Raw genomic sequence first — 65495 nt, forward strand, 5'->3', positions numbered from 1 at the left:
GAGGACATGCCTTCAAGGTGAGAAGAGAGATGTGTGAGGCTTTTTCATCCCCCCCTCCCTGTTTCCCATCATCCTTCCACTCATCACTTCCCAATCTCTCCCTCTACCTCCACATGCCTCCATATTTGCAGATTTTATTTTATTTCAGACATCACATACAACCCTGATTCCATTTTCCAAGGGAACAGCAGAATTACCACTTATTCTAGAGCAAAAATAAACTGTAGTACACAGTTTAAACGTTTTCTCTCTCATCATGTCTCTATTATCCACAGCCACCCTTTCTCAAATCCAGCTCTCTCCCTCCCAGTTCCAGCTCCCTATCATCTCCCTCCTCACCTGCTAACCTCTGCCTCATCTCTCCCTCTCACCTCATTACATCAAGTCTCTCCCTTTGGTACTCCTGAAATCCTGACTGTCTCTTTGCCTCGCGCATTGAGTTATTCTAATTGTTTGTTTCCTGCTACAACTATACTTGATCCCAGGATAAGTGTCTCCACAAATTGGCTGGTCCACTTTAGTTCCTTTGCCACTGAAACCCTTTCTGTCAACATTGCACCTATTTCTGTGTACACTTGGCTGGTCCCTCCCATAAACCTGCTGTCGTCCAAAGTTCCACTGCTCCATGGTCCCCTGGTTAGGGTTACAACTTAGAAACAGGTCCATTAAAGCAGGGAAGCTCTTATCCTGAAGTCAGGCCAGCGGCCGTGATGACAGTTCCATCCTAGAGGGCGCTGTCCAAGATCAGCTCTTCTTGGGCCCATGGTCTCCGAGGGGCAGCCCATCATGCACTTGCCATTGATGTGACTCTTCAATTTGCTCATGACATTGCACAGGCTTTGGAATTTGCCCATTCAGACGTGACACAAAATCGACACGTCAGCAAGCACTAGATCCTCAGGGACACACTCCTCCAACGGTCACCCTGGGACCAGCACGGTGGAGAGCACCAACAAATCTTATGTGGGTTTTGCCAGGCCTCTGTTGGTCAGTGGTGAGGAGGGGATGACCTCTCTGATGCACGAGATGAGCAGAGATGACACACACCCCCAATGACCCCGCCGCAAGAAGTTACCACCTCCCCGAAACTAGCAGCAGAGTTGGAAGTGATGTTATATGGGACAGGGGAGGCAGCTGACTGGGGAGGATTTCTACCTTCAGTTTATGAGCACTGGCTTTAATGAAGTCAGGCTGATCAGTGGTGAGATCAGAATTCTTTAATTAGGAGGGGTAACCAGGAGCTTAACTTGAAAATTTTCTTATATTAGAAGTACAGCAGGATGCTGTATGACATAAGAGCAGAAATAGGCCATTCATCCCATCAAGTCTTCCCCGCCATTTAATTATGGGCTGATCCATTTCCCCCTCAGCCCCACTGCCCGGCCTTCTCCCTATAACCTTTGAAGCCCTGGCTAATCAAGAATCTTATCACTTTCTTTAAGTACACCCAATGACCTCCATAACCACCTGTGGTAACAAATGCCACAGATTCACTACCCTCTGACTGAAGAAATTCCTCCACAACTCTGTTCTAAGTGGACTCCCTTCAATTTTGAAGTTGTGCCCTTTTGTCCTGGACTCTCCCACCATGTGTTACAAACTTTCTACATCCACTCTGTCCATTCCTCTCACATTTTAAATGTTTCAACGAGATTCCCCCCCCCCCACCTCCTAAATTCCAACAAGAACAGGCCAAGAGCCGTCAAACGTCAGGTGCTGCTCAGCTCAAGACTGAAGGAAAATGGAGAAGATGGTGACGGCAGATGTATTCATCATGTGCCTCTCCCTCCCTTCCATCAACATCACCTACTGCCCCTGTCAGGTGGCCAACATGCTGAAGGACCCACCCCACCCCGGGCACACACTCTTCTTCGCATTGGGGAAAAGATCGAAGAGTGTGAAATTGTGCACCAAGAACAGCCTCCTTACAGCCGTCAGGCTTCTGAATGAACCTCACAACAGTGCTCTCGTGCTGCCCTTGCTTTGTACTACCTGCCCTTTCACTGTAACATGACACCCTCTAATGTGCTCCTACTTTGTATGGCCGTCTGCATGTTAGAGTTAATTTCATGGACTGCCCACAAAAGGAAGGTATATGTGATGATCATCCTGAACATGATTGCAGAGCTCAGTTCTGCTGTGGTTCCAGCTGCATCGGTTGGGGATTCCTGTCCACTTTTTGTGGCCTTCCTGAAGTGGCGCAACCTTGTCAAGCTCAAGCAGTGGAACTCTGAGTTGGAGCCGTGGGTGGGGGCATGACCAGCGACCACAATGCTGAGAGTTACATCAATAGCATGTTCTTCGGCAGTTCTGATCCTGCAGCCCAAGGTTCAGGGATGGAATAGTTGATCACCAGGCAGAGACGAGTGGTGGTCATCAGGGAAGTGTCTGACTGCACCTCCTGAACTGCTTTTCCATGTTGAAAAATGGTGAGGGCGAATGCTCCTCTGAGGAACCCTATGGGTGATCCATCTGCACATGGCAAAGGGCAGAGTCATACTGCACGGAACAAGCCCTTCAGCCCATCTCATCTATGCCAAACATTCTGGGCTAGTCCCACTCATCTGCAATTGGCTCACATACCTTCCTATCCATGTACCTGTCCAAGTATCTTTTGAACATTATAATTGCCCCCTCTTCTAATTTCCTCTGGCAGCTCATTCCAGGTACAAGCCATCTTCCAAGTGAAAGCGCTGACCCTCAGATTCCTCTTAACCTATGCCCTCGAATTGTTGAATCATCATCCCTGGGAAAAAGACTGTGAGCATTCACTTTATCCTTCCCCCTCATTACTTTATAAACCTCCATAAATTCACCCTTCAGCCGGGGAATAAAACCCCAGCCTGTCCAAAATCACAACTCCAGGGCTTGCCTTCCATAATCTTCTCCACAGTGAAGACTGGTGTGAAATGTTCATTTGAAAACTCACCCATTTCCTGTGGCCTGATGCCCCTGTTGATCTTTCATGGGACCATTATACTCCCTATACATAGAAACTCTCTTGAGATTCTCCTGTCACCAGATCCATCTCATGTCCTCTTTTTTCCCCTCCTGATTTCCCTCTTAAACCACACCCCTACACCTCTTATGCCCATTGAAGAATGTGTTTGACCAAGACTGATTAAATTTGATATAGCACTCCATTTTCCTGACCCGACCATCAACATCACTTAAGATTCTGCATATATTCAGTAGCGGACCCATTTTCCATTCCTTGAGCAATCCAGGGCTACCTTTTAGTTTTGTTATATTTTTTTTAAAAAGCTAAACGCATTTGTCAGCCTTAAAAACGGGTGTGACAGTGAAGATACACTTTCAAACGCAGCTTATACTGATCATCAGAAAATTTATAAAATTTTTGCATTTTAAGGACAATTAACGGATTTACATAGCAGCGTGACTTTATAATAACCTCACTATTCACTTCAATACATTAAATTACCCAAATAATTAATTATTCTCATTATCGAAGGAGCACAGTGAAGGTTGGCCCTGGAATGGTGGGACTGACTGGACAGACCAGGATTATACTCACTGGATGTGAGAAGAATGAAAGAGGATCTCATTGAGACACAAAATTCCAACAATTCCAAGAATGCTCCTGTTGTCGGGGATATCCAGAACAAGGAGCCACAGTCTAAGGATAAAGGGGGAAGCCATTTAGGGCTGGGATGAGGAGAAACCTTCCTCACTCAGAGAGTTGTGAATTTGTGGAACTTCCTGCCACAGGAGGTTCTTGAGACCGGTTCATTAGATATATTCAAAAGGGAGTTGGATGTTGTCCTTCTGGCTAAGGGGGTCAAGGGTTGTGGAGAGAAAGCAGGGAGAGGATACTGAGGTCACATGATTAGCCATGATCGTATTGAGTGGTTGAGCAGGCTTGAAGGGCTGAATGGTCTTGTCCTGCACCTGTTTTCTCTGATTAATGACGATACTCCTAATAGACTAGTTGGGAGGGAAGGTGGTTGGCACATACAGTATAATTGAACAAAGGCACAAAGACCCATTCAACAATGACCAAAAACAGCCTGCAGATAGATCACAGGGCACAACTGGTGCCAGTGGACCAAATCCCAGAGACAGTCAGCGCAAGTGGTCCCAACTCTAGTGACAGCCTGTGCCAGTGGATCCAAACTCAGTGATGCTCAGCACCAGCAGACCCAACCCCAGTGACAGCCAGCACTAATGGACCCAACCGCAGTGACAGCCTGCAACAGTGGACCCTACCCTAGTGACAGCCATTGTCCGTGGATGTATACACAGTGACAGCCAGTGTCAGTGGACCCAACCTCAGTGATAGTGCCAGTGGACCCAACCCCATTGACAGTCAGCAGTGGTGGACCCAACCACAGTGACAGCCTGCAACAATGGACCCTACCCCAGTGACAGCCAATGTCAGTGGATGTGTACACAATGACAGCCAGTGCCAGTGGACCCAACCTCAGTGATAGTCAGCAGTGGTGGACCCAACCACAGTGACAGTCAGCAGTGGGCATATACCCAATTACTGTCAGCATCAATGGATCAATACCCCTGCGAACCCCAGTGCCAGTGATCCTGTACCCAGTGACAATCACTGCCAGTGGCCCCCTACCCTTGCGAGGGTCAGTGCCAGCATTCCCGTACCCAGTGATAATCACTGTCAGTGGCTTCTATCCCTATGAGGGTCAGTGCCAGTGATCCTGTACCCAGTGAGAGTCACTGTCTCCTTGGGTGCATCCTGGGAGAATGAAGATGATGATTCCCACCCCAAAAACCAGGCAGTTCTGTTGCAATCAATTACTGCCCATGAAACAGTACTCCAGTGAGTGTCAACACTACCACATGAGAGGCAGTGTGTGTGCGACTGTCCATCAGTACACGGGGTCACCATGTGGGATCCGTAGTCTTGCACTTCTTGCGGGGGAAGTGATGGCCCATTGTGTTCAAGCTGTGGAAGGACCAGGATACCATCTCTACCTCTGCTGGCTCATGGGACAGCCTCTTCTGCTTGGACTCATCCAAACCTAAATGTGGAATCCATGTGCAACGTCCGACAGGAGTCCAGCCCCCTGTGAAGCAGCACTGAACTGGGAGCTGAGTGATCCCGGGTCAGGACAGAGCCTTGTGTTATCGACAGCTCAGTGGAACTGTACCCTCTCACACTGCATCACCCCTCATTACATTGCTGGATCAAAGGCACAATGCAGTCGGGGGACCCAGCCTGCAGCAGAAAGAGGTGTCCCAGGAGCTCAGCAGATGTCGCTCTCTGCATCGCTTCATGGATCAGCATGTGGCCCAGGAAATCCCGAAGGATTGGGGATACCTGCAGCAGAAGAAACAACCTGGCAATGCTTCATGCAATCATTCCCGTGCTGAAACTCCCACCTTGCGGGGATGTGTCCCCTCAGCAGTACCACCCCTTGTCCCATTCTCCAACGCAATTCTGACTATGAATTAAAGCTACTCATTTCTGTGAGAAGATAAATCTCGTCCTGCTACTACTGAGCAATTGCTTCAAAACTCGCTGCTCGTAAAGGGGTGATGATGTGTGATGAAACTTTATTGTCATAAACATAATGTACAGATGCACCGAAAGCCTGACTTGCTGCAGTCAAACAGAATAAGAAACACCACCTCTCCTCCCCCCTTCCCTCTCCCTTCACCCAGCCATCCCTCTGTGATGATGTAATGGGGGGTGGCATTTTATACTGACTGCTTGCTATTGGTTATGGCTGTAGAGATACTCCACCCTGCTGGTATAACAGATAGAGAACCTTTTCCACTAGCCAGTTTAGAGGTGGCTTTTCATCTGTTAATAAAGGCCCAGTATTGGAATGATAAAATATCAATTTTATTAACAGACAAAAAGCTTCCCTTGATCACTGCTGTTCCCTCCCTCCCTTCTCCACCTATCACCTCCTGCCTTTGCGTTCACCTCTCCCCTCTATTTTCCATTCCTTGATGAAGGGTTCTAGCCCAAATTGTTGGTTTACCTCTGCTATATAAAGGACACTATTTGACCTGCTGAGTTTCTCCAGCATTGTGTTTTTACCATCAATATAGTCAAGTTAAATTACCTTAATGTGCCATGAGACTGAAAAAGATCATAAATATCGCCGGATAGAGAAATAATTAATTTCTGTCAGTGAAAATAAAAGGGATGCTTCAGAAGTGCAATCAGATCTTTTGGTGATTCGGGACCGTTTGCAATGACGATGAGGGGAGTACAGGGAGGTTCAAGAGCCTTATAGTTGGTGAGAAACAACTATTTTTGAACCTGGAGGTTCAAAGTAGCGGTGAGAGGAGGTTGTGTCCAGGATGATGGGGGTTCTTTATGATGCTGGCTGCCTTCTTGAGGCAACGCCTCACATAGATGGCAGGTCAGAGCCCGTGAAGGGCTTGGGTATGCTTGATACTTTCTGCAGCTGTCTGCGTTCCAAAGCCAGCTATGATGCAACCAATCACTACACTTTCCATAGTGCACCTGAAGGCATTTGATAGAGGATTAGGCAACATGCCAGACTGCCTCAAACTCCTTCGATTATAGAAGTTCTGGTGCGCCTTCTTCATGTTTTCCCCAATGCGCTGGCTCCAGGAGAGTTTTTCCCCAATACGTGCACTCCCTGGAACTTGAAGTTGCGAACTTTCAGAATTTGACTGGCCAGGAATGCAGAAGGCTCCAGAAGGTAACAAACATAGCCAGGACCATCACAGGATCCAACCTCCCATCCATTGAATGCATGAAGGCAGCCAACATCCCAAAGGACCTCCATCACCCTGGTCACAGCCTTCTCACTGCAATCTTCAGGCAGAGGGTACAGAAACCTGAAGCCCAGCACCTCTAGGTTCTTCCAAGCAGGCTCTTGGAGCCGGAACGGCTCCAACGCCAGAAAACAACGGTCTCCAGTGTGCCAGACACCTGTTTTGCACTAGGATAACTGTTCATTATCTATCTTTTTTTGTACTTATTGTCTCTTTTCAATTTAATTTAGTTTTTTTTACTTGTTTTTGTTTTTACAAAGTACCTGTCCAGTTGGAATTTAGGTGCAGCTGCACATTGTATGAGGAATATGACAATAAACCTATAATCACTGTCTGTACAAATGTCCTTTGAACGTTGGATTGTGGCCAGGGGTGTAAAGGCAGGTCTCTCCCACAGCTTCCACACGGCTGAGATGCACAGAGCACTGACCTTGTGTTCCAATTTCAGCTTGGGAGGAGGGTTATCTCGCAGCATTTTCATGGCTTCCACGGGGTTGTCGCTGAAGTAGGGAGGCTCTCCATCCACCATCTCCATCACCATGATCCCCAGTGACCAGATATCCACCTGCAACGTGAGGGGGCATTCTCATTGTGGGCCTGGACTACCGCCACACCTCAGTTACAACAGGACCTCGCCTTGTTCCAATGCTCCCTTTATCAAGTCTCCCTGGCATTAAGGACTGCACACTGCCTCCACTCCAGCTTCATCCCATCGCACAGACCAGGCTGGTCTGTTACCACCCTGTTCACAACCATAGCCACTGTCATCCCCGCAAAACCCCATGCCTCTCTTTGGCCTGCTGCTCGTATCCCTACATAGTGGAGACCATTCATTCTATCCCTTTCCCCATGTGGACCAATCTCTCAGTTTCCTCCATCTTCCTGCCATCCAGTTGCGTTGTATTACCTGCCAGCCACGTTTCTGCCATCATCCACTGCCCATCTTAAAAACAAGTCAGGCCTTGACCCTCTGTATTCTCATTATCCTTTCATGGTTGCTATTTCCCTTCAGGCAGTTATCCTCTCCCTGTGCTAACCTCAGCAGTCTCCATTACTTTCTAATCTCCCTCCACCCCCAATACCACCTGACACAGATCATTGCTTCCCTCCAGAACTAAGAGTCGGGAAGTCCATGTCTTTGTAAAGCACAACATCCTAAAACCTAGGCCTCAAGCTGGTGAAATGTTGCCCTCTGACAGGTGTCCCACCCTGGTTCTAATCTCCAACTCCTGGAGATCCAGTCATCCTCCTCACCCTCACCTCTCGTGGCATTTAACAATGTCTACCTCTGGCCCGTAGGGTAACCGGGCAATCACTTCTGGGGCCATCCAGTAGGGTGTGCCAACCAAAGATCTCCTCCACGGAATCTCCTTGCTTACTTGCGCACAAAACCCAAAATCTGAAAGCTTAACCTGAAAGAAAAAAACAGAATGAGAAGAATGCAGAGGGGCATGAGAGACTGCCTGTGGTCACTCGTGTGTGAGAGAGGGACGAGGTACAGAGGGAGGGATAAACAGATAGAGAAAGAGAAAATGAATCAAGGAGAGTTAAACACAAAAGGGATAGAGATGGGGGGAGGAGGAACAGGGAGAGAGAGGGAGGGAGAGGGGGGAGAGAGAGAGATGGAGGGGGAGAGAGAGAGAGATGGAGGGGAGGGGAGATGGAGGGGAGGGGAGATGGAGGGGAGGGGAGTGGAGGGGAGGGGAGTGGAGGGGAGGGGAGAGGGGTGGGGAGATGGAGGGGTGGGGAGGTGGAGGGGTGGGGAAGTGGAGGGGTGGGGAGATGGAGGGGTGGGGAGATGGAGGGGTGGGGAGATGGAGGGGTGGGGAGATGGAGGGGTGGGGAGATGGAGGGGTGGGGAGATGGGGGGGTGGGGAGATGGGGGGGTGGGGAGATGGGGGGGTGGGGAGATGGGGGGTGGGGGGGAGATGGAGGGGTGGGGAGATGGGGGGGTGGGGAGATGGGGGGGTGGGGAGATGGGGGGTGGGGGGGAGATGGAAGGGAGGGAGTGAGAGGGTGGAGATGGAGGGGAAGGAGGGGGATGGGAAGGAGAGAGAGAGGGATGGGAGGGAGGGAAGGCAGAGAGAAGGGAGGGAGAAAATGAATGGAAGGGGAAGGGAGTAGAGTTGGGAGAGTTGAGAGAAGAGATGAGGGGAGAGAAGGGGAGGGGGAGAGATTGTACATTGTATAGCTCGTAATGCAAGAATAAAAACATGGTGTTACAATAAAACAAAGTTGCAGGGCATTGTGTTACAGACAAAAATACAGTTAAACAATGCAAATAAGAAGGCCTATTTAAGATGAACGTGAATATGGAGGTTGGTGTTTTCAAACTCGTGTACCTTCTGCCCGAAGGAAGGGGAAAAGGGTGTGGGATCAGGGTGGGATGGGTCCCTGAATATGATGTAACTTTCCTGAGGCAGAGGGAAGTACAAATAGGAGGTAAAACACAAACGGCTGGAGGAATGCAGGGGGACAAGCAGCATCAATGGGATGCAATCACGAAGAAGGCTCACCAGCGGCTAGACTTTGTGAGGAGTTTGTGGAGGTTCGGTACGTCACCAAAGACTCTCAAAACTTTCTGCAGGTGTACCATGGTGATCATTCTGGCTGGTTCCATCACTACCTAGTACAGAGGTGCCAATGCTCAGGGCAAGAAAAAACTCCAGAGGGTTTTTACTCAGCCTGCAGCATCACGAGCACCAGACTTCACTCCATCGAGGACATCTACAAGAGGCGGAGTCTTGAGAAAGCAGCCTCTATACTCAAGGACTCTCACCACCCAGGCCATACCCTCTTCACTCTGCTACCATCGGGGAAAAAGTACAGGAGCCTAAAGACAAGCACTCAGCGGCACAAGGACAGCTTCTCCCCTTGCCATCAGATTCCTGAATAAACAATGAACCAAAGACACTGCCTTACTTTGATTTTTCATGCATTATTTATATTTCTTTTTGTAAGCTGGATATATGAAAGTTTGCACTTTGATCCTGCCACAAAACAATGAATTTCGTGACTTGTTCATGACAACAAATTCTGATTCTGATTCTGAGAATAGGAAAGGTCAACATTTTGGGCCGGAATCCTTCATGGAGACAGAGTGGGTCCCACCCAATCACTGGGGATTCTTCCAGTACCTTTCCTTCAACCCAGTGAGAAAACTCATTGAAAACTCAGTCCAACTTATTCCATGGAGAGCTACATTTTGCACCACACCAGTTTTCCTCAGCTTGAGGTATCGCGTGCTAGATTATGGGCGATGACCACCCACATCATCGTTAGGTGTGAGGCAGAAGTAATTCCAAATGCATCAATAATTTCTAGAAGCTCCAAAAACACCCATAACACAACCTTAGCCTGGGTGCCCTATCATAGTCGCTGAACCCAACCCTAGTGGCTGGGGTCACCGCACAGTTCATCCAAGCCAAGAGCAGATGGTTCACCCCCAGGTCCTGAATTGTTATCCTCTACCTGCTGATGCTAAGCAGTCACAAGATGGAAGACTGAACATGGCCTCTATCGCTCACCTGACTGGTCATGCAGTAGCCTTTCACTTTAAGGGGTAAGCTTTGCCCAGTGTTGATCCTTACCCTTCCATCCAGTGTCAGAAGAATGGAGTCACTCTTGACGTCCCTGTGGATCACGCCATGGGAATGCAGGTAAGCCAGTGCCTTCAATATTGACAAGCAGACAGTAGCAATCTGCTGCTCGTTCATCCTGTAGCAGCAATTTGATGCAGAGGAAAATAAAACACAACCATGAGAGTCTGATGGGTTTCGAGCATCAACTATAGAAAGAGAAACCCCAGATTGTTTGGGGATGGGTGGGGGTTAGTGATGGGGAAAAGGGCTTAGAATAAAAACAGAGAGCACTGGATACACTCAACAGGTCAGGCAGCATCTGCGGAGGGAGAAACAGTGTCAATGTTTCCGACTGATTACCTTTCATCAGAACTAAGATGACTAAATCACAATATAGTTTAGCGACGAGTGGGGCAATTCAGTCAAATTGAGGCCTGTGTATAGTGAGAGTGGTACATGACAAGAGGGTCAGGACTGGATTAGCACTGGCAACGGGTGTATGACTGGGTCCGAGATGCAGTTACATTGTCCAGTTATAGAATGATAGAACCAGAGAAATTACAGAATGGAAACACGACCTTCGGCTCTTCTAGTCTGGGTGCACTGACTTGCACCCAGTCCATATTGCTCCATATCCCTCCCATCCATGTACCTGTCCACATTTTTCTTAAATGTTAAATAGAGCCCACATTCACCACTTCAGGCTAGCAATACATCGACACTCTCACTACTCTGGGTATGAAGATGCTCACAAGATATTGGAGCAGAAGTAGGCCCATCAGCCCATCGAGTCTGCTCTGCCATTCTCATCATGAGCTGATCCATCCTCCCACTCAGCCCCACTCCCCGGCTTCCTCCCCATAACCCTTGATGACTGACTAATCGAATAGCTGTTTATCTCTGCCTTTAATACACCCAATAACCTCACTTCCACAGCAGCAACAAGTTCCACAAACTCACGATTCTCTGACTAGAGGAATTTTTCCACATCTCTGTTTTAAATTGATGCCTTGTTTTCCTGAAGCTGTGTCCTCTTGTCCTAGAATCCCCTACCATGAGAAACGTCCTTAACTCCTCTAATCTGTCCAGGACTTTCAGCATTCAAAATGCTTCCATGAGGTGCCCCCTCATCCTTCTATACTCCAGCAAGTATAGTCCAAGGGCTGACAATCATTCCCCTTATACTAACCCTTTCATTCCTGATATAAATCTAGTAGATCTTCTCCGAACCCTCTCCAACACCAGCACACCTTTTCTCAAATACTGTACGCAGTACTCCACGTGAGGTCTCAGCAGTGCTTTAGAGTCTTAACATTACATTGTTGCTCTTGTTTGCTATTCCTCTGGATGCGAATATTGCATTCATCTTTTTCACCACTGACTTCATGTCCCCCTTAAACTTTTCCCCTTTCATCCTTAAGCCATGTTCTCTGGTTTGAATCTCACCCAACCTCAGTGGAAAAAGTCAACACCTCCTCAACCTTCTATAGTCTACCTATACCCCTCATAATTTTGTGAACCTCTATCAAATTTTCCCCCATTCTTCTACACTTCAGGGAATAAAGTCCTAACCTTTTTAACCTTTCCCTGTGGTTCAGTTCCTCAAAACCCAGCAATATCTTAGTAAATCTCTACACTCCTTCAATCATATTGGCATATTTTTGTAGTTAGTGATCAAATCTCCACACAATACTCCAAATGTGACCTCACCAATGTATTGCCCACTCCACCTGCAAACCAACCTTTTGCGATTCATGCACCAGCACACCCAAGTCCATCTGCACAGCAGCTTGAGCCAATCGCTTGCCATTTAAATAATAACCTAATCTTCCATTCTTCCTTCCAAAGTGGATAACCTCACATTTGCCAACATTGTACTCCATCTACCAGATCCTTGCCCACTCACTTAACCTATCTATATCTTTCTGCAGACTCTCTGTATCCTCTGCACAATGTAGTGTCATCAGCAAACTTGGATATACACCACTCTGTCACCTCTTCCAGATCATTTATGTTATATCATGAACCATTGTGGGCCCAGCAACAACCCCGGCGGCATCCCGCTCACAACTGTTTGCCAACCAGAAAAAAAATCCCTGTATCCCAACTCTCCACTTTCTATTGGTTAACCAAGCCTCTATCCATGCCCAACTCTATGCGTTCTAAGCTTATGGATAATATCTTTTATATGGCACCTTATTGAACACCTTTTGGAAATCCAAGTGATTAACATCCATCTGCATCCCTCTATCTACCACACTTATGATATCCTCAAAGAACTCCAGTAGGTTTGTCTAACAGGACCTGGCTTTGATGAATCCATGCTGTGTCTGCCTGATGGATCCAATTCATTCTAGACACCTTGCTATTTCTTCATTAATAATAGCTTCGGGGGGAGTCACGTGATGGAGTAGTGGCCGGACAGTGAACTCCAGCCCTCTCTAGAAAAGTCGGGAAAAACAAAGGAAAACACAAAGGCACAGAAATAAAAGTTACAGAAAAGTGAGTATAAAGGTGGAAAGAAGATGGCGACAAAAAAAGAAAAATCAAAATCAACGGTAAGAAGAGAGGAAGAGAAGACAACGGAGGAAAAAGGTGAAGGCCTTACCTGTCCGAAGAGGCCTGCTGCGGAGAGAGAAACCCGCTCCCTCAGGTCGGTAAATAATGGACTACAAAAATGGCTCGCTGAGCCGAGTAAAAGTGCGCAACCGCGCATGAAAAAAAACACACCGACGGGAGGGGGGACCAGCTGGGGAGTCGATCTCCACAGCCGGCAACGATAGCTGCAGAACACCTGCAGCAAGAAGAGACCACAGAAGACAATAGAAACAAGAAAGAAGAGAAGGAAAGGGCAACAAAGAAACAACAGATGGCCAACCCAGAGGAAGAAGAAGAGGAAGAGGAAGAGTACAGTGAAATAGAAGAAGAAAAGAAAGGCAAGATAAAGGAGGTACTTTCTCTTATTAAGGGATACATGGAGTCATTTAAAGAATGGCAAACACAGGAATTTAATGATTTAAGAAAAAGAATAAACAACACAGAAGAGAAAATGAATAAAATAGATATGACCTTAACAGAAATGGGAAAGAAAATGGACAAGATGGAAGAGCGGGCAGTAGCAGCAGAAATGGAGGTAGAAGACTTAAAAAAGAAATTGGAGGAATCTAATAAAAAAACTAAAGAGACACAAGAACTACTAGCTCAAAAAATAGATACAATGGAAAATTATAACAGAAGAAATAACATAAAGATAGTGGGCCTTAAGGAAGATGAAGAAGGCAAGAATATGAGGGAGTTTATAAAAGAGTGGATCCCTAAGACCCTAGGATGTCCAGAACTACAGCAAGAAATGGAAATAGAAAGGGCACATAGAGTATTGGCCTCTAAACCACAACCACAACAAAAACCAAGATCTATTGTAGTAAAATTCCTAAGATATACTACAAGAGAAAAGGTATTGGAGAAGACAATGGAAAAAGTAAGAGAGGGCAACAAACCACTGGAGTATAAAGGGCAAAAAATCTTCATTTATCCAGATATAAATTTTGAACTCCTAAAGAAGAGAAAAGAGTTCAATACAGCAAAGGCGATTTTATGGAAGAAAGGGTATAAATTTATACTAAAGCATCCAGCGGTATTGAAAATATTTATTCCAGGACAACAAAACAGACTATTCTCGGATCCAGAAGAAGCACGAAAATTTGCAGAACAATTACAAAAATAAACTGAGGGATGAAGACGGGTAATGAGAGTAAAAATGATCACGATTGATATGTATGTGGGTAAAGACAAAAATAGACTGAGGGATGAAGACGGGTAATGAGAGTAAAAATGATCATGATTGATATGTATGCGGGTAAAGAGGTATAAGAGTGAATAGAGACAATGTGCATACGTGAATGTATCTGTACTTAGAGGAAAATATAGATAATATAGACAAGAATTAATAAGGGAAGGTAATGGAATAGAGAGAATAAGGAGGGAATTAAAAGAGTGACCTTTGTGACATATGAAAAGTGAAATCTTTTCTGGGGGGGCTGGGTGGGGGGAAATAGCGGTCACTGCAAAATCAGTTGACGCTTGCGAGTGGATTCGCAAATCCAAATGGAGAGGGGAGATGTGGTTGTCCGACAAGGGATAAAGGACGACTCAGGAGGGGAAGGGGAGATTGGGGATAAAGAAGATAGAAATAGGAGAATAAGGAAAATGTTGGATGTTGTAGGAATGTTGTCTTATAAAGAGTTGAAAATAAGAAAACAGAAATGGAAAAGGAGGAAAGGTAATGATGGAAAAACGAAAAGAGAAGATAAACAAAATATAAAATGGCTACGCTGAACTATATGACTTTAAATATTAATGGAATACATAACCAAATCAAAAGGAAGAAACTACTAAATTTAAATGAATAAATGTATTCCATTAGAAAAAATAACATATAGGTTAAGAAATAATATTGAAATATTCAAACAGGTATGGGAGCCTTACATTAAATACAGTAGCGAAAACCTGCCGGGGACAAACATTACCTAGGTTGATGGAAGGAGAAGGAAAGAAAAGAATGGACTCAGTAGAATTTCTGGTGTATTTTTGTTGAATGACAACATTGTCTGACTGGCTTAATGCAACCTAGATTGTATACCTAAAGTGGATGAGAGGGGGGGGGGTGGGGGGGTGGCTTGGGAGGAGGGAGGGGGGGGGAGAAAAAGTCACTGTATATGTGTGAAAAAGAAATAGTGTATATCATGGCTAATGTGATTTATGGTGTGAAAAATAAAAAATTTAAAAAATAAAATAAAATAATAGCTTCAAGTATTTGCATAGCATAGTTATTCAAGCACACCTGCTCATTTGTCAGGAAGGCACAACAGCCTGAGAGGACTGAAGCGGGCAAGGCTACCGGCCACCATTATGTCATCCTTCTATAGGAGCTCTATCAAGAGCGTCCTGGCCGGCTGCATCATAGTGTGGTACAGTTGGTGCAGAGAAATGGTTCAGAGGTCAATCCACAGGACCTTAAGAGTGACAGAGAGGATCTCCCTCCTGCCCATTGATGTGATCTACTGGAATTGTTGTCTGAAGAGGACGCACAAAATTATTGAGGACCCCTTCCACCCTGCACACGGCATCTTTCAGCTGCTCCCATTGGGGAAGAGATATAGTAGTATCAGAGCCAGCACCACCAGGCTGAGGAACAGCTTCTTCCCACGAGCAGTAAGAATGGTGAATGACCAAAGGACCTGCTCACATTAACCATCCATGGCTCTCACATTCATGAAATAACATTTATTTTTATCTATGAATACTTGTCCTGCATATGTATTGTTTGTCTGTACGTGTGTTGTATCTGGTTGTGTGCCGGCGTGCTTTGCACTGAGTACCGGAGAAGGCTGCTTGGTTGGGTTGTACTTGTGCGATCAGGTGACAATAAACTTGACTTGACATTTTCCCAACTAAGTGGTCTATAGTTCCCTGCCTTTTGCCAACAGCCTTTTTTGAACAGTGGTGTGATAGTAACTATCTTCCAATCCACTGGGAGCTGCCCAGAGTATTGAGAATTTTAGTAAATTATCACCAAAGCTTCTGCTCTAACTTCTGCTGTTTCTTTCAGTAGTTGGGGATGCATTCCATCAGGACCAGGGGACTTATCTATCTTTAGGGCCACAAGTTTGCTCAGCACTGCCTATATAGCTATTGCATCCAGGTCCTCACTTCCCACCACATTCAGTAAATATTCAGTAATAGATAATGTAGCAAGTAAGAGTCCTTAAATGAGTTTGTTATTGAGGAGTCTGATGGTGGAGGGGTAGCAACTGTTCCTGAACAGGGTGGTAGGAGTCTTGTGGCACCGATACCTCTTTCCTGATGGCAGCAGTGAGAAGAGAGCATGTCCTGGGTGATGTGGATCCTTGATGGTTGCTGCTGCTCTCTGTCAGCAGCCTTCCATATAGATTTTCTTCATGGTGTGGAGAGCTTCATATGTGATGTCCTGGGCTATGTCCACTACCATTTGCCAGGCTTTACATTCAGGAGTATTGATGCTTCCATACCAGATGCAACTGGTCAGTACACTTTCCACCACACCTCTGTAGAAATTTGCCAGAGTTCCTGATGTCATACCAAACCTGCACAAACTCCTGAGGAATTAGAGGCGCTGACATGTTTTCTTCACGATCCCATTAGTGTTCTGGGTCCAGGGTCCGAGATAGTGACTCCCAGGAATTTAAATTTGCTCTCCACCTCTGATTCCCCAATGATTGTACACCTCTGGTTTTCTCTTCCTGAAGTCAACAATCAGCCCTTTGGATTTGGTGACATTGTGTACAAGGTTGTTGTTGGTGCTCCCTCCTGTATACTCTCATGTGAAAGGACCTAATTTGCCTATCTCGTTAGAGTGAAACACGAAAGTTAGCAGATGCTGTAGTAAAAACACAAAAATGCTGAAGAAACTCAGCAGGTCCCGCAGAGTCCAGACAGATATGGAAAAGGTTCAAAGGTTCCCCTCTATTGACACATAATAATACATTAAAATATAATATACATGATATGCATGTAATATACATGTCAAGACTTATAACCAACACCAGGCCTGGATGAGCAAAAAGCAGGAAGGCACCAGAATAAAAAGGCTGGGGGGAGAAAGGGCTGGGGTGGCAGAGATGGAAGAAAGGAGACAGAGGAAATGGGAAAAAGAGAGAGAGAGAGAGAGAGTATGCGCTAGAGGAAGTGAGACATACGAATAGGGGAAGGGGAGAGACAGGGAGGGGGCTAACGGAAACTGGAGAAGTCAATATTAAAGCTTCCTAGTTGGAGGGTGCCCAGATGGAATATTTAGTTAATTCCTCAGGCTCATAAATGGCAAATAACAGCGTTAAACCTACAGCATACAGGGAACCTGACCGTGAAGACAACCAACCAGGTGGGAGGCCATGCCTTCTGTGTGAGAAGGGATGTGCACTCTTATCACAGAGCTAGTGGATGAGGCGGGAAGGGGTTTGGGGGGAATGGGAAGACGCTTTGTTCTGGGCTCAAACAACAGGTGACATACTCACCTATTGACCCTGGATGTGCTGCCAAAATTGTGGTGAATGCAAATGCATTTATGCTTTCAAAATGAAACCAAATAAACACGTGGAAAAAAAAAATGGGATGAGAAGGGGGAGCTGGGCTCATGGATTGCAAAGCAGACTACTTGGATCTGATAAGATAAGCAAAACACAGCGTGAATGACCATGTTTTAAATGGTGGGTAGTCTCAGTCTTGGCGAGGGGTTCTGGCCCAAAAAGTCGACCATTCTTTGTCCCATTGATGCTGCCCAACCTGCTGAGTTCCCCCAGCAGATTGTTTGTTGTTCCATATTCCACCATCTACAGTGTCTTGTGTGTCTCCAGCTAAACTTGGTTTTCCTTCTTCTCCACTTCCATGGGGCGCATCCAGCTGTAAACAATGATGAAATCCTCCTCCTCCACCATATATGGTCCCAGAATTTCAGTGACGATGTAAATGATCATCCCCTCAACATTAACATTTCCCTATCCATCCCCAATTCTAAAATACAAATATGCACCACTTAACGTCCATAATACATTCTGTGAAATAGGGCATTATGTGATGTCGACGATATGCGAAAACCAATTTATACACTTAGCAAAGCTATATGGGATACTAGAGTGTACCTGTAAACATATAAATTGTAAGTAGGGATCAGTGTGGGGACCGAAATGGGACTGTGGGCAAAGAGTGGGGCAGTGGGATCAGTGTGGGGACTGATATGGGGCTATGGGCAGAGAGCAGGTCAGTGGGATCAGTGAGGGCACTGGCACAGGGCTGTAGGGAGAGAGTGGGGCAGTGGGATCAGTGTGGGAGCCAACACAGAGCTGTAGGGAGAGAGTGGGTCAGTTCGATCAGTGTGGGGACCAACAAGGAGTTGTGGGAGAGCGCAGGGCTATGGGATCAGTGTGGGGACTGACACGGGGCTGTGGAAAAAGAGCAGGCCAGTGGGATCAGTGTGGGGACAAACACGGGGCAGTGGAATCAGTGTGGGGACCAACATGGGGCAGTGAGGTGAGAGCGGTGCAATGGGATCAGAGTGGGGACCGACACAACGCCAAGGGCAGAGAGTGGGGCAGTGGGGTCAGGGTGGGGACTGACATGGGGCTGTGTCCAGAGAGTGGGGCACTGCGATCAGCGTGGGGACTTGTATGGGGCTGTAGGGAATGAGTGGGGCAGTGGGATCAGTGTGGGGCCGACACGGGGCTGTGGGAAGAGCTCAGGGCCATGCAACCAGTGTGGGGACCGACAAAGGGCTGTGGGGAGAGAGTAGGGCAGTGGAATCAGTGTGGGGATGGCATGAGGCTGTGGGAAGAGCACGGGGCAATGGGATCAGTGTGGGGACCGACACAGGGCTGTGGGGAGAGAGTAGGGCAGTGGGATCAATGTGGGGACCAACACGGGGCTGTGGGGAGAGAGTGGGCAGTGAGATCAGTTTGGGTATACAGTATACAATTTCCTTTAACTTGAGATCGCTTTTTCTCAGTTGCTGTGGGCTTGCTCGTGACCACTGAATAATTATGGGACCATGGGTGTATATGCAGTCAGATGTTCCCCAAACAGATGTTAAGCAGCGCATTCTTGCTTCTGCACAGCAACTGTTTGGTGCAGCAGAGTCGATGAGGATCTTCCACAGCAGATCCTCCAAGTTGGATTAGTAGTGTGGGTTTCCTCGAGATGCACAAGTTGCACAGACCATAAGAGCACAAGACATAGGAGCAAAAATTATTAACAGGTCAGCCCATTAAAATTTTAAACAGTGATCCTCGTTCGAGGCTCTTCTGCAAGAGAAAATAACTGCCCATGCTGCTAAGACTCCAGTCTGCGTAAGGCATGAGTACCTGGTTTGTAAGATAATGTTGGTGAGGGCTCCACCCTCCAGCAGCTCCATCACAACCCACAGCTGGTCACCCACGAGATAGCTGCTGTACATTCGCACCACGTGCTCGTGCTGGTAGTCTCTCATGATCATCACCTGGTGATGAACCACACACAGATGTCTCAATGACCACATCCATCAAGGAAGGCACTCCTTGAACAAAACCCCCGCCCCCGGCAGGACATCCAGCCCACAGACACTCCCTTCCCATGATGAACGAGTATATGCACTCTCCAGTATTGTATAGATTTTCTCCTCCCTGAACCCCCGTAACTAATCTCTGACCCTCTCACTTGCCAAGCCCAGTGAACCTTAAACTCAGTAACCCTCCTGTCACTCGTGTCTGATCCCAATGACCCTCCCCTCAATGCCTCCGAACCCATGACCCTCCTGTCACTGACCTCTGAGCCCAGTGACCTCCCCTTGATGTCCCCTGGAACTTCTCCTTTCACTGACCTCTGAATCCACTGAACTCCCCTGACACCTGAACCCATCACTGACTCACTGAACTCAATAACCTCTCCTCACTGACTTAGTGAACCTCCCCTCAATGACTCCTTAGGGTTAGGGTTAGGTTCATTGAGCTCTAAATGCTTTAACCCCTAAATCCACGGATGCATCACTGATCCCTGAACATATTGACCTCCCTCTCTGAACCCTGAACTCACTGACCCTTGCCACTCTGACACCTGTACTCTGGTGGTTACATTCTGCCAGCTCCCAGACTTGTATCACCAGACACTGCCTCACTGACCCACCCCTGCCTTCCCTTGGCACATCCCACCCCTCATCAATCAGTCTGTCCCCACCCCTCATTGATCAGTGTGTGCCCATCCTGTCCAGTGATCAGCCTGTGCCCACCTTGCTCCAGCCCTGAGGGGATTGGTAAGCCCTTGTCCTCATTCACCTCATTGAAGAGCAGCTCTCGCCTCTGCTGCATCCGCAGGTCCATGATTTTGATTGCCACCCTTCGGCCCGTCTGCTTCTCCGTGGCCGCGCAGACGATGCCTGTGGAGCCTTCCCCAATTTTGTTGAAGGACTCCAGGAAATTCCTGGGATTGCCTTGGTTGACCACCATGGCCATGGCCCCCTTGAACTGCTCATGGGTCACGCTGCCGTTTCCTCTGGCCTGAGAGCACACTGGGGGAGTTGGGCTGCCTGCCGGCTCACTGCTCCCTGTCAGACTCCAGTCCTCCTGGGTGACACTACCCGTTGCATTTTCAGAGTCCTGACTTGGTGCCAAAACAGTGCTGGCCTTCTTCCTTCCACTTCTTTCAGGGCTGCTCAGCAGTATTCTTCCATTCCTCCTGGAATGGTCACTTGCCTTCACAGGAAAGACAGAGGTTGGCATAGTGGTTAGTGCAATGCTGTTACAGCGCCAGTGATCAAGACTGCAGATCGAACCCCGCGCTGTCTGTAAGGAGTTTGTATGTTCTTCCTGTGTTTGCGTGGATTTTCCCCGGGGGCTCCAGTTTCCTCCCATGGTTTTAAATGTACCAGGAGGTGAAAGTTAATTGGGTGTGCGAAAAGTAGCCAAAGTGTTGTTTCGGCAGAATGTGATGGGCAGAGTTAATAATAGCCGTCCAGAGGAAGCAGGTGTGAAATTTGAGGGGGGGGGGGAGAAGTCTGCAAGATTGCAAAAGGTCAGTTTCTGCAAGAAATTGAAGAAAAGGCCCAACTTGCTGGGAGAATTGCAAAAGAACAGGAACATGCAACAAAGCAACATACCAAATTAGGATAAAAAGAAAAAAAGGATAGGGGTGGTAAAACAAGGGTAGTGGGAGAAGTAAATAAAGGCAGGCTACAAGACAAGGGGAGGAACAGCTTTTGATAGGTTGAAGTAGGACCAATTAAACCAACGGAGGAGTGGTTATTAACTCAAAGTGATGTATAAAAATAGCTGTTGAGTATTACTAGGTGTGCCTGTCTGAAGGACACCCGCTCTTGCAAGAACGTTAAATAAAAGTGTTATATCGCTTCACCTATTGACGTTACAAAATTATTTAACCAGTGAGCAATGTTTCTCAAAATTGGGGGTCGTCCACAATCCCGTCATCTCCCAAGGGTCGCGGCTCATAGGGTATCAGGAAGACGCGACCCATTCCAGGTTTGAATGGTCCTGGTATTTTGCAAGCCTATCTCCTTGGATAGACTGACTAAGAACTGGACTAGGTCTGGGTGAACCGGTACAATAAATGGTGAGACAGGTACAGCATTGACCAGGTAACTCGTGCATGGTCCGAGGTAAGAAAACTTGACTTTTAAGTATTGCTTTGGTGGTCTAGATCCCGAAGGGATCGGGAATAAGAGGACCAATATGGGAAATAAGGGAAGTACATGTACGGGTCCGGATAAGAGAACAAAGAATGTCTCTGGGAAAATTCCTCCTGAAAGTCCCTTGGGGAGGATGATAAGGAATTGGAAACTTAACTCAAAGAATCTGACCAGGACAAAGTTTGGGTAACATTAATTTGTTAGGTCCACCAAACAAACCGGAATCCACATTTGGTGTCGGAAGTGGAATTCCAAATGGTCTGCAGATCTTTGGCAGAAGGAGCAAAGTGGAGTGGGTCTGTGCAGACCAGGGATTTGGCCAGCGGAGTAAGTAAATTTTTATTTTCTCCGTTTTCCCTGCTCTGAATGAACCGTCTCTGCGTGATTCTGTGGCCGGGGACTGAGAGACCAGATGGAATTTAACGGTGGACACCGAAAGATCAGACTTGAATTAAGAGTTCAGGGAACTCGGCAGTCTGGGACCGTGGTTGAATAGGAGCTCCGGGAGCTCAGATAAGGTCAGGGACCTTAATAAGTAATTGTATGGATACAGTGTGTGAGAAATATCCAGAAGATGAGAAGATTATACGTAAAGTTTTGTGGGGGGGGGGGGGGCTTTGAATAAGAGATTAGGTAAAATTGGGTGGCCTTTAGGAAGAACATGGGATGATGAACTAATTAAAGAGGCAAAGGAGAATGAGAAAGCTAGAAATATAATAGGGAAATGGTACCTACTGACACAAGAAAGAAAAGAGAGAGAGAAGCTTGCAAGTTGACAGACTAACGCTGTAAACCTGGGGATCCCGCTGACAGAAGGGGGACAGTAAAACCTGTGGAAGTCCTCCAGAAAGAATGTGCACATAGAAAAGAACAGGAAAGGAAAGATCAGAAAAAAGAAAAGGTGAAAGGCAGGCAGGAAAAACCTCCCGTATTGGAGGATAAACAAAGACTACTGTCAAATGAAAGCCCTAAGGCTGATGGAGGAGGGAGAGACAAGTGACCCCTGGGAGGACGTAGGATGGACTCCGAGTACTCCTCGGGGACCCCCTTAAGGACCACCACTAGCATATCATCTGCCCGTATCTAGACCCCCAGCAGTGGTCCCCTCTGCACCAGCAGTACCCAAAGTATTTTCGGATCCTGTTAGTGCTTGAACCCAGAGCCATGATAAGTCATCCAGCCACTGTAACAAAGTTGTTAAGATTTAAAGAAAGTCTGTAGAAAATTCTAGAAGCTTTTGTTAAAACACATTTGTCTGCAATTGCACAGTTCAAAATTAAGCTGAAGCCTCAGTGAGGACAGGACAGGACACCTGTTGACCTGAAAGAACTCTGCAGAAAAAAATACGATACCACTCTATCAGCCAGGCAAATTGGCAGGAAGCCCAGAAGAAATGTTTTGAGAAGTTCTTGAAAACATAGATAACACAGCCAGTTTGTGCAGAGTACTGCAGAACACAGCCAGGAATACTCTTAAAGGGACCACACAAGATACACATTTGTTTACAGTTTAAAATTGCAGCACATACCCATGGTAAAGATATGATTTCTAAACTTAATGAGGCAGCAGATAAAGCAGCTGAAGTCGCAGTGCAGGGTTATCAGGATTGGGTCCCCAAAGATTTAGTGCAACATGAGTCCTCCTCAACGAGCCTTATGCCTTCCATCCAGGAGATTCCACTCCACCAGAGGGAGGCCTCTGATAGAGAAATTGAGTGATGGAAATGTTCTGGCTGTTATTATGATAATGTACTTGAGTTTTGGGTAACCCCAGCCGGGCAAACTTGTATGACTGATCAATTGGCAGCCTGGGTACTTGATGTTTTACATTATGCCATTTATTGTGGGTCAACTTCACTATGCCATTAAATTCTGCAGACTTGGTGGCATCTGGAGGTCAGAAGAATTGCTGATCATATTAGCAGCAGGTGTCTCACCTGCGCTCATTTTAATCCAGGTAAAGGTCATCCTTGCCACGTTGGTCAAACTCTTTTGCCAGAAGGACCATTTGATACATTGCAGCTGGATTTTATTGAGTTACCTAGATGTCAGAATTATATGTTTTAGTAACAATAGATTGCTTTAGTAGATGGGTTGAGGCCTTCCCAAGCAGGGACAACAAGGCCATTACCATAGTGCATATGTAATGTAAGGAGTTCATTCCTCGATTTGGTGTTCCTTGTCACCTTAATTCAGATAATGGGCCGCATTTCATTGCTGCTATTAACCGCAAGGTTTGTAATACCTTTGGAATGAAACAACAGTTACATTGTGATTATCACCCACAAGCTGATAGTATGATGGAACGCGCAAATCAGACCCTTAAGACTAAACTGGCAAAGCTCTGTGAGCAGACAAAAGGAACAAGGGGTGCAATGCTCCCAGTCACCCTTTTTAAGGTTTGGACGGAACCGGCTTCCCGCCATGGGTTAATACCTGCGGAGATGATTTACGGTCATTCTCTGCACCCCATATAATGATTATTCTCCCCTCCCCGTTACCTTGCATCATGAGTTCTGATATAATTCCTTATATCCTGGCTCTGACACGTGCAATTCGGCAAGTTGCCTTTCGTGTGAGAGCTGCTTTCCAACCACTGGAGCCTTTACAAACACCAAATGTTATTCAGCCTGGTTCTTTTGTCATGGTTAAAAATTGGGTGAGAGGGTCCATTTGGTCCTCCTCACCACTCCAACAGCAGTAAAAGTGGAAGAAATAAAACTCTTGGGTGCACTTACACTATTGCAAGTTGGTTGGCAGAGCCAACCAAAGTGGGGGGAGGGGCGGTAGGGGTAATATGGGAAATGTAAAAGAAACAGATGAAATGTACTGAAAGGATACTGACTAGTTGATATGTTGTAGGATTTTGTTCTTTAACAGGTAAAGATGAGCAGAAAGCTAACTTTTGGAGGAGCGTTAGTGGGAAAAGGGTCTGTGGGCCCTGACACCTCCACTCGAGTTTGCCGTCCACCAAATACAACCAGGAGATTGGGTTCTGGTCAAGATGTGAAGGGGATACCAAGCTCCAGCCAAGTTGGGAGGGATCATTTCTAACCCTTCTAACCACTGAGACGGAAATAAGAACTGCCGAAAAAGGGTGGACACATCACACATGAGTGAAAGGACCGGTGGGGGTCCCTATGGAATCGCCGACTAGGCACATACATCCCACTGAAGACCCACTCAAGATCCAGTTGAAAAAACATTGATGGTCATTAGACCAGGACTTTGCATAGTTTGTGAAACATAAGTTAAGTACCTATGTACCACCCTCCTCCTCCAGGAGAAAGAAGCACGAGATGGTGGTGGATGTGCTGGATAGGGTTAGTAATTGGGAACCAGGGTGGGGTCAATGGGATTCATACCCCAGTATGGAGAGAATTAGAATCCATCACCAAGTTCTCAGGTCCAATAAACTTCACAATTAATATCCCCGAGAGCTCTAGCCTATACGTAATTGAGTTTGATGTTTGTAGTTTAATAGATTGAGGAGGGGTCAAGAGCCAGAAACAGTATGGTGCTCACGAAAAATATATGCGCCTCAATAGATACTGCCCCTATTGGAATGATGTGTGGTGGACCACCCAGGTCCAGGGGTGGACAACTAACACAGAATTGCGCGTTAAAAAAAAACAGATATCAATTTTTAAGGGACCCTTTGTCCTTAACTGCAAGGACAAATGGTGCAATCCTATTTATTTGACCATTAAACGAACCTCATGGATTGAGGAAATAAATGGAAAAACCTACGCAAAAGGAGTAAATTGGGAAAGTTTGGAATGGGATAAACATCAGTGGAAGGGACCCGTTGGCATGTTGTTTTAGAATAATCATAGGAAGAAAGAGCCAAGACAAATCTAAATTATAGTGCCTCCACAATAATGCCCAATGTGAAACCATAACCCCACCCAATGATCCAAAAGTAGAAAAGATAATAGAGGTAGAGGACCTTAGACAGACAATTGAGATTGAGATGGGATATGGGGATACAAATGCTTGGGTAGAATTAGTAAAATATACGGGTGAAGAATTTAAATGAGCAATTGCTATGCATGCGCTTCTGGACGTTCTGATAGCACAGGTAGTTCCATTTCTGTTGGGTTGGGGTAAAGACAGACAAGGAATGAGGTGCATGATGGTCTTGCATCAGGATGGAGCAACCTGGGGAAACCAGTCCTGTGAATCTTTATCCCTGATGTTCCCTCCTCTGAAGAAGAAGGATGTCTGGATTCCGCCGGCATTCTCAGCTGTGTCAGGAAATCACACAGCCTGCAAGTCGAGGCAAGGAAGGCAGTTCATGAGGAACATAGGAAAGCTACAAATATGCACAAAGGTACAAAACGTGACTGAGGGGAAAGGAGGGAACTACTCAGCTTTGAATGTACCTTGGGCGGATCTATGGTGGTTCTGCGGAGGCAGGATCCTTAGACCGATCCTTCCTCCCAAATGGAAGGGCACCTGTGCAATCATTCAATTGGCCATACCTTTCACCTTGGTATTTGAACGGGAGACAGTAATAAGGATAAAGAGAAGTAAGAGGGAGTTCCTTGGGACATTCGATGACCGAATTTATATTGACTCAAAGGGAGTACCCAACGAATTAAATGCACACAATCAAATAGCAGCAGGGTTTGAGTCAACCTCTTTTGGTGGGCAACTATTAATAAAAATGTGGATTGGATAAACTATATTTACTATAATCAACAACAGTTTATAAATTATACCCGTGATGCTGTAAAGGGAATCGCTGAGCAATTGGACGCCACCAGTTGTGTGGCCTGGAAAAACAGGATAGCACTAGACATGGTGTTAGCAGAGAAAGGAAGTGTCTGTGTAATGCTGGGTGGCAATTGCTGTACTTTTATCCCAAACAATACAGCTCCAGGTGGAACTATTGCAAAAGTGTTGCAGGGCCTCTCCACCCTGGCTGAGGAGTTGGCCAAAAATTTGGGAGTGGACACGTCACTAACTGGGTGGCTGGATTTGTACTTTGGTAAATGAAAGGGAGTAATAGTCTCCATACTGACTTCCCTAATAGTGTTGGCAGGATTATTAACTGGTGTGGGATGTTGTATTATACCCTGTGTGTGCAGGCTTACACAGCGGCTTATTGAAACTGCAATTATGAAACAAATGCCCTTAAGGGTCATAGAAGATGGGTCAAAACGAGATCATCTGTATTTACTTGACAGTAAAAGCATGAAGACTATAGAGGAGACTGATGATGAGACGTTATCCAAACTGGAGGCATCTTATGGTTCTATCTCCAATGATGCAGAAACAACAGGATAAATAGAAAAAGGGGGAATTATGAAAAGTAGCCAAAGTGCTGTTTCTGAAGAATGTAGTGTTAATAATAGCCACCTAGAGAAAGCAGGTGTGAGATTTGTGGGGGGGGGGGGGGGGGATGTCTGCAAGATTGCAAAAGAAGGTCAGTTTCTGCAAGAGATTGCAGAAAAGGCCCAACTTGCTGGGAGAATTGCAAAAGAACAGGAACATGCAACAAAGCAACATACCAAATTAGGATAAAAAGAAAATAAGGGTAGGGGGTGGTAAAACAAGGGTAGTGGGAGAAGTAAATAAAGGCGGGCTACAAGACAAGGGGAGAAACAGCTTTTGATAAGTTGAAGTAGGACCAATTAAACCAACGGAGGAGTGGTTATTAACTCAAAGTGATATATAAAAATAGCTGTTGAGTATTACCAGGTGTGCCTATTTGAAGGACACCCGGTCTTGCAAAAACATTAAATAAAAGTGTTATACCACTTCGCCAATTGACTTTACAAAATTATTTAATAGTGAGCAGTGTTTCTCACAGGTGTAAATGGGACGGCACGGACTTGTGGGTCAAAATGGCTTGTTACGGGGAGGAGTCACGTGATGGAGTAGTGGCCGGACGGTGAACTCCAGCCCTCTCCAGAAAAGTCGGGAAAAACAAAGGAAAACACAAAGGCACAGAAATAAAAGTTAAAGAAAAGTGAGTATAAAGGTGGAAAGAAGATGGCGACAAAAAAAGAAAAATCGAAAGCAACGGTAAGAAGAGAGGAAGAGAAGACAACGGAGGAAGAAGGTGAAGGCCTTACCTGTTCGAAGAGGCCCGCGGTGGAGAGAGAAACCCGCTCCCTCAGGTCGGTAGATAATGGACTACAAAAATGGCTCGCTGAGCCGAGTAAAAGTGCGCAACCGCATGCGCGACTCCTTGCGCATGCGCGATGCGCATGAAAAAAAACACACCGACGGGAGGGGGGACCAGCTGGGGAGTCGATCTCCACAGCCGGCAACGACAGCTGCAGAACACCTGCAGCAAGAAGAGAACACAGAAGACAATGGAAACAAGAAAGAAGAGAAGAAAAGGGCAACAAAGAAACAACAAATGGCCAACCCAGAGGAAGAAGAAGAGGAAGAGGACGAGTACAGAGAAATAGAAGAAGAAGAGAAAGGCAAGATAAAGGTGGTACTTTCTCTTATTAAAGGATACATGGAGTCATTTAAAGAATGGCAGACACAGGAATTTAATGATTTAAGAAAAAGAATAAACAACACAGAAGAGAAAATGAATAAAATAGATATGACCTTAACAGAAATGGGAAAGAAAATGGACAAGATGGAAGAGCGGGCAGTAGCAGCAGAAATGGAGGTAGAAGACTTAAAAAAGAAATTGGAGGAATCTAATAAAAAAGCGATAGAGACACAAGAACTGTTAGCTCAAAAAATAGATATAATGGAAAATTATAACAGAAGAAATAACATAAAGATAGTGGGCCTTAAGGAAGATGAAGAAGGCAAGAATATGAGGGAGTTTATAAAAGATTGGATCCCTAAGGCCCTAGGATGTCCAGAACTACAGCAAGAAATGGAAATAGAAAGGGCACATAGAGCATTGGCCTCTAAACCACAACCACAACAAAAACCAAGATCTATTGTAGTAAAATTCCTAAGATATACTACAAGAGAAAAGGTACTGGAGAAGACAATGGAAAAAGTAAGAGAGGGCAACAAACCACTGGAGTATAAAGGGCAAAAAATCTTCATTTATCCAGATATAAGTTTTGAACTCCTAAAGAAGAGAAAGGAGTTCAATACAGCAAAGGCGATTTTATGGAAGAAAGGGTATAAATTTATACTAAAGCATCCAGCGGTATTGAAAATATTTATTCCAGGACAACAAAACAGACTATTCTCGGACCCAGAAGAAGCACGAAAATTTGCAGAATAATTACAAAAATAGACTGAGGGATGAAGACGGGTAATGAGAGTAAAAATGATCCCGATTGATATGTATGTGGGTAAAGAGGTATAAGAGTGAATAGATACAATGTGCATACGTGAAGGTATCTGTACTTAGAGGAAAATATAGATAGTATAGACAAGAATGAATAAGGGAAGGTAATGGAATAGAGAGAATAAGGAGGGAATTAAAAGAGTGACCTTTGTTACATATGAAAAGTGAAATCTTTTCTGGGGGGGCTGGGTGGGGGGAAATAGCGGTCACTGCAAAATCAGTTGACGCTTGTGAGTGGATTCGCAAACCCAAATGGAGAGGGGAGATGTGGTTGTCCGACAAGGGATAAAGGACAACTCAGGAGGGGAAGGGGAGATTGGGGATAAAGAAGATATAAATAGGAGAATAAGGAAAATGTTGGATGTTGTAGGAATGTTGTCTTATAAAGAGTTGAAAATAAGAAAACAGAAATGGAAAAGGAGGAAAGGTAATGATGGAAAAACGGAAAGAGAAGATAAACAAAGTATAAAATGGCTACGCTGAACTATATGACTTTAAATATTAATGGAATACATAACCAAATTAAAAGGAAGAAACTACTAAATTTACTGAAAAAGGAAAAAATTGATATAGCATTTGTCCAAGAAACACACTTAACTGAATTGGAGCACAAGAAATTAAAGAGAGATTGGGTAGGACATGTAACAGCAGCATCGTATAATTCAAAAGCAAGAGGAGTGGCTATATTAATTAGTAAAAATGTGCCATTTAAAATAGAAGAGGAAATAATAGATCCAGCAGGGAGATATGTTATGATAAAATGTCAGATATATTCGGAGTTTTGGAATCTACTTAATGTATATTCACCTAACGAAGAAGATCAAAAGTTTATGCAAGATATCTTTTTGAAGGTAGCTAATACGCAAGGGAACATACTAATAGGAGGGGATTTCAACCTGAATTTGGATCCAAATATGGATAAAACGGGGAAAAAAATTAACAGGAAGAACAAAGTAACCAAATTTATAATTAAATCAATGCAAGAAATGAAACTTTTGGATATATGGAGGAAACAAAACCCAAAAGAAAAGGAATACTCATACTACTCGGCTAGACATAAAACATACTCAAGAATAGACCTATTTTTGTTATCAGCTAGTATGCAGGATAGAGTAAGAAAAACAGAATATAAAGCGAGAATACTATCGGACCATTCACCCTTAATATTGACAGTAAAGCTAGAGGACATCCCTCCAAGAATGTATAGATGGAGATTAAACCCCATACTACTTAAAAGACAGGATTTTAGAGAATTTATTGAAAAACAATTAAAAATGTATTTTGAAGTAAATACGGAATCAGTGGAAGATAAGTTTATACTATGGGATGCAATGAAAGCATTCATTAGAGGGCAAATAATAAGTTATGTAACCAAGATGAAGAAGGACTATAATCAGGAAACAGAGCAGTTGGAAAGGGAAATAGTAAACATAAAAAATTAGCAATGAAGGAAGATACAACTAAAAGAAGAGAATTGGTGGATAAAAAAATAAAATATGAAACATTACAAACATATAAGGTAGAGAAGAATATAATGAAGACAAAACAGAAATATTATGAACTAGGTGAAAAAACGCACAAAATCCTAGCATGGCAGCTTAAGACAGAACAAGCTAAGAAAATGGTATTGGCATCAAGGAAAAAAGACAAACAAATTACATATAATCCAAAAGAAATTAAGGAAAACTTTAGAGAATTCTATGAACAATTATACCAAACTGAAAACGAAGGGAAAGAAGGGAAAATAGATGAATTTTTGACTAAAATTGAACTACCAAAACTACAAATAGAGGAACAAAATAAATTAACAGAACCATTTGGAACAGTAGAAATACAAGAGATAATAAAAAAATTACCAAATAATAAGACACCAGGAGAGGATGGATTTCCAATAGAATTCTACAAAACATTTAAAGACTTATTAATACCGCCCCTCCTGGATGTAATCAACCAGATTGATGAAACACAAAGCTTACCAGATTCATGTAAAACAGCAATAATTACAGTAATACTAAAACAAGGGAAAGATCCACTCTCACCAGCGTCATATAGACCAATATCTTTGCTAAACACAGATTATAAGATAATAGCTAAACTATTAGCAAACAGATTAGCAGAACAGGTACCGAAAATGGTAAATTTAGACCAAACTGGATTTATCAAAAAAAGACGCACAACAGACAATATTTGTAAATTTATTAACTTAATTCATGCAGTAGAAGGAAATAAAGCACCTGCAGTAGCAGTTGCTTTAGACGCAGAGAAGGCCTTCGACGGAGTAGAATGGAATTATTTGTTCAAAGTATTGCAAAAATTCAGTTTACCGGAGAAGTATATTAATTGGATTAAAGCATTATAGAAGGGACCGTTAGCGAAAGTGACAGTAAATGGACATGTATCAAAGCAATTTAACTTAAGCAGGTCAACGCGGCAGGGATGCCCACTATCACCTTTATTGTTTGCGCTAGCTATAGAACCACTAGCAGAATTGATAAGAATAGATAATAATATCAAAGGAATAAAAATAAAAGACAGGGAATATAAAATCAGTCTATTTGCGGATGATGTTATAGTGTACTTAACAGAACAATCAATAAAAGAATTATATAAGAAATTGAAGGAATATGGAGAAGTGTCGGGTTACAAGATAAACGTAAATAAAAGTGAAGCAATGCCTATGAATAATGCGGATTTCTCAAAATTTAAGAAGGAATCTCCATTCAGATGGCAAATGCAGGCAATAAGATACCTAGGTGTACAAATAAACAAAAATCTAGGCCAATTATATAAACTCAATTATAATCCACTAATGAAAAAATTACAGGACGATTTAAAGCATTGGAAAGATCTACCACTAACACTGATAGGAAGGATAAACTGTATTAAAATGAACATTTTTCCAAGGATATTATACTTATTTCAGGCATTGCCAATACAACTGACAGAAAAATTCTTCAAAGAGTTAAAGAAAATAATAAGGAAATTTTTATGGAGAGGGGGGAAACCGAGGATAGCACTAGATAAATTAACAGAATGGTATAAACAAGGAGGCTTACAATTGCCAAACTTTAAAAATTATTATAGAGCCGCACAATTAAGATACCTATCAGATTTTTATCAAACAAGGGAAAAACCAGACTGGACGAGATTAGAATTAGATAAAATAGGGGAAAAGATACCTGAACACATATTATATAAATGGGACGAAAAATTGGTACAACATAGAACTTCTCCAGTATTACATCATCTCCTCAATATTTGGAAGAAGATTCATGTAGAAAGAAATAAAACAAATTATCAATTACCAAAACTAATATTGACGCAAAATAAGATACTCCCTTTTACAATAGATAACCTTTCCTTTAGAGAATGGGAAAAAAAAGGGATTAAAAGAATAGAAAATTGTTTTTCAGGAAGTAGATTCTTATCCTTTGAACAAATGAGAGATAAGTACAATATAACTGGAGATACAGCGCTGGCATATTACCAACTGAGATCCTACTTGAAGGATAAATTAGGAAGCAATTTGAGTTTACCAGAGGGAAGTAACCTTGAATATGTGATTACAGATACAATGTTAATCAAAAGATTTATAACAAATATGTATATTAAACTGCAAGAAAAGGAGAATGAGGAAACAAATGGTAAAACTAAACAAAAATGGGAACAAGATTTAAATATAAAGATAAAAAAGGAAACATGGGAGAAATTATGTTCTGGAACGATGAGAAATACAATAAATACGAGGCTACGTATGATACAATATAATTGGTTACACAGACTATACATTACACCGCAAAAGTTAAATAAATGGGACCCAACAGTATCTGATAGATGTTTTCGATGTAAAAAAGAAATGGGAACAACAATTCATGCAATCTGGACATGTAAGAGAGTAGAAAAATTTTGGGATGATCTCAATCAGATATTAAATAAAATAACAGAAAACAATATACCAAAGAATCCAGAGATCTTTCTCCTAAGTAACATAAAAAACAAAGAATTTGGAATTGATTTGGAGGATGCACAAAAAAGATTTGTTAAGATAGCTCTAGCCGTAGCAAAAAAATGTATTATGTCAACCTGGAAATTGGAAGATAATTTGAAAATACAACTATGGTATATAGAAATGAATAAATGTATTCCATTAGAAAAAATAACATATAGTTTAAGAAATAATATTGAAATATTCGAACAAGTATGGGAGCCTTACATTAAATACAATAGCGAAAACCTACCGGGGGCAAACATTACCTAAGTTGATGGAAGGAGAAGGAAAGAAAAGAATGGACTCAGTAGAATTTCTGGTGTATTTTTGTTGAATGACAACATTGTCTGACTGGTTTAATGCAACCTAGATTGTATACTTAAAATGGATGAGAGGGGTGGGGGTGGGGGGGTGGCTTGGGAGGAGTGGGGGGGGGAGAAAAAGTCACTGTATATGTGTGAAAAAGAAAAAGTGTATATCATGGCTAATGTGATTTATGGTGTGAAAAATAAAAAATTTAAAAAAAAAATGGCTTGTTACTGTGCTATATGTCTAAATTTAAAATTTAAAATTTAATTTAAATGTAAAATTTTTAAAAAGCAAATCTGAGTGATCACATAGTCATAGAGCTTGGGAGAAGCAGGGATTGCAGAGGGGGAGCAGTGAAAGAAACATCGATTTACCTTCCATAAGGATGGTCATCAGTGCCCATCATTCTAAACATCGACCCAATCAGGTTTCTATTCCTGGCACAGTGGTAGCATTGTCTCCCAACTCCAACCACACATTGTAAAACTTGCCCTCGCTACAAAGCTGACCCCACCAACCTGCTCCATCACTCAGTTCCCCCCCCCCCGCCAACCCTCCAAAAGCTCATGCGGTTGGTATATGGGTGGAACTGGGGAGCATGGGTTTCATGGGCTGAAAGAGCCTTTTACTGTGCTATATCATTATTTTTTATAATTACATGCATTGGATGTGCAGCCACATGGAGGTGCATGATGCTGCATTTCTGTAGATAACCTGTTACATTACTTCATGTGCCAACGTGTCCTGTCTTTACTCTCATCATTTCCTGATTCATTTGCCTATATCAGTTTATCTGAGAGTTAAGCTGGTTCCCTTCCGATCTCAGTAGGCGCTTATAAGCTGCAGCCCCTGTGTAGCCTTCCTGGGACCCGGGTGTGATTAATGGGGCAAAGGTGCTTCCTGCACCTTTTAAGCTGTGGGGGGGATAGACCCATTAAATCGCCAACCTGGCCATTTGAAGGGGATCCCACCACCGCAATAATGCAGTAATTGACACAGCACGCCCTCAGGGAAACTATCAGTAAGGCTCCCTGCCCCCTCCCCCACCAGTCGTCAGTCGCCCCCTGACCCTTCTCCTCACCGTGGCAGCCGATCCCTCAGCCCCCAGCGATCGTGGCTTCCCCCCCACTCCCCCATTGTGGCAGCAACCTAACTCCCCCCCAATTGTGCCCCCCCCCCGTGGCAGCGACCCCTCTCTCCCCCCCGATCACAGCAGACCCTTCAGCAGCGGTTTTCCTGTGCCAGCGCACAAGCGCTGATGTTGCAGGCATAACCGGGTCGGCCATTTGTGCTTTCAAGCCGACGGTGGATGCGACCTAAGTAAGTTTAACTGGATTCCCTGGGTAGGACAGGGATCCGGTTGATTTTAGAGCCTGCTGACCGGGTTGGATCCTTTCAAACAGCCTTGTAAGTGTGGCACTAACCGGGAAAATTGCCCAGTTAACCCCATTTTACAAGGCAGCTTGAAAGCGCCTAATGAGATACTTTCTGGTGACACCTTCTATTCACTATTTCCTGGATGTGCCCTACCTATTTTAAAAATGTATTTCTCATTATATGTGCCACAGCCAAGTTAATCTCTCTCTTATTTACCATCTCCAGTAGCCTTCCCCCCCACCCCCCACGGAAATATCCTGTGCATTGTCACACCCTGCTAATTTGGCAATATTTGAAAACATGAATTACATTCTTGGGAAAACGGCCAACGACATTAGCCATCGCTGGCACCTCCCACAAGGTGGTGGCCTCTAGCTACTGGTTACAGCTGAGTTGCCTCTTCAGCCAGTCGACTGGGTTCATGTTTGCTTTACTCAGAAGGAGTGATTGGATAGGCTGGGTTTATTCTCAATGAAACGTAGGAGACAGGGGTGACCTGACTGATGTTTATAAAATTAGGAAGGGCAATGATGGCTCTAGGATAGATGACATAAAGCAGCAAAGAATGCAGAGAAGATTTATGAGGCTGTTACTGGCAGTGGAGTTATAAATAGAGACTGGATAGGCTGGGGCATTTTCATCTGGTGCATTGAAAACTGAAGGGTGAAAAACAGTGTATATATATATATATATATATATATTATGTATAAATCATGAGGGATGTGGATAAGGTGAATAGCCATGTTTTTTTTTCCCCCAGGGTAGTGGAGACAAAAAAAAACTAGAGGGCATAGGTTAATGGTAAGAAGAGAAAGATTTAAAGGTACAAGGGACCATTTCTCACACACGAGGCTGATGGGTGTGTGGAATGAGCTGCCTCAGGTGGGGGTAGAGGCAGGGATAATTACAATGTTTAAACGGATACATGGGTAGAAAAGGTTGAGGAGGGATAAGGGCCAAATGCAGGCGTGGGACTAACTCAGGTAGACAACTTGGTCAATATCGATGAATTGGGACAAAGGGCCTGTTTCCATGCTACATAACTATAGATCTGCTATCTTGGATGAGTCTAAAACTATAGGCATTGGTTCAAGTTGATAGGGGAGAAATTTAAAGGAAATCGGTGGGGGGGGGGCAAAGTTTCCACATGGAGGGTGGTGGGTAATCAAAGTTTAAAGGGCATTTGGACAGGTGCATGGACAGGACAAGTGTAAAGGGATACCTGCCTAGTACAAGCAAAGAGAACTTGCAGAGATAAACATTGTGGTTGGCACGGACAAGAAGGGCAGAAGGACCATCTTTGTGCTGTAGAACTTTGTACCTCTGTGTTCTTTAGCAGGTGTCATTTAGGGTTCTACCAGATATTCCACATCCTTGCATCCTGATTTTACACTGGACTTTTCCTATTTACCTTGGTGCAGGAAGAATTATGACCTCACCGTGTCTTAACTTTCCCCCCCACCCCCCACCCAGGGTGCCATCCATGAAGCATCTTCTTCCTGTGCTGATAAGTAGAACATGTTTCAGAATGTGAACATTTGTATCTCGGACAGAGATATTGTCCCACTCTGAGGGGCACTGAGATTCACTCGGACTCCCATCTCTTACCTGACTCTGGCTGGTTGATAAAGGGTCTAGTGAGGGGTCTGCTGACGATGCTACACTGAGTCGGTTGTCTAGGGTGCCACGTGCCGGCTGGAAGGTGCCCAAATTCTGATCCCTTATTTGCTTTGGGCTGGACTGAAAAAGGAAGCACGACATGGGTCTCCAGCCCATGCTATTCCTTCGTCCTGTTCTTGACACCCTCGCCCTCCGCAGAGAGTCGGGACTCTCTGGAATTCTGCCCGGTGGGAGGCTTTGTAAGTGATGAACAGAATTTGTCCTCTGTCGCTCATACTCCAGGGAGGGGATGGTCAGGTTGTGGGTTGCTTTGGGCTTGTGAGCCCCTTTGCCGTTCTGTTGCAGACGCTGAGTCTTCGAAAGTGCCAGCCTCGTGGGGGGACTCCCATTCTTCCCTTCACCATCTGCCTTCTGAGCTGAAGGGAAGCCCGTGTAGTTCGGCAGCTTCTGCAGCATTTCCTGAACAGTTGCTTCGTTGCTCCTCCTCAGTGGCCACTCTTTCCCCTGGGATGAACAAATGGTGTTTCTCCGTAAGGAATTGGACCTCGTAACCGAGAGATTCTGCAGGTCAGACAGCAGTCCTGTCAGGTAACTCTTCGTTGCAGCAGCGTTTCCACAGACAATGGGCTGTGCAATGAAACAAACAACAGAAGCAATGAAAGGAGGGAAAGAGACATAGCCATTAAGATCAAGGTCCAGGGGAGGGTCTATCTTTCCATCTTTTTCATATTTTCTCACAGCCCTTGGTGAATCTATGTTGCAGAATCAGTGAATGCTTCCCACTGTGCTGTGTTTTAACTGCTGTATTAAATATGGGTTGGCGAGCTGGATTTGAATTTTATCAGTGCACCCCCCACCTCTCTCCTGTAACCTGTTCTCTCTGTTGGACACCCATCAACTTCTCCTGTTGTCCAGCCACTCATCTACTCTTAGGGCAAGCGACAGAGGCCACTGAATTTACCAACCCGCAGCCCTTTGGGATGAGGGAGGAAATCAGAGCACCCAGAGATGGAGGGGTAGGCCATGCAGTCAAAGGGTGGAACACGCAAACTCCACTCAGCCAGTACCAGTGGTCAAGATCGAAACTGTGTCGCTGGACCATGAGGCAGCATCACTACCTGCTGTACCATCCTAATTACCAATCCAGTATACCCAACTCAGAGATCTTTACAAAACACCAACATCCCTCTTACAATAGTTTAGAACACAAAAAACAGGAGTACATTTGGTCCATCGAGCTTTCTCCGCCTTTCCATGACATCAAGGCCTTGGATTCAGCTCCCCATTCTCCATAACCCTTAGTTCTCCGGCTAAGGCCTGTCTGAATCTTAAAAGCATTTAAACAATGAAGCCTTGATTGTTCCTTCGGGCAGAGAATTCCTCGGGCTCACTGCTCTCTCAGAGAAACAGGTCCTCCACATCTCTGTCTTTAATTTAATTCAGAGCTACCATACAGAAACAGGCCCTTGTGGCCCATGAGCACATGCTGCCCAAATACACCCATGTGACCCATTAATCTTCTGATCCTGTACATCCTTGGAATGTGGGAAGAAACTGGAGCACCCGGAGGAAATCCACGGGACAGGGGAGAACTCCTTACAAATGGCGCCTTACATTCCACAGGTCTGATCCCAGAAGCAGTGGAGGTTGCCTCACTGAATATAGTTAAGACACAGGTCGGTAGAGGTTGGCGTAGTTGAGGAATTAGGGGCTATGGGGAACATGTATGTGGAGCTGAGACCACAGCCAGATTAGCCACCATCCAATTAAGTAGTAGAGTAGGCTCAACAGGCCAGATGGCTAATATCCTCTCCTATTATGTTCTGAAGCATGACAGCATCCCCTGTAAACAGTTACCAAGAACACAAGTTCATGCACAAGAAAAAGTAGCATCCTTACATCCCGATTTTCCACAGCAGCCCAGTGTCTATGAATCAGGTCCTCTACGCACTCTTGTGTGCCCATTGCACAGAGTCAGGGTGGCCACTGCTCCCAGCCCCACGTCCCACAGTCCATGTACACCATCAGCAACCAAGGCACTTCGACCCAGAAACTCCACAAATAGATCCCCTGGCAGGAACATAAGTGATTGCCCTCACTCAACATCTGTGCCCATCAGCTCCACGTACTGAAAGAATGCTCACTGTCATAAAATAACTTCCATGGCTGGCCATCACACTGAGATTATAGTATGTGCCCTCCATTCTCTCGTTCCCCTATTTGCTCCAGTCCCCATCCTAACCTGCCATGGCACCATCAGATACCTAAGATGTGGCTCTGGCTGCTGAGCAAGAGGTGTGAGAAGGAACCCAGTGAAGAATTCTGCACTCGAAGATCCAAGCTCAGATACAGAGCACCTTTCAGGACAGTCAAAGTAAGGAATCGATGCAAGGGCCACAGGGGGCAGGACGGGAGTCGTGCGGGCAGGATAAGTTGCACGGGGCAGGACGGGGTTCACGCGTGGATCATGGTGGGGCAGGAGAGGGGTAACACAGGCTCCTGGAAGGCCAGGCAGAAGCTATGCTCCAGGGGTGTGAGATCACCCAAGGTTTCTCCGAGAGCACCCAGGCAGGGACAGATGAGGAACCTTGCACCCTGACCAGCATGCAGACACATCGCTATGCCTGAGCATGCTGTGCCCCTATCACATGGTGCTTGGTGCACACCCTTCCCAGTGATGTCAACCTGAATTCAATGTTTCCAAACCCAACCACGAGCCCAAGGTCTGAAGTTTTGGCCCTTTCACCCTGCCCGTGAAAGATGCTATTTAATCACCTTTTACTTACCTGTGTAAACGTGATGAACAGGGTATTGGGGGGGGGGGGGGGGGGCTCATTTTCATCCCTGTACTCGCCTGCCAAGATAGGTAGTATCAGAGCCGATGCGTTTCACATCGGCTCCAGTGTAAAAGGTTTACTCGCCTTCCCAGGACACCAGCACAGTCACGCTGCAGGTTCTAACTTCTTTTGCACCAGGATGCTGGGATTCTATGTAAAAGTTCGAACTGACCCGGCTTCTCTTGGTTCAGTGTGAACGCTCCAATCCAACCCAGCTTTAAACACAGGTCGTTGACATGTCAATTTACTGGGATCTCAGTGTGAAAGGGGTAAAGTGAGTCCACCAGTATTCTAGTGACAACATGATGTGAAGTAGTTCACCCCCCCCTTCACTGCACTAAATCAGCACCTGCCATAACTGTGAATATTTATCTGTTGATGCTTTTATAACCATATAACCATTACAGCACGGAAACAGGCCATCTCAGCCCTTTTAGTCCACACCGATCCAAGTACTCTCCTCTAGTCCCACTTACCTGCACCCTGCCCATAACCCTCCATTCCCCTCCCATCCATATACCTCTCCAATTTTTCCTTAAATGACAAAATGGACCCTGCCACCACTACTTCTCCCGGAAGCTCATTCCGCACAGCCACCACTCTGAGTACAGAAGTTCCCCCTCATGTTACTTCTAAACTTTTGCTCCTTACTCTCAACTCATGACTTGTTTCAATCTCTCCTACCCTCAAGGGGAAGAGCCTATCCACATCTACTCTATCTATCCCCCTCATAATCTTAAATACCTCTATCAAATCCTCCCTCAACCTTCTATGCTCCAAGGAAATAAAGACCTAATCTGTTCAATCTTTCTTTGTAATCTAGATTCTGAAACCTAGGCAACATTTTCGTAAATTTTCTCTGCACTCTCTCTAACTTGCTGATATCCATCCTACAATTCAGTGACCAGAACTGCATACAGTATTCCAAATTTGGCTTCACCAATGCCTTGAACAGTTTCAACGTCACTTCCCAACTCCTGCATTCTATGCTTTGATTTATAAAGGCCAGCATACTAAAAGCCTTCTTCACCACCTTATCCACGAGATTCTACCTTCAGGGAATGATAACCCATTAATCCTAGTTCTTCTGCTCCACTGCATTCCTCAGTGCCCTCCCATTTACTATCCATGTCCTGTTTTAATTATCCTTCCAAAATGAAGCACCTCACACTTATCAGCATTAAACTCCATCTGCCATCTTTCGGCATCTTCTAAGCAGTCCAAATCCTCCTGCAATCTTTGAAAACCTTTTTCATTATCCACAATTCCATCTATTTTAGTATCATCCACATATTTACTAATCCAATTTACCACCTCAACATCCAGATCATTAATGTAAATGAAAAACAGTAAAGGACCCTGAGGCACACCATTGTTACCAGCCTCCAGCCTCTTCTTCCTTTGGCTTGGCTTCGCGGACGAAGATTTATGGAGGGGGTAAATGTCCACGTCAGCTGCAGGCTCGTTTGTGGCTGACAAGTCCGATGCGGGACAGGCAGACACGGTTGCAGTGGTTGCAGGGGAACATTTGTTGGTTGGGGTTGGGTGTTGGGTTTTTCCTCCTTTGTCTTTTGTCATTGAGGTGGGCTCTGCAGTCTTCTTCAAAGGAGGTTGCTGCCCGCCGAACGGTGAGGCGCCAAGATGCACGGTTTGAGGCGATATCAGCCCACTGGCGGTGGTCAATGTGGCAGGCACCAAGAGATTTCTTTAGGCAGTCCTTGTACCTCCAGCCTGTACAAACAGTTATCCATACGACTCTCTGGCATCTACCTTCTAGCCACAGTTGAATCCATTTGACTATCTCAAAGTTAATATCTAGCGCGTGAACCTTCCTAACTAACCTTCCACGTGGAACCTTATCGAAGGCATTACTGAAGTCCATATAGACAACATCCACTCCTCTACCCTCATCAACATTCCTAGTTACCACTTCAAAAAATTCAACAAGGTTGGTTAAACATGACCTTCCACGCACAAACCCGCGTTGAGTATTCCTGATCAGACCCTGTCTCTCCAAATACTTATATATATTATCTCTAAGAACACTTTCCATTAACTTACCTACCACAAATGTCAAACTTACAGGCTGATAACTGCTGGTTTGCTCCTCGAACCCTTTTTATACCTGTCTCTAATGACATTTGAAAAATCACCGTCAGAGCCTCTGCTATTTTCTCAATAACTTCTCTGAAGGTCCTGGGGGAAATCCGGTCAGACCTGGAGACTTATCCACTTTTATATACTTCAAAAGCTCTAGTACTTCCTCTTTCTTAATCACTACAGTTTCCATAACTACCCACTTTGCTTCCTTTACCCCACACAATTCAATATCCTTCTCCTTAGTGAATACTGAAGAAAAGAACTTGTTCAAAATCTCCCCCATCTCATTTGGCTCCACACACAGTTGATTCTCTGATTCTCTAAGGGACTAATTTTATCCTTCACTCTCCTTTTGCTATTAACATATTTTTAGAAACCTTTTGGATTTATTTTCACCCTATTTGCTAAAGTCACCTCATACCTTCTTTTAGCCTTTCTTATTTCTTTCTCAAGATTTATTTTACATTCACTGCATTCTCTACGCATCTCCTTTATTCCTTGTTTCTTATGTTTATTGTAAGTCTCCCTCTTTTTTCGAACCAAGTTTCCAATATCCCTTGTAAACCATGACTCCTTCAAACTTTTGACCCTGCCTTTTAACCTAACAGGAACAAAGATTTTGTACCCTCAAAATCTCACGTTTAAAAGACCTCCATCCTGCCCAAAAACAAATATTTTATTACATCTGAACATTGTATGTGTCAATAAATTATTCTCATCAGTTCCAACTGGTGCTACAGACAACAGGGTTTCTTAGGCCAATGCCCTCTCAGTTATGCCCTGCACCCAGCGATGCTCCATCCTCACCCACACCTTGCTTTCAGTGGGGACTGCTCCCACCCTCAGTGCACGATGGGGCTTCACTTCCCTCCACCCTTATTGTTGCCCCTCCCACACGCCACATAGCACATTACCTTCAGGGGTGTGATCTCCAGGGGCGTTATGCTGGACCGGTCCACCAGGGGTTTAGGCCGATCCGTCCCATTTGCCACCAGCCCCTGCCATTGCTTGGGGAGGCCGATGAACGTCTGGCACTCCGGGTCAAAGGAGGTGTGGACCCTGTGTTGGAAGTTGGCAGGAGCTGAAATCTTCAGACGCTGGGCTTTCCTCTTCTTCCACATTTCGAGCTGAAGAGGCAGAGCTGTGGGACATAGAGGTGAGGTGAGACTCCAAAATAAGCTGTGCGTGGGGAGGCCGGGAGGAACTGGTGAACACAGAGGTTTCACAGGTGACCCCATCCCTCGTGTTGCCCACATCCGTCTCCGGCCAACGGGAAACAAAGGAGCATGGATAGGCTTTGCAGGGAGCTGCTGTCTCTCCTGAACAATTGGTGGGTGTCAGGCCACAACCTCACATACAATCAGGATACCAGCTCTGAGACAAGGGAGAGGTGAGTGGACTCAGCCAAGGTAGAGAGGACACTCCCAAGTGGACTGAACTGGGGCCAATCCAATCTAAACTGGACTAAAGATCTACAAAGGACATCCTGTATAGTAAACACTGACACACTCCCGAGGACCCCCTTTTAAACACTGACACATGCCCAGGAACCTCGTAAACAGTGACACACTCTCGGGAACCTTGTAAACACTGATACACTCCCAGGCAACCCCCTGTAAAATCTGACGCACTTCTGCAGATCCCCTGTAAAACTGGCACACTCCCTAGTTCCCTGATACAAATTGACACACTCTCAGTGGCCTCTGGGAGTGTAAACCCGAGGACATTACTGGGAACTCTAAACACTGACACACTCTCAGAAACCCCAGTAAACACTGACACACTCCCGGGGACCTCTGTATATACTAACACTCCCAGGGACCCCTTCCCCTACCACCACTGTTAACACTGACACCTTTCTGGTACCTCTGTAAACACTGACACCTTCCTGGGACCCCTGTAAACACTGATACATATATGTGACACCTGTAAATGCTGACACATTCCTTAGTTCGCCAGTAAACAATAACACTCCTGAGGACCCCTGAAAACACTGACACACTCCTGGGAACCCTTGAAAACATCAATCCTAGAAATAGGATCCCTGTAGATCTGATACACTCCCCAGACCCATGTAGACACTGACACACTCCTGTGGACACTGGTAAACAATGATACACTCTCATGAGCCTCTGTAAACACTGACCCTGTCCAGGAGCTCTGTAAATACTGGTGCATTCTCAAGACCGCTTGTAGATACTGACACACTTCTTAGACCTCCTGTAAACACTGACACACTCCCTTGACCCCTGTAAACACTGGTACACTCCTGTAGACCCCCCGTAAACACTAACATACTCCCGTGGATCCCCTATAAACACTGACACATTCCCTTGACCCCTGTAAACACTGGTACACTCCTGTAGACCCCCCGTAAACACTAACACACTCCCGTGGATCCCCTGTAAACATTGACATACTCCCTAGACCACTGTAAATACTGGCACACTCCTGTGGACTCCCTGTAAACCCTGACATACTCCTGTGGACCCCCTGTGAACACTGACACACTCCCTAGACCCCTGTAAATACTGACATACTCCCTAGACCCCTGTAAACATGGTAACACTCCTGGGGACCCCAGTAAACACTGACACACTACTGAGGAAGTTGGCTAAACTGTAGGTAGAGCGAGGGGCTGGTATAGTGTAGTCGGGCTTTGCAAAATGATGGAAAAACAGCAGAAGAAATAAATTAGCAAAAGGCTGACACAAAATATGTCAGAGCAATGAAGGTCGCAGCAGCATCTGAATGAACAATAGAGCACTTTTTGATATACACCTGCACTGATTGGCACCCGGAGACTTTGCATATGCGAGAAACTAGCTACTAGTATTGATAAGCTGCGGCCTTATAACCATATAACCATTTACGGAGAGGAAACAGGCCATGTTGGCCTTTCGAGTCCGCACCGGTTCACTGATTTTGTGCGTCCTCTTCAGGCAATGGTCCTGATGGGTTTGGCCCTCGAATTCCAACTTTAGTGGCTGAATTCATCCGTTATTCCACCTTGGCAAACTCCAAGAGTCTTGTTTGCAAAACCTACAAATTGGGAAGATAAAGAGGTCCACGAGCTCCTTACCCTTCAAGCTCCATCAAACTTCTCCTGATGCACTGAGGAAAGTATACCATGATGATTCTTTTGTCCTGGATTGGATGTTGTGGCACGCACCCAAGGTGATTCAGCCACCTTGTTTAAAAAGGTCATCGGGAAATGGAGACTTTTCTTCCAGCACAAATTTACGAGCATTTTGAGAGTCATTGTCCTTTAGTGACACTGAATTTTAAAGATTCCTTATGATAGGTAAAATATTATACAGCAAGCGTACTAACTTAGAGATACTTTGTATATGCGAGGAACTGACTATTGGATATGAAAAGATGAGGTCTTTTATGACTGGTGTAACATTATACAGCATGCTACAGATCAGGATAAAAGAGAATGTATTGTAGTTGTTCGAGGAAACCTTTAACACTGACTCTTGAATGGCATTTCAGTAGAAGCGGTGAATGAAAGTAACCCAATCTGCAGATTAAAGAATGATCCAACCAAGACTGTTGTTGAAGTCAGTCATTTCATGCGAGCACCCTGCGGACCCAGAATCCACACTACCAGGAACCCCCATATATACTGACACACTCCTGGGACCCCCTTTTTTAATATTTTATTTAAATTTTTCATACATGTATTTATGTCAAATTACAAAATAATGTAATCACATCAAATCCATTATACATGAGAGTTCAATAAAACTACCAAGATATAAACCCTCCCAACCCCCTCCCCCAAATAATAGCCCAAAAAGGGAGAGAAAAGAAAGGAAGAAAGAGAGAAGGAAAAAGAATAAAATTGAAAAGAAAAAAGTAAACCTGGTTGTCTTTCACTAGATTCTAACCTTCTTCAGTTCTATTTGTTTATTTATTCTAAGGAGTTAACAAGGTTTCATGAGGTTTAGGAAAGTCCATTTATACCTACAATATGTAAATATGAGCACCAATTTTTCAAAAATGTATCATATTTATTTCTCAAATTATATGTAATCTTTTCAAGAAGTGTACAGCTATGAATTTCCATGTGCCATCTTTCCAAACCCAAATGACAATCCGATTTCCATTTCACACATTTTCTTGCAACTGCTAATGCAATTTTTACAAATTCTTTTTGATATAAATTCAGTTTCAATTTTGGTCTTATCCCTGAAATATTACCCAGTAAAAACAACATTGCATCCTGTGGAAATTTAAATCCTGTGATTTGTGTGACAGAATATAGATATGTTTTTGGGAGCTAAATTGGGGCAGGTATTATTAGTGTAGGTCACATACAAACACTTTAAAACAGATCTTATTTGAAATACTGGAGCTCTGCTAATGCTAGACATGTTGGGGCCTCAGAGCCTTTGCGGAGCCTCTTGGAGAGTGCCCAAGAGACTTCACTAATAGATTGTTGTTTACGAAAAGGCAACTGATGAAAGACCATGTCAGAGCCGCATTCTATCTGGAAGGGAACTTGCTGTTCTAAGAGGATCATGTGGTTTTGCAAGCAGAAAGAGTAAAACAGGCTTTCTCTCTGAGAGAGAGAGATAGACAGACAGAGAGATCAGTTCTACAGTGTTACAAACAGTACCAGCAGCACTGGAACTGGAACAGGGCAATGACAAGCTTGTGGAAACCCCCATTTGGAAGATGGGTTGTGAGTGCTTAGTTCAGCCTGGTCAAAGCCCTTGTGGTTCATGTAAAGAGGACTGGCTGTCTAATGTTTCACTTGAAATAAGGGAAACAAAAAGGAACTCTGTGGAAAGAGGTTATCATCTGGAGAACCCTGAAGGGGCAAGTTTCTTCGGCAAGACACTGAAGTGGCTGGGAGTCCAGCGTACAACAAATCTCTCTCTGAAAACCAAAAAGAACCTTCCTGAGTGGTAACCATTTACCTTTCAAGCACCAAAGCCTGGTGGAGCCTTACACTGTGCACAATATAAGAATTGCCTGCAACCAGTGAACTTGGAGGAATGAGAAGTGAGATTGGACTGTGAATCAAAGAACGTTTCTGAACTTACACACACATTACATACACGTGCGCTTAGAATTAGCAGGGGGTTAAGTTAAGTTAGTTTAGTCAATAGTGATTCTGTTTCCATGTTTAAAGATAATTAAAAGCAACTTTTGTAAAAGTAACCATTTGTCTTGGTGAATATCTATTGCTGCTGGGTTTTGGGGTACTCTTGGTCCATAACACTTGCTTCAAAAAAGTTTGTAATTGGTCTCAATTTTGAACATGAGCATGTAGAATGTAAAAAGTATGAATCACTTGGCTACATCCAAAACATTGATCTGAAAGATCTAACTTCAATCTATTTAATTTTTGTGGGATAAGACATAGTTGATGTAAAAAATTATACTGAACCAATTTATATCTAACATTTATAGCATTTGTCATACTATCTTGATATAGTTCTGACTGATTTTTCTCCCCAATAATAATATTTAAGACTGTCTCTCATCTCTATCAAGATCTATGAATTTCCTGCTTTTGAGTTCCCTTTTGCAATAATATATACATGGCTGAGATAAAGTTCTTAATAGATCTATTACCAATCCTAATTTCCATTTCACTACTCGTAAATGTGCTTTTATTTGATAACAAAATATTGTATTATTTTGTATCCTATATTGTATTTATTTTTTAATTGTTCAAATGATATTAAATTTCTTCATATTAATCTTCCATGTTTACAATTACTTATATGAACCAAATATTCAAAAGTTGATTATTCATTGTAAATGGGATAAGTCTGTTTTGATTCAAGGGGATTTTAGCTAAATCAGGGTTCCTCGTTCCCATTTCAGTATTTGCTTTATACCATATATTAATCAAATGTTTCAACCATGGAGTTTCCCTGTCACCAAATATCAATCTTGGCTCCCATTTATATATGAAATCTTCTGGTGTCTTCTCTCCTATCTTTTCCATCTCTTCCTTAATCAATGTTAGTTTCTCTCCCTCTTTGAAAAGAGAAAAATCTCATTTGTGTTGCCTTATAATAATTTTTAAACTTTGGAAATTGTAGACTTCCTAGTTCATATTTATATGGTTTTTTTTCTAAAGAAACCCTTAACATCTTGCCCTTACAAAAAAATTTTCTTACATATTTATTTAATTCCTGAAAAAAATTTGTGGCAGGGATATAAGCAATGTTTGAAAAAGATATTGCACTCTTGGAAATATATTCATTTTTATACAATTAACTCTTCTGAATAATGTTATTGGCAAATCCATCCATTTTTTCAAATCTTCAACAATTTTCTCAAGGGGAATAATTTAAGAAGATTATTTAAATTATTATCTACCCTTATTCCTAAATATTTTATTCCATTTATCAGCCTTTTAAATTGGGTGTCCCTTTGACACTGAGTATAGTCACCACTAGTTAGAGGCAGAATTTCACTTGTATCCCAATTTACTTTATAACTGAATACTATCCCATATTCTTTTAATCTTAAATATAGTTTACATAATGGATCTTCTGGTTCTATGAAGTAAATTAATACATTAAATAAATTAATCTTGTATTCCTCTCAGCTAATTTTAAAACCTTTAATATCAGGGTCAGATCGAATCAGTTCTGCAAGTGCTAAAATAAATATAGCTGGTGATAGTGGACACCCATGCCTACTAGATCTAGTTAAATGAAAAGGTGCAGATATCTGTCCATTTCTTATGTCTTTAGCTTTTGATCCATTATATAAAGCTTTAATCCAATTTGCAAATATTTGTCCCATTCCAAATTTTCAAGCTCTTTAAATAGAAAATCCCTTTCTAGTCTGTCAAACGTTTTTTATGTATATAAAGCCACTACAACACTTCAGTCCCCTTTCTTTTGTTCCAAATGTATTATACTCAATAATCTGCTGATATTATCCACTGATTTTCTTTCCTTAACAAATCCAGTCTGATCCATATTTATTGACTTCAGTAAAAATTTTGCCAACCTATTCGCTAATATCTTTGCTACTATTTTATAATCTGCATTTAATAATGAAATGGCTTTAAAGGGGCTTTATCTTTTTTTGGTATTACAGTTATTATTGTTGCATTTAAAATTCTGGTAAAGTATGTGTTTCCACCACCTGTCCCTGTACCTCCATAAAATGGGGATTAATAAATCTTTAAATTCTTTATAAAATTCAGGTGGGAAACCATCATCTCCTGGAGACTTATTACTTTGTAATGAGCTCAATGCTTCCCTCACCTCTTATTAGTCATCTCCATTGTTCCTTATTAATTTGTCTTTGCAAATCTTTCTCTATATTTATTATCTGTCTCCAAATGTTCTACCACTTTCATATAATCCTTCTTAATTTTAGAAGTATAACTTATAATTTGATCGCATCCCATAGAATAAATTTATTATTAACCAAATTAGAGTTGGTATCAAAAAAGGATTATAGAGTTAAATATCCATCTGTAAACTGATTCTTCTTTGTTCAACATTGTTATTGTTAACAACAAAGGAGAATGATCAGATGATATTCTTGCCTTATAATCTGCTTGTTGAATTCTACCCTGAAGTTGTGCAGATATAAAAACAAATCTATCCTGGAATAAGAATCATGTCTATTTAAATAAAAAGAATACTCCAGTATGCTCCAGTTTCCCTGTAAACTGTGTTATGAGCCCAGAGAACCCCAAAACCCAGCAGCAATAGATATTCACCAAGACAAATGGTTACTTAAACAAAAATTGCTTTTAATTATCTTTTAACATAAAACAGGATCAAACTCTAACTTATTACTATTAACTTAACTCCCTTCTAATTCGAAGCGCATATGTATGCAATGTGTGTGTAAGTTCAGAAAAGTTATTTGATTCTCAGTCCAATTACAATTCTCACTCCTCCAAGTTCACTGGTATCAGGCAATTCTTTTACTATGCACAGAATTTAACATTTATGGATTTCTCCAGGCTTTGGTGCTTGAAAGGTAAATGGTTACCACTCAGGAAGGTTCTTGTTGGTTTTCAGAGAGAGATTTGTTGCTCGTTGAACACACAGCTGATTCCTTCCAATCAGTATTTTGCCGAAGAAACTTGCCCCATCAGGATTTTCCAGATGATAACCTCTTTCTTTCAGGTCACCACAGAGTTCCTTTTTGTTTCCCTTATTTCAAGTGAAATATCATACAGCCAACCATCTCATCTTGTATCTCATCAAGCAGTTTAACCAGGCTGAACTAAGAACTCACAACCCATCTTAAAATGGGGTTTTCCATAAGCTTGCCAGCTTGTCATGTTCCAGTCCCAGCTGCTGCTGCTGAACTGTAGAAATGTAGAACTGAATTCTCTCTCTCTCACACACACATTCAGAGAAAACCACATGACCCTCTTAGAACAGCAAACTGCACTTAGACTGTGGCACCGGACCTAATCTTTTGAGTTGGTTCATCTGTTGCTTCCCAAAATAATAATCCATGACTCCACAGGATGTCCAATTAACACCTACTTGTGAAATCCTTATAGGCATTCTTCAAAGTTTTTGGAAAGGACTCAGAGCCTGGAGTGTCTGACTTGAGCAGAGCTCTGGCATTTTATATGGGATCTGTTTTGAAGTATTTGTATCTGTGTGTGACCTAACTAAAAACCCCACAATTTAATTTCCAAAAGCATATCTATATACAATATAAAATATAACATAATCTGTCACAACTGACACAGTCCTGTGGTCCCCCTGTAAACACTAACACACTCCCAAGAACTCCCAGAAAGCCTTATGAACACTGACACACTCCCAGAACCTCTAAAATTACTGACACACTCCCAGAACCCCTATAAACACTGACACAGTCCTGAGGACCCCTGTAAACACTAACACCTACCCTTGTTCTGTAAACACTGACACATTCCCAAAAACTCCCAGAGAGCCCTGAAAACACTAACACACTCCCAGAGACCCCTGGAAACATTTTCACAGACCTAAGGCCCTATGATAACACCGACACACTCCTGGGAACCCCTGCAAACCTTAACACACTACTAGGGATCCCTGTTAACTCTGACACACTCCCTAGACCCATGTAGACACTGACACACTCTTGTGGACCCCAGTAAACACTGACACTGCCAGAAAGCTCTGTAAATGCTAGCACACTCTCGAGACCTCCTGTAAATATTGACACACTCCATGTAAACACTGACACATTCCTGGGGATCCCTGTAAATACTATCATGTGCCCTAGATCCCCAGTAAACACTGACACACTCCCTAGTTCCCCTATAAAAACTGTCACAGTCCCAGGGATCTCTAAACTGACACACTCCTGGAGAATCCCTGTATACGTTGACACACTCCTGGGGTCCATTGTAAACACTGACACCCACCTGAGGACCCCTGTAAACACTAACACCTAACCTTGTTCTATAAACACTATCACACTCCCAGATAACTATGTACTGATAGCTGAAGTCAGTATGCAATTCATGGCTGACTATCTGGGGTAGTTGTATTACCATTCCCTGTTAACATTCCCTCCTCACCCCTCCCTTCACCCCTCAACCTGCTCTCTCCCTCACCTTTGATTCTGCCCACCGCCCTGACCTCTCTCGAATCCTTGCTGGAGAAAAATCTGCCTCTGTCTTACTCAAACCAAACCACACAAGCAGGCTCAAGTAAAACTCTGGCACACTTTGACACAGATTATTTAATATGCCTGGAACTTTAATTTCCCCCAACCCCAGCACCCCACTACTTTAATTAATTTTGAGTACACCTCCAATATTTTCTTTCTTCTGTTGTTCTTGGATTATAGACGGAGAGGAGAAAGTTCACTTACTGTTTGATTGTTGGAATGGTGTCTGGATGTATGCAGAAGCCCACGTTGTTGGTTCTCAGCATGCCTCTGCTTGTTTAAACACTCAAACGCTGAAGCCTGCTCTCAGGTGTGAGCACCTGGTAAATGATTCACCCAGGAGTTTCTTTGCAAATTCCATTTGGCTTTATCTCTGATCATGTAGTGAGTCACCTGGAGTTCCTGTAGGCTTCAATGGGTCAGTTTCCTGATCCTGCACCTTCAGACCCCTTCACTCCTGGGCACCCAAGAACATCCTGCATTTGTTAGGGAGCATCTCTGAACATATGCACACTTCAACATCCCAGCGAGTGGTGCTGCAACCTTAGACCAGAAGATACAGAGGTCACTGCAGTGTCCCAAGAAATGAATGAATAGCCAGTTCATGGCTTCAAGTCAAGTTGGGGCAATGGATGTATTGTTCAGATGGATTACAAGGATTTCAATTTAAAAGATTTGCAGTAGGACATTCATAGATTCTTCTCACTGCCTTGAACTCTGAAAATACAGGGCAACAAGCAGTAATAGAGAATTATCCCAAAAATAAAACACAGGAAGGAAAGGGAGATATTATAAACATTTCCTGAATTCAGACAATTTGATTGCGTTTCTTCTCATTGTTTGTTGACTTCTCACATCAGCTTATACCAGCAATGTTTTCATGGGCAATAAAGTGATTGAATGGAATTATAGGTTCGGAAGGTAAAATCTCGGCTAAAACTCCTTTATTTCAAAATAAGCTTTTTTCTTTTTCATTAAATAATCAACTTTTGAAAGTGTGGGAACAGAAAGGAATTAAGTTGGTAGAGGATTGTTATGAGGCTCGGTATTTTATTTTGTTTCAAAGAATGAAAGAGAAAGATGAAATTTATTCAAATACTTTGTTTATCTATTATCAGGTAAGAGCCTTACTGTTGGAAAACTTTGGGTGGACGTTATGGTTGCCTAGGCAGTCTAAATTTGAAAGTTTTCTTACTGCAGGGTGTAAGACAGGATTTATATCTGAGATGTATGCCTTATGACCGAATGTAATGTCTAAGCCGGAAATTCATAAATCTAAATTAAAATGGGAAAAAGATTTATCTATTTCTATTTCTCAAGATGGCTATATGTGAGGATAGGATGACTAAAGTTGTAAATGTAAGGTATAGATTGGTTCATTATAATTTTATTCATCAGTTATATTTAACTCTTGGAGAAGTTAAGGAAATAGAAGTTTATTTCTTCTGATTTATGTTTTAGGTGCCATAAACAAATTGGCTCTTTCTTGCATTCTACTTGGTTATGTGAAAAAGTGAAACCTTTTTGGAATAGAATTAAGGAACTTTTAGAAGTTCTATTTAAATTTAAAATTTCACTTGACCCTATGATATTTTTATTGGGTTATATTTAAAAAATTGAATTTGGAATTAAAATTAGAGAAATCGCAATTGCTTTTTTGAGATTGGCCTTAGCTGTGGCTAGAAAACGTTTGGCAATTATTTGGAAAAATGAGACTGATTTGAGTATTCAGCGATGGCATTTGAAAATGAGATCTTGTATCCCACTGGAAAATAATAATGTACAATTTACATAATAATTATTCTTTCTTTGTTAAAGTTTGGAGCCCATATACGATATATATGGGTTTGAATTTGTAATAGTTTTTTTCCCCACAGTTGTTGAGGTTGCACTAAACCATGGCGATAGTTGAAGGTTGTTATGTGTTGATCTTCTATTCTCTTCCTTTCTTTTGGAGTAGTTTAGAGGGGGGTTGAGACGGGTGGGTAGGTTAGGGTTGGTGGGTGGGGGATATTATATGGGACAAAATATTATATACTTACTTGTATTTTTACCGTATGACTTATTTTGATTACGTTAACTGCCAGAGTAAGCATTGGAATGGCACATTGAATTTAAGGCCTGGCTTTGGTCCAAGAACACAGAAGGCTACAGAAAGGAGCAAAGCTAAATTCATCGCGTGCACAGACGTCTCATCCAGCGCAGACATCTATGTGAGGCGCTGTCTCAAGAAGGCAGCCAAAGACATACAGGGTTGGTTGGTTAATTGGGTGTATTTTGGCATGCACCTGAAGGGCCTGATTCCGGGCTGTATGTCTAAATTAAATTTTAAAAATATATCATAAAGGATCCCCTGCACCCTGGTCACACCCTCATCTCACTGCTATGTTCCGGCAGAAGGTACAGAAGCCTGAAATCCAGTACCTCCAGCTTCAAGAACAGTTATCAGCCTCTCGAACCTTCCCTTCACTCCCCCAACCATAAATTACTCTAGAAACATCAAAAAGACCGGTTTTTACTATTGAAACACCTTTTTTTCTTGCACAAACTGTAACTGTGAATCTTTTTTCTATCTAACCTTTATATTTAGTATTTATTTTACACTATTAGAGCTGTTGTACCTTACCTACCGGTTTGGCTGCAGCTGTACTGGGTGTCCGACAATAAACTCTATCATATGGTTGGGGTGCTGCACCAACCATATGTAGGTTAAACCAGGGCAGGGCCTTAGAGAGTGCTGTGGAAAACAAATACCTTGGGGTACAGGCACATAGTTCCTTGAAACTGGCAATTCAGGTAGATGGGGTGGTGAAGGTGTTTGGCACCGTGCCTTCATCAGTCAGGCATCGATTACAGGGACGTCATATTGCAACTGGAGGCACAAATCATCAGTGTAGAAGGTGAGTCTATTTGAGATGTTAAAGTGAGAAAGTAAATAAATAAATATTGTTTTGTAAGTATGAGAGTCTCCAATGGTTTGTGTGAGCACATCCTTTGGTTGTTCTGCATCTCACTGTCTGTGGGAAGAAGCCGTTCCTCAGTCTGGTGGTGGTGGTAGCTCTGATAGTCCTGTATCTTTTCCCTGACAGAAACAACTGAAAGATGCTGTGTGCAGGGTGGAAGGGGTCCAAAATGATTTTTGTGAGTCCTCTTCATACAATGATCCTGGTAGATCATGTCAATGGGGGGGGGTTGTGGGGTGAGAGGGAGACTCCAGTGATCCTCTCTGCCATGTCTAGTTAACATGTCCAGGAAAGTTTCTTCTCCGTGGATTGTCATCTTGTTGGGGTGGAAAAGCTTGTGTGGTCCTGAGATCCTGAGAGTGATACCATCTGAAGCTATGTTCCTGGTAGGGCCACCCATGGGGGTAAGATCAAGAGTGAGGTACCTGACAAAGAACAATCCAACCAAGAACAGGCAGATGAAGTTGCTTCAAACTCAACGGCTGTGAAGGTGGATGAAGGCTGCAATAAACCCATCAGCTCCAATCGCCGTGGTTTTCATGCCATTGGAATTAGTTGGTTGATTTGTGAAGTATCGTGTGTTTCTTGGAGTGCAACATCAAGCACACGTTAAACAAATACATGCAAAGGTGTCTTCGCTCTGTGGATCGACGGAACGAAGGCCATCATCCTCGACTATGAGGGATAGCCATGACGATGACCAGGAAAGTTTTCTCAGATGATATGTGGATGATCCAACTGGAGAGGGCGCTACACTTCGCCTCCTCTTGAGAAATGAGGTAGGGCAAGACACTGATGTTTCAATGGGAGAACACTGTGGGACCAGTGATCGAAACTCCATTCGTTTTAAAATAGTTCATGAAAAAGATCCCCAGGTTAAAATCCTAAACTGGGGCAAGAGTCATTTTGAGAGCATTTGATAGGAACTTGCAACAGTTGATTGGGAGAGGCTGTTTATGTGTAAAGGGACATCTGGCCAGTGGGAACTTTCTAAAAGAGAGATAGGAAGAGCTGAGGGATAGTATATTCTGTTGGAGTGAAGGGTAATATTAGTAGGATTAGGGAACTGAAGCTCTGGTTAGGAAAAAGGAAGAGATACATAACAAGTGCAGAGAAGTAGATCAAGAGAATCACTTGAGAAGTACTAGGGAGGTAAGGATTTAAATTTAGACATACAGCACAATAACAGGCCCTTTCTGCCCATGAGCCAGTGCCACCCTTACACCCAATTGACCTACAACCCCTGGCACATTTTGAACAGTGGGAGGAAACTAGAACTCCTGGGGAAAGCCCATGTAGACATGGGAGAATGTACCAACTCCTTACAGACACCGCAGGATTCGAACCCTGAACCTGATCGCTGGCATTGTAAAGGCATGGCGCTAACTGCTACACCCCCCCTCCCCAACAACTAGAGAGGAAAAATCAAAGGTAAAGAAGGGTAGCTTTGGCAAATAAAGTAAAGGGGAGTCCAAAAATAGTTTACAAGTTTAATAAGGGCAAAAAAGTAACTGTGGAGAGAAAGGACCCCTTAAAGATCAATGAGATTGTCAAGATGTGATTCCACAGGAGATAGAAAACATCCTAAAAGAGTACTTCTCATCTGTATTTACCCTGGAGAAAGACATTGAGGATAGGAAACTCAGGGAAGTAAATAGTGATATCTTGAAATGAATCCATGTTATAAAAGAGGGAGTGATGACAGTCTTAAAATACATTAAGGTAGATAAATCCTTGGGGCCTTATCAAGCGTATCCTGTAATTCATGGAGAGCTAGGGAAGAAATTCCAGGGACCCTAGCAGAGATTTTTGTATCATCACTAGCCACGGGCAAGATGCCCGAAGACTGGAAGGTGGTTAATATGCCTTATTTAAGAAAGGCTGAAAGGAAAAATGTGGGGAACTATATCAATGCCATCCATGCAGTGCACTTCTCTGGTTTGTACTAGACCACTCTCTGTTCTCCCTTTCTTCCTTATCCCTATGTCTCCTTTAATCCAGCTCTCTAACCCCTTCCCCCTCTGTTCTCAGAGCTATCCCCATCCCCCTTTTTCTCGTGCCCTCCCTCCCTTATTACATCTTACCTGTGGGCCTATGCTCCTCCCCCTGTCCCTATGCCCCCTCCCCACCATTTATTCAGACGCCTGCCTATATTTTCATACCTTGACGAAGGGCTCAGTCCAGAAACGTCGGTTCTATATCTTTACCTCTTTTCCCATATAAAGGACACTGTTTGACTGGCTGAGTTTCTCCAGCATTGTGCCTTTACTGCAGCACAGGAACAGACCCATTCAGCCAGCGTGCAGCATGTGCCGCAGATGAGGCTTATCAAACTAAGACTGTTGCTTGCACCTGATGGATATCCCTCTACCATCTTCATATTCAAGGTTCCATCTGGAAGCCTCTTAAACACCTCTATCGTATCTGCTTCCACCACTTCTCCTGGCAGCCTATTCCAGGCATCTACCTCTCTCTGTGTAAAATATCTGCCATGCACACCTCCCTTAAACTTTCTCTCCTTCACCTTAAACACCTCTAGGGGTGACGCTTTTACCCTGGGCTAAAGATTTCGACTGTCCACCCTAACAATATCTCTCACAATTTCATCTACTTTTCAGGTCTCCCCTCACCCTCCTACGCTCCAAAGGAAACAACCTATATCCTCTAAAGTCTAAACCATGTAATATCCTGGAAAACCTTTCTGTAGCCTCCATATCCTTCCTCTAATGGGGTGACTAGAATTGCACACAGTATTCCAAGTGCAGCCTAACCAAAGTTTTATACGGCTGGAATGTGACCTGCTTACTTTTCTTCTCAATGTCTCACCAATGTCATAATGCTGGTTGTTATTGGAGAGTTTGAGCTATAAGGAAAGGCTCAACAGGCTGGGGGGGGGGGGGGGGGGGTTCAACCTTGGAGTGATGGACGTAGAAGGGAGACCATAGAGATGTACAAAACAATGAGGAGCACATAGAAGACAAATAGGTTTTTTGCCCCATATTAGGAGAATCTTAACTGATTTAAGGTGAGGGAGAAATATTATGAAAGGACCTGAGGGGCAGCTTTTCATATAGAGGGTGATGGATGTGTAGAACAAGTTGGTAAAGACAAGGTACAATTGGAACTTTGAAGAGACATTTAGACAGGTACGTGGCTGGGAAAGGATTCAAGGGATATGGACCGAACAATTAAACAAGTTTTGTCAAGGTGAACAAGTTGCACCAAAGAGAATGTTTAGCTGCTGTAAAACTCTATAAAGGATTAGAAGTTCAGCCACAAAGCAGCCTCCTCCTGAATGCTAGCTGGCCCCCATCGGCCCAGACTCAACTCCTGGTCACCTTATTCTAACCCAGACCCACAGTGGGCCTGGCCACAAATTGACCTCCTCAGGCAGCTCCAAACACTGGACACCCCTTTCTGACCCCTTGAACCAGCTCGTTATACCCCTCTGCCCCCAGAGCCAGCTCCGGACACCTCTCTGACCCCTTAAGCCAGCTTGTTATATCCCTCTGCCCCCAGAGCCAGCTCTGGACACCCCTCTTCCCCCAGAGCCAGTTCCAGACACCCCTCTGCCCCCTTGAGCCAGCTTGTTATGCCCCTCTGTCCCCAGGGCCAGCTCGGGACACCAGCAGACGTGCACGCAGAGAGCAAGGTTCGAAGAAAGACGAACAGCCTTTGGAACAGCCAATGGAATTAAAAATAACAGGCTGCTGCAGCAAAAAAAGGCCTAACCCGGCGAAACGACGAGGATGGGATTCGAACCCACGCGTGCAGAGCACAATGGATTAGCAGTCCATCGCCTTAACCACTCGGCCACCTCGTCAACGGCTGCACAGGCGTCGAGCGCGCGCCCCAAAAGGAGCTCCGCCCTCGAGCGGATGGGAACTGAGGAGTCATTGTTTTGCGTACCTGCTCGCGCCGCTAGGGGCGCCTGGAATCTAAGTGGGCGGAGCCTTGTGTTGCCCGCCCATGCGCTCTCGGGCGCCCCAGCGATACACGTGCGATCTACAGGTGCAGGGAAAACGCACTGCGAGAGATTGACAGTAAACGCTGAATGAAAGCAGATCAGGCTCGGCGGGTCCGGGCTGCGGAGAAGATGCAGGCTTTGTTCCAGCCTTACCAGATCAGGAAATTATTAGTGCACCCGGAGGTGGAGGAGGGAGGCAGCTCGGGGGGGTGGAGGGGATGCAGCTGGTGTCGGGGATAACCCCCGAGAATGCCCGCCTGCACACGAGCACGGCGCGGAATCTTGGAGCCGGAGAGGCGGCAAGCCGGAGTGGGCGGGGGCCCAGTCATTTGGATCAAGTGCAACGCTTGCTACTGCCCCCGCAAAGTGACCGTGCATGTGAAGGCGTTGCTGGCAAACGTGCGCCGAGATGGGGACCTTAGCAGCACCGTCAAAGTAACCATAACCATAGAACCATTTACGGAGCGGAAACAGGCCATGTTGGCCTTTCGAGTCCGCACCGGTTCACTGATTTTGTCCGCCCTCTTCAGGCATTGGTCCCGGTCGATCTTCATTCAATAACGATGGGCGAATTCAATGCAGGTGGAATCAGATAATGGCAAAACTATGAGCAAACAGCCAGAGATAAATGGAGAGATCGGCTGGGGGGGGTGGACAATACCTTGTTTTTTTAGGGGGGGGGGATGCCCACAAATGTCCTCGCTTGGCGCCGAACCTGTTGCCAGTTTTAACCTCCCAACGGAGTTCATTTTATTTTCCAAAGTTCGACCCTCATTAATTTTATCTCTGCTCTCGTCTGATTTCTGAAAAGAACCATTCTCCAAGCTGATAAATCCAAATAAAACGAGGAGTGAGAAAGTGGGAGGGCTGGGAGAATATTAATAAAACCTCTTTCACTTACATTCTGTGACCATGTTCGTCATTCCTGTCAGTCAGGACTTTACCACTAGCACTGGGGTTTTAGAAAGAAAACAGATTTGCAGGTGGCATTTTTGTGCGTTTAAGGGTTGCGCCAATGTCAGGGGCAGCCCTAGGGCGCCACTTTACCTAAATACACCGCTGGAGAGACAGACTGAGGAAGAGTGGAAGGTTTAACGAAAGCCAGAGAAGTCAATATTAATGCCATCTGGTTGGAGGGTGCCCAGATGGAAGATGAGGTCTCTACACTGGAGAGACTAGAGGCTTTGTTGAGCACCTCGGCTCTGTCCGCCACTATGGCCAGTGCCACCCATTTCAATTCTCCATCCCATTCCCTCTGCTGAGATGTCTGTCAATGGTCTCACCCATAAATTGGAGGAGCAATACCTCATCTTCTGACTGGGCACCCTCCAACCAGATGGCACCAATCAATCAACTGATCGTAAAAATACAACCTAACAAAACACCATTCTCCGGTTGTCGGTGTAAAACACGCAGACACAACCAGACATTACACACATTCAGACAGATAATACATATACAAGTATTTATAGCCAAATAAATAAACTGTCTTGTTCAGATGAGTCTCAGATGTTTAGTGTGAGCATTCCTTATCGACTTCTCCAGCTTTTGTTAAATCCCCCCCTTCCCTATTCTATTTTCTTTCACACAAACATCAATTCTTACCTCATCCCTATCATATCTAATTAACACGTTTATGTTTGTAAACCCCTCCACTTGTTTGAATTCTGAGATTTCCTGCTTCAGTCTTATTCTGCTTATTCCTTGAAGGGCTCGGGTCTGAAATGTCAGCAATATCTTTGTCTCCTCTGGATGCTGAAAAGACCGTCTGAGTTCCTCCAGCATTTTGGGTTTTTTTTTCATTAATTCAACTGCCTTTTACTTTTCATGGACCTGCTGAGTTTCTCTAACACTTTTGTGTACCGCAATGGACCCCAACATTTGCAGATGTTCTTGTTGACCAACATTAATTCTGATGCTCTTCCATTTTTTCCTGAGTGTTTCCTACTTATTTTCCATTTTCATTTCAATTTTTCAGTATCTACTTGTTTTAGAGACGAGAGAAAATTTTTTATTTTCTGCTTCAGATTAATATGGGCCACTGTTTTCATGGAGGGGGTGGAATGTAATAACTAGTCTGACATTTATTGCCTATGAGGTGATGATATGCTATTTTCTTCCACAGCTTCAATCTATCTGCTGAAGGTGCCTCCACAATGCAATTATGATGAGGTAAAGCATTTGAAAAAGAGAAAATCTGGAACCATTAACCTGTAAGCCGATAATAGCAAAATGTTGAAATCAGTAACAAAGGATCAATTAATAGAATTGAGCAGTGGACTAGTGGAAAAATAATTTAATAACTTGAGGGCCTTGAAAGTAGAACTGAAATAGAAAAAGGAGAACAAGTCAACTTGTATTTGGACCTTAAGCAGACTTTTGATAAGGTCACACAGACGGTGATAAAGGCTAAAAGTGGAGGCAATGGATTGAAAATTGATTTATCAGACAAATGCAAATCATGAGAATAAATGCATCTTACTCAGGTTGCCAGGTTTTGCGATTATTGGGATACAATGGGTCAGACTTTAGAGAACAAAGTTTTTTTAATGAATACCAAACTGTTCAGGGTTTTTCCCCAACCAGAAGCCTTGGAGGAACAATGAAATCCAGAACCTGCTGAGAGCCAGATTACAGGCATTAAAGTCCAGAGATCCAGATAAATAAAGAAGGAGCAGGTATTACCTGCAGAAAGCCAGCTCCTGGACAAAGTAGTGTTTTCAGACAAAAAAGGAAACCACGAGAGATGATACCCAACAGCTGTGGCAGGGCCTAAATTATACAACCTACTATAAAACAAAATCCGGTATAGTAGAAGACAGCAAAGCTTTGCGCCAACAAACTCAATGCTTTCTATGGCTGATTTGACCACAAGAACAAGAAAGAACCACCACTGCACACCCCCATGTCCCCTGATAATCCTCTCCTGTTTGTGTCAGAGGATGACATGCGGGCTTCCTTCAGGAGAATGAATCCAAGGAAAGCATCCTGCCCAGACGTAGTACCCAGCCAAGTATCCAAAATTTGTGCTGACCAATTTACCAACGTATTCATGGATATCTTCAACATCTCACTCCGGCAGGTCGTGGTACCCATCTGTTTCAAACAATCGTACCGGTGTCTAATAAGAGTGTGATAACTTGTCTAAATAACTATCGATCAGTAGCCTCACATCAACTGATGAAGTGTTTTGAAAGGCTGGTGATGAAGCAGATCAGCTCCTGTCTGAGCCGTAACATGGATCCATTCCAATTCACCTATCGTAGCAATAGGACTATGGCAGATGCCATCTCACTGACTCCAAACAAAGCAGTGGAATGCCTAGGCAGTAAGGATGCATTAATCAGGGTGCTCTTTATGAAAGGAAGTCACGTGATGGAGTAGTGGCCGGACGGTGAACTCCAGCCCTCTCCAGAAAAGTTGAAAAAAATAAAGGAAAGCACAAAGGAACAAAAATAAAAATTAAAGTAAAGTGAATATAAAGGTGGAAAGAAGATGGCGACGAAAAAAGAAAAGTCGAAACCAACGGTAAGATGAGAAGAAGAGAAGACAACGGAAGAAGAAGGAGAAGGCCTTACCTGTTCGAAGAGGCCCGCGGTGGAGAGAGAAGCCCGCTCCCTCAGGTCGGTAGAAAGTGGACTACAAAAATGGCTCGCGGAGCCGAGTAAAAGTGCGCAACTGCGCATGCGTGACTCCTCGCGCATGCGCGATGCGCATGCAAAGAGACACCGACGGGAGGGGCGACCAGCTGGGGAGTCGATCTCCACAGCCGGCAATGACAGCTACAGAACAGCAGCAGCAAGAGGAGAACATAGAAGAGAACGAAAACAAGAAAGAAGAGAAGAAAAAGAAAACAAAGAAACAACAGATGGCCAAACCAGAGGAAGAAGAAGAGGAAGAGTACAGTGAAATGGAAGAAGAAGGGAAAGGCAAGACAATGGATATATTTTCTCTTATTAAAGAATACATGGAATCATTTAAAGAATGGCAAGCACAAGAATTTAGTGATTTAAGAAGAAGAATAAACAGTACAGAAGAGAAAGTGAATAAAATAGATATGACCACATCAGAAATAGGAAAAAGAATGGACAAGGTGGAAGAACGAGAAGCAGCAGTAGAAATGGAGGTAGAGGACTTAAAAAAGAAATTAGAAGAATCTAATAAAAAAGTTAGAGACACAAGAGCTGTTAGCTCAGAAAATAGATATAATGGAAAATTATAACAGAAGAAATAATATAAAGATAGTGGGCCTTAAGGAAGATGAAGAAGGCAAGAATATGAGAGAGTTTATAAAAGATTGGATCCCCAGGATCTTAGGATGTCCAGAACTACAGCAAGAAATGGAAATAGAAAGGGCACATAGAACATTAGCCTTTAAACCACAACCACAACAAAAGCCAAGATCCATTTTAGTAAAATTCCTAAGATATACTACAAGAGAAAAGGTACTGGAGAAAACAATGGAGAAAGTAAGAGAGGACAACAAGCCACTGGAGTACAAAGGGCAAAAAATTTTTATTTATCCAGATATAAGTTTTGAACTCCTGAAGAAGAGAAAGGAGTTCAATACAGCAAAGGCGATTTTATGGAAGAAAGGGTATAAATTTATACTAAAGCATCCAGCGGTATTGAAAATATTTATTCCAGGACAGCAAAACAGACTATTCTCGGATCCAGAGGAAGCACGAAAATTTGCAGAACAATTACAAAATAGACTGAGAGATGAAGACGTGTAACGAGAGTACAAAAGACTGCGAACTAAAAAGACGTGTGTATAGGACTATATACATATATAATACATATATTACATAAGTGTATGTGCATTTAAAAGAAAATATATAGTGTATAGAGAAGAATTAATGAGGGAAAAAAAGGGGAAGAGAGGAGTAAAGAGGGAATTTAGAGAGTGACCTTTGTTGTATATAAAAATTGAAATCTTTTCTGGGGTGGCTGGGTAGGGAGAAATTACGGTCACTGCAAAATCAGTTGACGCTTGCGAGTGAATTCGCAAATCCAAATGGAGAGGGGAGATGTGGTTGCCCGACAAGGGATAATGGGCAACTCAGGAAGGGGAGGGGACAATGGGGTTAAATAAATATTAGGTAGGAGAATAAGGGGAATGTTTGATGTATTAAAAATGTTGTCTTATAAACTGTTCAAAGAAAGAAAGCAGAAATGGATGAGAAGGAAAGGTGATGATGAGGAAACGGAAGGGAAAGATAAACAAAGTATAAAATGGCTACATTAAACTATATGACTTTAAATATTAATGGAATACATAACCAAATCAAAAGGAAGAAACTGCTAAATTTACTGAAAAAAGAAAAAATTGATATTGCATTTGTGCAAGAAACACACTTAACTGAAGTGGAGCACAAGAAATTAAAGAGAGATTGGATAGCACATGTAACGGCAGCGTCATATAACTCAAAAGCTAGAGGAGTGGCTATATTAATCAGTAAAAATGTACCAATTAAAATAGAAGAGGAAATAATAGATCCAGCAGGAAGATATGTAATGATAAAATGTCAGATATATTTGGAGTTTTGGAATTTACTTAATATATATTCGCCTAATGAAGAAGATCAAAAATTTATGCAGGATATTTTTCTGAAGATAGCAGATACGCAAGGGAATATATTAATAGGAGGGGATTTCAATCTCAATTTGGATTCAAACATAGATAAAACCGGGAAAAAAATTAACAAAAAGAATAAAGTAACCAAATTTATAATTAAATCGATGCAAGAAATGCAACTTTTGGATATATGGAGGAAACAACACCCAAAGGAAAAGGAATATTCATATTATTCGGATAGACATAAAACATATTCAAGAATAGATTTATTCCTGTTATCAGCTTGTATACAAGATAGAGTTAGGAAAACAGAATATAAAGCTAGAATATTATCGGACCATTCACCCTTGATATTGACAATAGAGTTAGAGGATATCCCTCCAAAAATGTATAGATGGAGATTAAACCCCATGCTACTTAAAAGACAGAATTTTAGAGAATTCATAGAAAGACAAATTAAAATGTATTTTGAAATAAATACGGAATCAGTGAAGGATAAGTTTATATTATGGGACGCAATGAAAGCGTTCAGCAGAGGGCAAATAATAAGTTATATAACCAAGATGAAGAAGGATTACAATCAGGAAACAGAACAGTTGGAAAAGGAAATAGCAGATATAGAGAAAGAATTAGTAATGAAGGAAGACACTACTAAAAGAAGAGAATTGGTAGATAAAAAAATAAAATATGAAACACTTCAAACATATAAGGTGGAGAAAAATATAATGAAGACAAAGCAGAAATATTACGAACGAGGAGAAAAAACGCACAAAATTCTAGCGTGGCAGCTTAAGACAGAACAAACTAAAAGAATGGTATTGGCATCAAGGAAAAAAGACAAACAGATCACATATAATCCAACGGAAATTAATGAAAATTTCAGAGAATTCTACGAACAATTATACCAAACTGAAAACGAAGAGAAAGAAGGCAAAATAGATGAATTCTTAACTAAAATTGAACTACCGAAATTACAAACAGAGGAACAAAATAAATTAATAGAACCATTTGAAATAGTAGAAATACAAGAGACAATAAAAAATCTGCCGAATAATAAAACACCAGGAGAGGATGGTCTCCCAATAAAATTCTATAAAACATTTAAAGATTTATTAATTCCTCCCCTCCTGGAAGTAATCAACCAGATTGATAAAACACAAAGCTTACCAGATTCGTGCAAAACAGCAATAATTACAGTAATACCAAAGGCAGGGAAAGATCCACTTGCACCAGCATCATATCGACCAATATCTCTACTTAACACAGATTACAAGATAATAGCTAAATTATTAGCAAACAGATTAGCTGATTATGTACCAAAAATAGTAAGTCTAGACCAAACTGGATTCATAAAAAAAAGACGAACAACAGATAATATTTGTAAGTTTATTAACTTAATTCATGCAGAGAAGGAAATAAAACTCCAACAGTAGCGGTTGCTTTAGACGCAGAGAGGGCCTTCGACAGAGTAGAATGGAATTATTTATTCAAAGTACTACAAAAATTTAGTTTACCAGATAAATATATTAATTGGATTAAAGCATTATATAAGGGGCCATTGGCAAGAGTGACAGTAAATGGATATGTATCAAAACACCACCAGGTTCAAGAACAGCTGCTACCCCTCCACCATCAGACTCAATCAGGACTCATTTAAGGACACTTACTTTTGCACTTTGTTGTTATTTTTTTCTCTCTGTATTGCAGTTTACATTTCTTTGTTTACATGTGTACATTGTGTACAATTCTTTTTTAAACTACCAAAAAGTGGCAATTCTGCCTTACCTGCAGGAAAAAGATTTGGAAAAAGAATCTCAGGGTTGTATGTGATATCATGATGTACTCTGACAATAAATCTGAAATCTTAATGTTTTTTAAATTTGGACATTTGGTAACAGGCCATTTCGAGACTGTGCCGCCCAATTTACATCCAATTAACTTACACTCCCGGTACGTTTTGAACAGCGGGAGGAAATCGGAGCCCCCAGGGAAAACCCATGCAGACACAGAGAGAATGTAGAAACTCCCTACAGACAGCGCGGGATTCAACCCCAGTCCTGATCGCTAGCGCTGTAAAGGCATTGTGCGAACTGCTACGCCAACTGTGATACAAGGTGAGATTGCAAGTAGGCAGGACAAAAAAAAAAGCTTCAGATGCAGGGAGATGAATATGGAGGCGCCTCGCAGGCCACACATCAATGAGTAAGAAATGATATTCAACACTTCCAGTCTGAATCCCTGATCAAGACTAAGCTAAATCAGGTGAAATTATATACAGCAAACAAAGGGAAAGAAGCTCGAGGAGAAGGTGTGGGAGGTGGAGAGACAG

At 43.3% G+C, this 65495-nt stretch overlaps 1 protein-coding gene and 1 non-coding gene across 2 annotated transcripts; both read right to left on the reverse strand.

Annotated features, from left to right (window-relative positions):
* Positions 1-3252: 3252 nt before the first annotated feature.
* On the reverse strand, positions 3253-51362 carry LOC138753828 (serine/threonine-protein kinase PAK 4-like). Its single transcript, XM_069917265.1, has 9 exons — positions 50863-51362; positions 41952-42178; positions 36089-36727; positions 20159-20575; positions 19214-19347; positions 10335-10461; positions 8031-8156; positions 7175-7309; positions 3253-5305 (listed from the first exon to the last, which is right to left on the reverse strand). Exons 2-9 carry the CDS (start codon positions 42156-42158, stop codon positions 5150-5152), a joined length of 1941 nt encoding a protein of 646 aa, XP_069773366.1. The 5' UTR covers positions 42159-42178; positions 50863-51362; the 3' UTR covers positions 3253-5149.
* A 6000-nt stretch (positions 51363-57362) lies between these two features.
* trnas-gcu (transfer RNA serine (anticodon GCU)) lies at positions 57363-57444 on the reverse strand. Its single transcript has one exon. It is a non-coding gene; the product is annotated as a tRNA-Ser (tRNA).
* Between the last annotated feature and the right edge of the window lie 8051 nt (positions 57445-65495).

This window comes from Narcine bancroftii, chromosome 2 (assembly GCF_036971445.1).
Source record: "Narcine bancroftii isolate sNarBan1 chromosome 2, sNarBan1.hap1, whole genome shotgun sequence".
Taxonomy (NCBI): Eukaryota; Metazoa; Chordata; class Chondrichthyes; order Torpediniformes; family Narcinidae; genus Narcine; species Narcine bancroftii.

What these genes read in the sequence shown, in the direction of transcription:
- LOC138753828 (XM_069917265.1), bottom strand. Translation starts at nt 42,158, where the DNA reads ATGTGGAAGAAGAGGAAAGCCCAGCGTCTGAAGATTTCAGCTCCTGCC. An exon ending in TGGAGATCACACCCCTGAAG is followed by an intron (nt 36,728 to 41,951) that starts GTAATGTGCTAT and finishes TTCATTGCACAG; the next exon opens with CCCATTGTCTGTGGAAACGC. An exon ending in TTCTGACACTGGATGGAAGG is followed by an intron (nt 8,157 to 10,334) that starts GTAAGGATCAAC and finishes TTTTTCTTTCAG; the next exon opens with GTTAAGCTTTCAGATTTTGG.